Below are 69785 nucleotides of genomic sequence, written 5' to 3'. Positions count from 1 at the left end.
GTGTCAGGATCGCTGTGATCGAGCGGGCACGCGGGGTTGCTCGGTGGCTGCCCGGTGGGCCCTCCCTACTGCACCCGCTGAAAAGTGAGATGATGACAACAGGACCGGACGGGGGCGCGTTTTCAACCCCCCTGGTAACGTCAAGCTGCAGCCCATGATGGTTGCTTTCCATTTATGACGCCTTGGAACTCGCGTCCTCCTTTCTGGACACGCTAGGTCGCCCCGACGGGGTATAAGAAAGGGCGGGCTCCCCAGAGAAAAAAAAAGGTCGGAGAAGTGCTTCAGAACACAAGGTCTGGAAGGTGCTCCAACACAGAAGTTCAAGAAGCACAGCTAACGAAGAACAAGATACATGAGCTCTAGACTTAGACAGAAATCCTTATAACACAAGAGATCCTCAGAGAGGCATTTTCAGAGCATTTATAGCATATACACAGGAGTAGGGTATTACGCTCCGTGCGGTCCAAACCTGTCTAAAATCCTCTGAGCATTTACTTCCTCTAGCATCCGATCATTCATCCCACCTGCATCCCATTTACTCTCATTTATTTCACGTATGAGGTAGATTCAGAATCACCCCTCGGCCGAATCTCAAAGGGGGTCCCTCCGGATCCCCGCTTGTGGAGTTCATCCTTCGACAAGGCGTCAAAACCTTTTGTAGGCCGATGGTCAAACCGCCACCTCCACACCGGTCTGACCGCCAACCCTTCAAGGTTGTATGTACTTAGGTTACCTTGTCCGGGGTTTCAAACTTTGGAACCCTAATCATTATGTGGTCTTTTGCAAATGTTTTTGAAACACGATGTTCTATTAATTATCAAGCATGCATAATATGCACACTTTTCCATCGTTTGATTATTTTTGCAGTGCATTCTTGATTTGTTTAGAGTGTTACGCTGATGTCCCAAGCGAGTGAATGCGCCACCGAGCTACCTAAGTTCTATGAATGTTGTGTGGGAAGTATCAGGCAACCGCCAGAGCAGCAAGGTAAGCATCTAAGCATACTCAACCTACTACTTTGGATCTCGCATTGTATAACTTGATAAATTACGCTTTATGTATGTTTGCATGAGTAGTGAGTCTATTGTCGGGTTTTGGTTGGAAGAACATATGTTGATGAATTGCATTACCTCTACCTTGAGTTGTTGATTATCTATATCCTTGTATCCTTAATAATATTATTAATGTTTAGGAATGCTTAGCAATGCATAGGACCCAGTAGAAGTCAAGCGATGGCACCACCAATATTCGCGAGCTTAGGGCCTACTTGATGTTTACAAACACAATGACAATGATGTGGGTTGTATAAGATGTGAGAATGAGGTGAGATGTGGGTGGTGTTTGGGGTATCTTCTACACCGAAGGAGTTTCTCAATGTAGTTCGGGAGAGGAACCTGGATGCCATAACCCGTTTGCATCATTTAAGCATCGTCTGTTATTGTAGTTGGATCTAACCACATATTGATAAGTACCTCTGTAGCTATGATCATTTGAGCTTACACATCGATGGTGTGAGCGGACAGGCTTGTAGAGACACTTATGGATGCTCCAAAAGTTAACCTAAGTGGGCTCCGCACCGAGCGATACCTGATTCAAATGGTTATGGCTAATTAGGAAAGGTTGGCATGAGTACCCCCTTGGTTGGGCCTATGTGGTCACTCAAACCTTATAGTCCTCGAGTCATGTGGATAAAGTTGTACCCCCTGCAGGGTGTAAAAACAATTCGAATTGCCGCGCTCTCGATCGTAAGCATGCTTATGTCCATTTGCAACAGTCGTACAGTTGTGAATATGGGATGTGTGGTATGGCTAGACGAGATGGCCTTTGAGATGGTTCATTTTACAATTATGTTCACGAGATGGTTCCATTTACGTTTATATGTAAGTCAATAATTGCAGAGTAGAAAGTTATATATGGTTAAGTTTAGGTGCTCACACATAGGTGTTAAGATTGCTTACGCATGCGAATTTACTTAACCTTGTATCCTACTCCTTGCTAATGGCTCAATGCATAATCCTTGGAGTCGGGCTATTATATGTACTCATTATGGATTAAGTCTTGTGAGTACCTTTATACCCATGCTGCTCTTTCAGGTTCTACCGGTAAGGAGGAGATCGTGTTTGGCTACTTCATGCCCACCGATGTAGGTGGCGGGAATGAGTAGTGCAAATTATTCGTGGGGCGAGACTTTTGGGTGGAGCCTAAGGGCATATGGTTTTACCTAGTTTTTGTTGGTTCATAGATGTTAATTTTTCACTGTGTAGTTTCTAGTTTTGGTTATGAGGTGAACTATTCTTTATCCTCTGAGCTTCCTTTTGTTGTAAATTTTTAAATGGTTAAATGCTTCAGAACTTGTAATATAATTTAATCACTCGCTCTTTCTTAAGCTTTGTTGTGATGTTTTATGTTGGAAAGGCATGTGTTCCGATATTAGCCACAAAACACGTGTTCAAAAGATAGTTGATGATACATTGGTTGATAGGCTTCAGCATTTAGTTTTACAAATACATGAGGAACAAAATTTGAAAAAACTTGTTGCAAGCAATGCTAATGTTTGAGTTCTTCTGCAATTGTTAAAACGTTACCTAGAGCTTCTTATCCTTATTTGAATAATCCTCATGATGGCCAAAATCATATAGGTAGTGTTGCACTTAGTCATATTACTGCTCATATAATTAAAACCAATGTGACCAAAAAAAATCCATATCAAATGCCATATGTCAGTCACCATGCTTCAACTTTGGCTCAAGCTCATAGAGTTGAAAGCTATCCCAATGTGCAAATGTCTTATTACCAAACCATAGCATATAGTACTCTGTCTATACCACCGCAAGGGTCGGCAATCCCCTATGGGCTGACACCTGAGGAAAAAATTTTCACACCACCTCCTATTACATCTTATGTGCCGAATATGCATACACCACAGCCTGAACTAGTAGTTAACCCTATTTGGTATGTGGCTGATTATGTTGAAATTATACGAGAACAAGTAGCTATTATGCTAAGAGAATAATTCAGTGTGGAGGTTAGAAGAAAAGCTCGTGCATACCAAAAGTCATATCCCAAGCATTATGACGCAATCACATACCCTTGTGGTTTTAAATTACCAGATTTTGTGAAATTCACTAGGGAGGATAATAGGACAACTAGGGAGTATGTGGGTCGATTTCTTACGTAATTAAGAGAATCCAATGATGTTCTGAAAAATAGATTATTTTCTTTGTCATTATTTAGAACTGCTTTTACATAGTTTACATGTCTTACTCCCAATTCTTTACATGTGTGGTCTCAATTTGAAGAAAATTTTCATAAGTATTTTTATAGCACTGATACTGAATTGAGGCTTTCACTAAAATCAGTTAAACAAAAATGCAATGAACATGTTGATTTTATTAGAAGGTTTAGAGATACAAAGAACCAATGTTTTAATTTAATGCTTTTTGAAAAAGATTTGGTTGAATTAGCTTATTCTGGCTTATTATCTTAAGGAAAAGCTGGAGGGTTATGATTTTCATGACATTGGTCAAGTTTTGCAAAGAGCTCTAGCACAAGAAAGCTGAGCTAAAGAGTTTAGAATTTTTTAGAAGTCAAGTGATAAAATGAGAGTCGATCGTCCTAATGTTCACATGCTTGAGTATGAATCTGAAAATTCAAACGATGATGATGTTGATGTATGTGTGGCTGAATGAGCTTGGTCTTCTAAGTCTAAACTATTCGGTTGCTCTACTCTTAAGTCGATGCATCCTAAGAATTGGCAAGAAGAAATTCAGTTTACTTTTGATGTAACAAAGTGTGATAGAACTTTTGATTACTTGCTACAAGAAAAACAGATTAAGCTGTCTTATGGTCATGTAATTCCGCCATTAGATGAATTAAATAGGAGAGCTTATTGTAAATGGTATAATTCTTATTCTCATGCTACTAACAATTGCGATGTTTTTTGTCGACAGATTCAATCAGCCATTAATGAAAGATGATTGAAATTTGCGGAGATGCAAGTAGACAAACAACCATTCCCGGTTAATGTGGTTGATCTCCAAGACAAGAGCATCCTAATTCAACACAAGCCGAATCAACTAAAGGGAAAATGTAATTATTGGTGAAGAAAGGCTCAAACCTTCGGAGGAGAATAAAAATATGTTAATAGAAGTGTTACTTGAGAAAACTCTCGAAGGCAAAAAATCAATCAAGATTGTGGTGCACACTATAGCTGTCAGGGGGCATCATCGCCATGCTAAGCCAAAAATACTAAAACCAAAAAAACCCGGAAGTTGACAAGTGGAAGATCAATGAAGCAAAGAGACATGGCAAGGTTGAAAAGTTCAAGCCCACCTTCAATCAACTCTTGTCTAAATATGAGAAAGACAAGGTCGTCCCAACTCATGTGAGTCGGCAGAGTAGGGTTAAGCGACCAAGATCACCTCCAAGGCAAGGAGTACACAATCATCATCAACCAAGGGAGGATCATGCTACTAATGTCTACCTGCCACTCGGTCTGTCACCATGTCCATGGGCGCCCCCTCCTATGTCATTCCCTCATTGCCCAACATAGGGTTATAACGGTATATGGATGCACCCTCTTCCTATGCAATTTTCTCATTTTCATCCAGGATAGGTAGCACCACAAAGGCTGATGTTTTAAAGAATATCACACCATATCCATGACCGATTGGAGCATACAAATCGGTCTAGTGATGTTCAACATGCTAGAGTTGTGAAGAAAGTATACTGGGTCAAAGGAAGTAGTATTTCTACTCAAAATTTAGATTCTAATGCTGATAAGAAAAGGACTACTGATGATGACATTATTAAAATTGTTCCAATGAAAGTGGTTGCCGAGGAGTTTGGCAAAAGATTGATTATCTTTGGTGATAATCCGGTCAAGTCTAAATATGTGCCTAATATTGTACAAATTGATTCAAAGCCCAATGATCATGAAGCAAGTAGTAGCAAGTTGTTTTCTAAATACCTACAGATGAAGTGGTGTCCCTCGGATTTATCTCACACAAAGAAAATAAGATTGCAACGGTTACACAATTAAGATTCGATGGAGCAACAAGCTGAAAATTTACAAGATGATACCTTCAATGAGGTGAAACAAATGCAACTCGTAAAGCAAATGTGGAGACCAAAGCTAGATACTATAACATCTCCAGCAACAGCTCTTTCATCAACAACAACGTCGTGACCATGCAAGATGATAAGGAATATGAGGAATTGCTTGATTATGGTGATTCACAGCGCATACTAATAATACTTCACCAACCGAAGGTATGGATATCAATATGATTTTTATGTTACCTTCATAATTTTGTGCTATGGATGAAGGTGAAGTAGCTCAATTAGATTGGGGGCCAAAAGAAGCTATTTTTTAAAGCCAAAGGAGATGGATCGGCACTTGAAGCCGTTATATATGAAAGGCTATATCAATGGGAAGCCGATTTCAAGAATGCTTATTGATGGTGAAGCTGCAGTTAATTTGAAAACATACTCAATTTGCAAGAAGCTTAGTAAAGGTGATAATGAATTAATGAATAGAGATAATAATTTAGAATGGTTAAAAAAGCGTACAGAGCAATATAAATCAAATAAAAATGATATTTGTGAAACTATTGAGGATTTAGATGAATTAGATAAGTTGGGTCAAGGATTTTCGTAGGCCGATCCATAGAAGTGGTTGTTATAGGTAATGGTACTATAGCAAGGTTTAAGTTTGTAAACAAAAATATGAAGCCGATTATAAGGCTAAAGTAATCGAATTGTTTAGAGAATACATTGATTGTTTTGCTTGAGAGTATCATGAAATGTCAGGACTTAACCGAGAGTTGTTAGAACATCGGTTGCCTATTAAAGCAAGGTTTATGCCTTATAAACAACCACCTAGGATATTGAATCCTAACATTTATGATTGGATTAAAGAAGAGATAGACCGATTGTTGAAAACTGAATTTATTAAGCCATGCAGGTTTGGGGATTGGATCTCTAATATCGTCCCAGTTGAGAAGAAGAGCAGCTGTAAGTTTTGAATTTGCATCGATTTTAGAGATTTGAATAAAGCTACACCTAAATATGAATATCCTATGCCTATAGCCAACATGTTAATTAATGATGCTTCAGGATATAAAATAATTAGTTTTATTGATAGTCATGCTACTTATAATCAAATTTTTATGGCTGAAGAGGATTTATCTAAAATGACTTTTCAATGTCCTGGTTTTGTTAGTTTATTTGAATGGGTAGTCATAACATTTGGATTGAAAAATGTCGATGCTACTTATCAAAGGGTTATGAATTTAATTTTCATGATTTGCTTGGTGTTATACTAGAAGTGTATATTGATGACATAGTGTTTAAATTGGATAGCAATTATTCTCATTTAGTCGATTTATGTTTAGCCTTTGAAAGGATGCGTTGGTATTGTCTGAAAATGAACCCACTCAAATGTTCTTTTAGTGTGTCAGTTGAGAGTTTTTTAGATTTTATAATACATGAGAAAGACATAGAGATAGATTCTACTAAAATAGAGGTTATACAAAAGGTTCAAGCACCTAAATGTAAAAGGGATATGCAGAAATTCTAGGGTAAGGTAAATTACTTGAGGACATTTATATTGAACTTGTACGTGAAAGTTAGTGCTTGTACACCTATACTTCGGTTAAAGAATGAGATCGAATTTACTTGGCGGCAGAACAGCAGTTTGTATTTGATGGAATCAAGAAATATTTGTCTACACCTCTGGTGCTTCGGATGTCTAAAGCCAAATTGCCTTTTTGGTTACATGTTGCTACGTGAGAGAATGTGATTGGTACTGTTTTGATACAAAAAATTGATGGCAAAGAGCATGCAATCACTTACTTGAGCTGATATCTTTTGGAAGTGGAGATGAGGTATATCTTTATTGAAAATTTATGCTTGTCGTTGTATTATGCTTGCACAAAGTTAAGGCATTATTTGCTATCTAGTACTTGTGTAGTAGCATGTCAAGCTGATGTTGTTAAATATATGTTGCAAATGCCAATTTTAAGTGGTAGAATTGCTAAATGGGGTTATGCACTTATAAAGTATGATTTGGCTTATGAATCTTTGAAATATATTAAAGGTCAAATTGTAGCTAATTTTATTGATGATAAGCATGATTTAAAAGTTGGCTATATATCTATTAAACCATGGAAGCTTTATTTTGATGGCTTGGCTGGTAGGGTTGGACAAGGTGTTAATCTTATTTTCAAATCATATGGAGGTGATGTTTTTGAAACATCTTGTCATCTAGATTATTTTTGTACCAACAAAAAAGCCTAGTATGAATCTCTCTTGTTATGGTTAGAAATTTTAAGTTTTCATGGATGTAAAGAATATAAAAGCTTTAAGTGATTCATTGCTAGTAGTGCAGCAAATTTTCGGTAATTATCAATATTTTGATGGAACACTAAATAGATATCATGATAAATGTCTAGACATCATTGCAAAATTGGATGATTTTGCTATTAATCATGTGTCTAGAGATGATAATTTTAGAGCAAATGATTAATAGAGGTAAATTCTTTATGATTAAAAGGTCGATGCTTGAAAGTGTTGATTATTGTATAGCTGAACAAGAATTTTCTCTAATAGAAGAAAAGGCTGAAGCAGCTGAATATAAGGATTGGAGAAATCCTTTAATTGATTACTTAAAAGTTCCAAGCAAAAGTTTTGATATGAAGTTTTGGTGATAAGCCTTTAAATATACATTGTTGAATGATTTGCTTCTTAAATGCTTGGATTCGGATGAAGCAAGAGTTACTATGGGAGAGGTACATGAGGTCTTATATGACACACATAAATCAAATCGTAAGATAAAGTGGTTATTAAAAAAAGCTGATTTTTATTAACCTACTATACTTAATGATTGCTTCAAGTATTATAAGGGATGTGAGGCATACCAGAAGTTTGGTGATATTCAATTTGTTCCTGCTGCTATGATGCATACTATTATCAAACCATGATCGTTCTGAGGATGACGCTTGAATTGCATCGATCAAATATATCCTCCATCATCTAAGGGTAATCGCTTCATCATGGTTGCAACGGATTACTTTACCAAATGGGCTGAAGTTGCTCCTCTTGAGAACATGACGCATAAGGAGGTGATTAATTTTATATTGAAGCATATTGTTCATAGATTTGGTATTCCGTAGACTTTAACTACGGGATCAAATTACTTCATTCATGTCACATCAAATACGCGAATTTTCTGAGTAATTGAAAATTAAACTTCTCAATTTATCTTCATGTTATGCTCAGGTTAATGGTTAGACCGAGTCTAGTAATAAGATTTTAATTAAGCTTATCAATAAAAAGATAGAGGAACACCCTAGGAGATGGCATGAAATTCTATCGGAGGCTTTGTGGCACACCGCATATCTAGACATGAAGCCACTAAAGTAATACCGTATGAACTTGTTTATAGGCAAGAGATTGTATTACCCTTTGAAGTGAATCTTGATGCCTTAAGATTGGTCAAGCAAAATAACTTGTCAGTCATGGATTATTATGATATAATGCTAGACATGATTGATGAAGTGACGGATGAAAGGTTAGAGGCTTTAAAGGGGATTGAGAAAGACAAGTTGAGAGTAGCTAAAGCCTACAATAAGAAGGTAAAAGCAAAGTCATTTCAAATTAAGAATCATGTGTGGAAGACTATCTTGCCTATCGGATCAAAGGATAACAAGTTCGGTAAATAGCCTCCAAGTTGGGAAGGTCTGTACATAATGGTAAGTATCATCCCTAGAAATCTTTATATGTTAGAAACCTTGCAAGGAGATAAATTACCTATAGCTATTAACAGATGGTACTTGAAAAAAAAATTATCCTAATGTGTGGCAGGATGCTTAAAGAAACATGGCCGATGTGTTAGTTACAATCGTTCTAAGGAATATTCATGGCCGATATTTTGATCATCGCCCTAAAAATGATAGAAAGGAAGATGATGTGTTTTTGGTAAGCAAGCTTGACCAAAAACAAGGGGGCATGTGTTGATGGCAAAAAATAGCATTGCTAAGATTTTTTATGAATGTCGGATGTTCCTGTGCTTTGGTCATGTTTTCACTCAAATATCCGGTGGGTAGAATAGGTTAGTGCAATGAGTTTTGCAAGGTTTTCAGCCTGTTTGGACTCTTCGAATGTTTCGATGTTCAAAATTTTGTTCCCACCGAAACATTCGGTGTTCATTCTCGAAGTTGCGAGTTTCAACATATCGGAATATCCGATTAAATATTTTTGTCTAAACCAAGAGGTTTGTGTTAAAAAATCGAACCTTTCGATTGGATTAGAACATCCAATTAAATTTTTTTTCAAGCCGAGAGATATAAGTTTGAAAAAACCAGACCTTCTGGAATGTATCAGAACATTCGATCGCGAGTATCAAAACATCCAATTTGATACAGATCTGGATTTTTTGAAGAGATGGAGTCAGATTTAAAAACGTGTTTTGATAGATTCCAATTTAAAACGGGGTAAGACCACTCCTCCCTATAAATATAAAGGGCTATTATCGATTGAGATCATCCAAAATCTAATCGAACAAACACAATTTACTTTATCTTTCGTTTTTACCTCTTTTTCCTTAGTTCTCTTTTTCAACCTCCATTGCTTCTTGTTCTTGATCTCGACGATCAAAAACAAGCCACCGGCCATCTACTCTCTAACGAGGTTCCTTCCGAGTGTGGGTGACGACGAAAGGTATGGCACCACGACTAAGGTTTACTTAGACGCTACCCGCGGGATATATTGATCGGAACATTCGATTGGTCTGATCGTAACATCCGATTTAGGCTGGGATTTTCAGTCCAAGAATTTACACACAATATGCTTATCATTTGGCGCGGCACTTTTACACGTCAACACATGCCCAGCTGCTGCGACATACTTTGAGCCAACTTGCCTAACCATCGTGAACGTAGAAAAGCACGATATATATCTAGTTGATCGCTGCATGCTCTTTCACAAACCCAATTTGCAGCATGGATCAGGCGTCGCTCAATTTCCACCGAAGCACGGATCATATACATTTTTCATATATTATTACTCTCTGATCTATGTCATGCGCATGCCTCACCTGCCGAGGGACGGAACCAATTTGCAGCCGGCAGATCAGGCTGGTAGACACGGACGGATCGGTCGATGGGGCTGCTGCATCTTTAATTCCCTTTCCCTCCTTTCGTTCTCCGGGGTCACGTCGCGGGAAAACCCGGTGGCGAGCGAGGACGAGGTCGACGTCACCGGACCGATGAAACCGACGGGAGCTGGGCGGGGGGTTTGGTATCGAGTAGAGCTCGCTCTCATCTCATTACAATGGCAGGTGGCGCGCGCCGGCGGGAGCGGTGGGTGGTGACGGGTAGCGTCGCCTGACATGAGATGAGATCCTCCGCTAGTGTTCGTGTCACCTCGATCGCGTCCTCGCGGCGGGCGATGGGGACCCGAAACGCATCGTCGCGGTTCAGACCGCACGCGCGCGGTGCCGACCACGACCAGGAGCACGAGACCGTGAGATCACGGCCGGGTCGTCGCTACCAGAGAAAACGTCATCTGTAACGGTTTAAAAAAAACTCATCTATAATGGTTGATTAACTCATCTATCGGTTCAGATATGAGTGCATCTAATCTATAAAACTAAAATCCACACTTGCTAGGTGCTAGCAAGAATTGAACTCGAGATCTTTAGCCTTTACGTAAGCCCACCTACCATCAGATCACAAAACCTTTTTTGTTTTAATAGGATATGCATATATGTTTGAATATTGTTGTTCTCACTCATCTATGATTGTTCGTATAACAGTTCGTTGCTTCTAGCCATATCCTAAACGGGCTTCTTTACCAACCATTAGAGAATATGTAATCTCAAATGGTTCTACTTGAATCGTTAGAGATGAGGGGTCAGGATGAGTCTTTATCCAGTAGTGAGTGCATGCTATAAATGCATGCGGCCTTCATTCCCGTCGCGGTCGGACCCAGGGAGGTGGAAGGAGCACGTCAAATGCGTGCGGGCGAGCGTACTTGGCTGCAAGGTTGTCGTGTACTGGGCTTGACCTGAGGCAAACCAACCAGACGAGGCAAGGGATGGATAAAAAAGAAGGGAACACCACCAGAAAAAGGATGGAAGAGAATAGACCCGAACTAGCTCCCTTTTCCCCATCTTCCTCTACTATTGTGCATCTTCTATCTCTAGACTTCTTTTTCTTCCTCTAGATCTCCCCTTTAGAACCTTCTTCCCAGCAAGGTTCGTAACAATTGGTATCACAACCAACAAGCCACCCGCTATGAGTTAGGAGGAGGAGTGGGCTGCCATGTCTGACGTGAGGAAAGAGAAGCTCCAGTAGTAGCTCATGCAATTGATGGATGAGGTTCATTTGAGGAGGGCCGAGCACCGCACAAAGATAATGGCCACAATGAACAACATCATAGGACTCGTCTCGTCTCCGGTAGCGTCCTCTACATCCATTGATTCCGCGTCTTCTCCCGCAAGCACAACCAACCTCTTCAGTGCGTCCACCACCAGTTCTACGTCGATGACCCTGGGGATGTTCAGTGCCATCTCCAAAACGTTATCCCCATATCCTCCAGCGTCTCCCCATCTCTTCCGGTGACACATGTGCCATATGCATCCACGCCATCATGCTTGCTCCGACTGGGAACACCAACATCATGCTCCTCCGCTGCCCAACTCTAATAACGGAGAGGGCGAGACGCAGATGAACATGAACTACTACACGCCATGCACGGACCCGAGCCTAACACTGGGCCTCCTACCAACTACGACCGCCATCTTCTCATGGTGCTCTCCCATGGCGATGTTAGCGAGCTCCGGGCCAAGTACAGGGGCGGTTGGATCGTCATGCAACCCTTCCCCGGCGCGTTCGTCACCAACTTCGAGCGCCAAATGGAGAACGTCACCAATAGGCTACTGCAGAGCATGGAACTCCGCGTGGTTCCCAACTCGATGGTGTCAACGCTAATCATGCCAGTGACGGAGTGCCACATTGCGCAGGTAGAGGAGCTGGTAAGCGAGCAGGAGAACTCGCCCAAGTGCAGGGTGTTTCGCTTCAGGGAGTTCATGGAGGCATATGATGCCACCACGATTCTGTCACCAACCCCGCACCAAGCGCCGTCGACACCCACCAACCATTCTAGGAAATGTGTCGACGCCGACGCCGACATCACCGCGCTCAACGGGCTCATGGTCAAGTTCCACGCGCACGGCGAGCTTCCTCAGTCTGTCACACTGATCTGCATGACCGGCATCTGCGTTGTCGACATCTGCGGACACACGTCCCTCCCGGTTATCTGCTTCTCACAACTCAACCCGCTTTCCTATCATCAACCCCCATGTGTTCCGCAAAGTTGCCAACGCAGTGCCCATCACCAAGGAGGACTCGAGGATCCAGTGGCCAAACAACATCAGCGCTGGGGTGGATGCGGGTGCCAAGATTCCCGTGATGGGAGATGTCGGCAGGTACCAGGTGTCTGATATCTTCATCACGGACTACGAGGTGACTCGTTTCGCCTTCATGAATGGCCTGGTTGGGTACTTCGACATCATAGAGGAGTGGTGGGTCATGTTCATGGGCCCTACGAGCACCATCTCAACCTGCTATCATGGCGGCAAAGCCTGGTGGACGTCATCGTGGTCGACACGGGCTTCGATGGGCTCATCGACCTCGCCATGCTCCGTCGCGTGTTGAGCTCACCCGAGTGCGCAGACCGACCCATGTTGGGTGCCTTACCGTCATGCAGCAATGTCACTAGCATGCTCACCGACACCCACATTATCAACTTTGATGCCAACAGGACCTACGTGGAGATCAACATGAGGTTCGGCAAGATGGACAGCTATAATGCGGTCTTCCTTAGCCCGCACAAGTTCATTGGCAGATCAGGCACGCAGAGGATCCTACTCATGAACCGGATGTTGTACTGTCTCGCTAGAATGCTGCCGTCCACCTACGGAGAAAGCATCGTCGCCTACGTCAATGGCTTCAATGAGAAGGACACGGTGTACTACGACGGCATCGAGGAATGGGAGGACACTAGCACACCGTCGATCGTGAAGAATGTGTGTGTGTCGCTGGCATTCTAGGTCAAGGAGCACGTCGGTTGTGATGTCATCGCATTCCGGGAGCACATCTACACCGAGATGTTCGCCGAGCTACTCAAGTCTGACGTCGAGCACCTATGCGCTGGTGATTAGAGAATCCAAATCCAATGGGATCCTGGCGAGGTGATGGTAGTAGCTTGGGAGCAACCACAATTTAAGGAGAGAGTAATGTCACGTACTGGGCTTGGCCCACGAGGCAATCCAACCGGACGAGACAAGTAACGGATACAAAAGAAAGGGAACACCATCAGAAAAAGGGGATAGAACAGAATAGACCCGAACCGACTCCCTTTTTCCTCATCCTCCTATGCTATTGTGCATCTTTTTACCTCTAGACTTCTTCTTCCTCTATATCTCCCACTCTAGAACCTTCCTCCCAGCAAGCTTTGTAACAAAGGCAAGAACTTTCCGCCATTTACCATATCCGGTTCCGTCATGGCCACAGGGCACTGCTGTTCATGCAGAATGGATTTGTTCGGTGTTTATGTTCGTACATTGTGCATTTCTTGGAGGCAACGATGCCACGATACTACGGTGACTGGTGCCCCTTCTGTTTCTTGAGGTTAATAAGTTGCATGGATTAGATGACGCAAACATTGCTTCCCCATGGCAGAGGAGTGGTGTTTCTGTAAAAGCTTGTGCATTGTTGAGATTGTGAATGTTTCTGCCTTTGTGGAGGGTGTTACACTGGCATTGTGCATTACTAATTCAGTGAACATAGAGAGGAAAATCTATTTGAGATGGCCCAAGAAACTCTCTTCGATGAAGGCTCAGGAACAAAAATGTAGGCCCAGAGCATTTCGAGAGCCGGCCGTTTTATCAGGCCTGTTTTAAGCCCAGTCGGCCCAATGCTGACTTCTCTCCTTTTTTTTTGTTCATTTTATTTTTACCTTCTCATCGTGTCACTCTCTTTTGCACAGTTGTTTTTAAACAATATGATAAGAGAGCTGCCAACTATATAAATAAATAAGGAGATAACAGGAACGAGGAAAAAAGATATAAACGCCGTCCTGCACAAGAGAACACATCTCAGGAAGAAACCCCACTTGATCACGTAGCTAGAGAGGCAAATTGCCCACTAGCACAACACCAAACAGCAGGCTAGCACTCGCGCACAGCACAACACAACACCGCAGGCAAGTGAAGAGCTGACTGTACTTGACACGCTAAAGCTTTAAAATTAGCATGCGAGCTAGACAATGCGAAGGTCCACCAATACACAAAACCTAGAGAGAGAATAATAGAAACGGAGGCCTGAAGAACCACAAGTTTCCTCACGGTTGAATAACTGTGGAAGCAACGCATAACTAGGACAACCAACGTGTTGACAAGATTTATTAAAGCTGATCAAATCTAGCTTAAAAAATCCTAAATTTATTGAAACCGGTCAAATCTAGCTCTAAAAAATTTTGGATATAAAGCTATAAATAGATAGAGGATATTTAGTTGAGCTATTTTATTTTTATTTTGGATTAAAAATAAAAGTTTAAATTATTTTATTTTATTATACAAACTTTAAATTTAGTATGAATTTTAGAGTTAAAGCTATGCTAAATAGACACTTCAGAGCGAGAAGGGTGAGAGCAGCCCCAGGGCTCAGCTGGCGTCACGAAGAACATCCTACGATAGCTTGTCGAAGAGTTCAACCTATCTATCGCCAGTTCGGGACCACGATGTATGACTTAATTCTAACCTAATCACATGAATAACCTTAATGTGAATTAGGTGGGTCTGACCTTGATTAGGATTTAGGAGATGCCATCTGTTGAGGTATTCACGGATGGACGTAGAGCTGCCACAGGGTACAGTACTTTGGTGAAATCGTGTGTAGATATAGTCGATGCGTGTAGGTGATCGTCGGAGTAGCCGTCGGTGATGGCTTTCGGATCGTGATAGTGCTTTTAGGATCAGTTTTATGGTTTTAGAGTATTAGGGTTAGACTAAACTCGAGAGTGATCAATCCTGCAATGAGATGGCCGATTTCCCCTTTTTAACTTTGGCAGTGTGCACCTCGCGATTGAAAAAAACGGTTTCACCACCGATCACAACGCATGGTGGGCCCGTTGGTCCCCTTAGGACTCGGATGAATCATTTGGGGTCACGCTGAGATCAATAACTAACACACGGCAGCAATACGAGAGTCTGAAACTTTTGGGCTCTTGATCAACTGGCTTCCAAAGTTCGTTCCCAAGCTCGATCCTGACTGCTGCTTGCCGAAGTCGACCCATCAAAGACGGGCACTGCTGACCGGAAGTCCCCCCAAGCCCACCTCACCAATCGCCGATGAGCTTTGCTAACTCGCCCCCTCAAGCAGCCAAGGGACAGGACGCCCGGCCAACATCGGCGGATTCGGCGCGCCGTGCCGTGCCGTGCCGTGCTTCGCTTATCCTTGGCTCACCCGGTGACGCTAACGCCGACACTTGCGCGCGCGCGCGTCAGCCGTCAGCTACCACCCACCCACCCACCCACCCACCGAGCGCGAGCGCGTCGACCGTCGGGTGCAGGGTGCGTAGCATATCAGGATAACACGCTGGGGCATAAAGTAGCTTATCCTTGTACCAGCCGAGATCTATGTATAGAGCCAGATATTGATCGGGCGACGGATCCGATCCTTCTCCACCCTTCCTTATTTCCTCGTGGGGCCTGCGTGCCTCGCCTGTTCGTGTCAAACCGCCGGCACGGGAGGATAGAGACGGATCGTTCGCTGGGTCCAAATCTGCACACGCCTTTTGCACTCGTCGGGCTCACCCTGCGGTCGCCTTTGACGGCAAGCGGATAAAAAAAGGCCGCGGCAAGAGGCATCACTGGCACATCATCCATCGCCCTGAGCTCGACCCTGCCCCTCTTAGGTGTGTTTGATTACGAAGCAGAATAGGATGGGGTTGTTTTTAAGGATTGAATGATTCTTTTTTAGATGGATGGGATGATACTTTGTATTTTTATGAGAACGAACGGGGACGAGAATCATTAGCTAATTATATCTTTTAATTTTAAATAATTATTATTAATAATACACTAACACTATTAATATTATTTTTACCATAGTCATTACTAATTAACAATAAAATATGTTAATTAACTATAATCATACTCTAATTAGCTCATTAATTATCATTAATTAGTACATTAACCCTTACAGATTCTAATCTCATAGTAATATATACTTAATAAGTAATACAAACATATTAATATCACTAATCATTTTACTAATAGATATAATTAGTAAAGGTGGATGGTTTCGTCTCACAAATTTGAAAGGATAGCTTCATCCAATATATTGAGAGAATATTCTTTAGAAGGGATATTCTTTACGAGGGATGATTCTATTCCTGCTATTAAAAAAATCAAAGATCACCTCTCTAACCCTACTTATCTCGTGAATCAAACACACCCTTACTTATAAATGAGATCGATCGACCTGTAAAGGAAATGGTGGTGAGATAAGGACGAGCTCGGCGCGCTTAATTATTGGCGCGCGCGTCTCATGTCTGCAAACCCCGGGGGGTCCACTTCGCCACTTGTGATAATATCTTCAGTAGTGGTACTGGTGCAGCGAGTTTATCCGGTGAATAGCTCGGTTCCAGTTGGCCATCTTGCCGAGCATTTTGGACCGGAACAAAGACGCCGGCACGGCACTGCATCGATGCTGCCGGAGTGGTCAGTGAAGGTGGATAACTTGCAGCTGCTGATGCCTTCTTGTGTGAGTCTTGGTTCCAGATGAAACGAACGGGCATCTTGCCACTGGCGTGCTAAACGCTAGTGGCCAGTGGCATGGGCGTGCTGATGCTCCTAGAACGAAGCTTCTGTCTTTGATATGGAAGCTTCTCTTTTTTCTGGATACGTTGAAGAATGTAAAATGCTATAGAGATCGAAGCGAAGCGATATGGTTCTATCCTATTCAATCAACACGTGCATTCGCAAGTGCAGTTGTCAGTGTCCATGATGAAGCCATGGTCGACAATGCAAGTGAATATGAATTTTTTCTACGAAAGTGATAGTAGGTTTAAAATGCAAGATTCTTTCCCCTGTGGGAATTTAACGAAGAAATGACACGATTCCCCTAAGGATTGCCGGAAAAGATCTCCAAAATGAGGCAGAAGACACCACAGCTCTAACCACTCATGGGTTATGGGTCATCTGCCATTCAGCTTTATGCAATGAAGCTCCCCTGAGTATAAACAAAACTGGATTTGTTTAAGCTAGCCTGAGGCCTAGTTTAGCTGATAGATGATCAGGTGGATGTGGTATTTTTGGTCTAGTTTAGCTAGCTAAGTTCGCCCACGGTGTTGTGGTTTTGAGCTCAGTTTTCTTTAAAAACAAGTGTTTGTGTAGTTTGTTAGTCGGTCGAGCTCTTCTTCTTCTTAATGTAATAGATAGTTCTCTAGTCTATTGTTTCGGACTAACCACCTTAAACATGTTTAGTTAATTAGGACAAAAAGCAATGCAGCAAAAATGTGTTTCCCAGGTATGAATTTATCGAAACCCACATCCTCCCCATCCTCCTTGTATCACTGATATATAAGTATGTATTATTTGTGTATACGGTACATAGTTTACATGACGAAGAGATGCTTTATTTTTCTTTGAATTGTTATCATTTCCTTTGCCCCTTATGAAGTAAATAAAACACTAACCGCAAAAAAATAGAGTCAACACTAGCACACTACTTTAGTATTCGGTAGGTTTATGATAGTATGTAGTATATATTTTTTATGTTAATTTACTTGTATAATTTTTCATATATCAAAATTACATATTCTAGAACATAGATACAATCAATATCAACACTTGACGGCACATTTTTTAGACTATGACTTCTTTGCTTGGGAATTATGCTCTCGTATAATGAAACTATAACAACGCGATATACTGTTTGCATAATTTATTAAGCTTGAATTTCTAGAAGTTTCAACTAGGTAAGCTTCATTGATTTTCTAACATATTTCATGAGTTACAACAGATTCTCAATATAATGTGTACCAGCAAGTTTATGAAATTTCATGATTTATTTTAGGGTTATCTCAATGGTTGTGGATTTTAGAGGTCATGAAGTTGGCGCTGACAATGTTGAAGATAACAATGCCCCACAAAGGTCTTAACTCGCATTATCCTCATTGTTAAGCTCTTGCCTTCGGTTGCCATTGTCTCATGGTCAAGCCGCAGCTATGCCATCTCTCCTCTTAGCCTTGACCTTCTATTGTTCCCTACTTGCCTTTAACTTCATCACAACACCCTCTTATGGTCACCATCTTCTCTCTCCTTACACGCAATGCTGCCTTCATCACACATTGCAGCCACATCCAAGGTTCGAGGGTGGGGGATTAATTGAAAATCAAGAAGGGAGCAGGGTTTGCAAATACGAATGAAATGCGCGAATATCGACTGATATGCATCAACTCGAGCTCAGTCGCATTTTCAAAACTGAAGCATATCGGTCGAATTTGAATACAAATTCAAAAAAATACAAATTTCGGTTGCATTCTCACCGAATTCTTCGAATTTTAACCGATATTCGCAATATTAGACAAATGCGCTAGGGTTCAAATTTTGAGTCTCGCACGCATTTGTGAACCCTGGAAGGGAGAGGATGGTGATAGCAAGAGAAATAAGAAGCAGGTTCAAATTTGAGGGGAATAGGGAGCAAAATATTTAGTGAAGTTTGCTCTTGTTGGATGCAAAGTAATAAATAGCAAATAGCGGGGTTGTAGTGGATTTACATCAGGGTAGCACATGGTGGGTGATATAGCGGTCACTAAGTTTCAATAGTGGTATTTGCAAAATATCTATTTTTATATAATGGTGTATATGTCATGACTTTCTCCCATAATAAAAATCATACAAAATATATTAATCAACTAATTTAGAGTTGAGAAGCATAACTGATACATACAACAAGTTAATAAGATAACGAAAGTTTAATATTAAAAATTAAAAATTTAAAGAGGTTAAGGATGGACCGCTACCATGACTAATAGTGGCCGCTAAAGCAATCTTACGAGCGTTATAGCGGCTGCTAAATTCCAATCCGCTATTTTTGACCACTACCTTGTATTGGTAGTGTTTATACCACGCTACCACTATTGTGACGTTTACCAATGCTATTTAGTATCTTTGTTGGATGTATCTACCAAAGTAGCAAATAGCTTTGATTCAATAGTCAATGCCTACCCTGTTTCGCATTTTTTATTTTCCAATTTGAACTACATAACTCATTTAGATGTTATACACCATCCTTTCTTTGATTGATAAGTTTTACTTATTTATATTTCATTATAGCTAAAGTTGTAAAATAAAGTCAAGTTACTTGAATTTAAATCCCAATGGGATTTCCCCTCGAATTCTCTGCTGGTCTAGGGGGTGAGAGCAAAAAGGCATGCTGAATTTTCTTATCCATCTCCCTCAAGATCTTTGAAATAGCCTTTATATGAGTGAAGTTCTAAAAGAAAACCAATGTTACTTGAATTCACTTTTCAAAAAATTAAATGTTACTTAATTCTGATCTTCGATCTTTGCAGAGAAAGAGAGAGAGAGAAATATGATCTTCTACGGGACCTGTCCCTGTAAATTCTCCGATGGCATGGGGTCGGGAGCAAAATACACTTTCCCCACCGGCCCCCTCAAGATCTTGGAAATAACAAAACCGGGCTGCTCCGTCGAGGCCCTTAAATGCAGTCACAGGTGGAGGCCGGAGCAGGACGCCACGAGGCGAGAGCCACCAACTGTTTCCTCCGCGCCGCCGCCTACAACGACCACTTCACGTGCCCTATCTTTCTCCGCCTGTTCACGGCTCCATCTCCCGTGGACATGGAGGCCAAGAAGAAGTCGCAGCCCGCCCCCGCCGGAGCCAGAGCCGCGCCGCCGCCGGCCAACGATTACTTCAGCGCCGTCTTCTCCGCGCCGCCTGCGGTACCGCCTCTTCGCGTCACCTTTACCCCCCCCCCCCCCCACCCTCCTCTATTCGCGACAGTCCACGACATCTTTGTCGTCCATTTGTTGAACTAGTGATGCGAATTCCGTTACTGTCTGATTTGTAGTAATAATTCCATGTTGTTTTCTCTAATAAGTTCGATTCTGTAACTTTTAGGCGGTAATTTTTGTGATCGAACAGTTAGAGGTTTCTACGAAATCCTGTTTGGGTATGGTTGTGACGTTGTTGTTCTTGTTTTATCTGCAAGGGAACTGCGAGAGACGCAAAGCAGGCGGACTTGTATGTGATGCTGAACAAGGCGAGCACCAGAGGGCAGAATGGCGTTGGCACTTCAGGTAGTTGTGGAATCTCATGCCTATTTGATATTGCTATGCAATTAAGGTTCAGTTTATAATTAAGTAGAACAAGATAAAAGAGGGATGAGTTCAGCCGAAATAAAAATTATAGGATTCTGGCCAAGTGAGTGCGCTCTTGTGCGCCACTCCACTTTCTTATAGGCCAGTCAAGCTGCAAAAGGTGCATCGATCATTGTAGCTATGTTCCCTGGACCCTTGTTATAGGTTTCGTATCATGTTTGATATGCGAATTATGATACATGGGCGAATTAACTGATAAAGTTTAATGCATCTTCCAGATGGAAAATCCCAAGGCCGCACCGCATACAAGGATGGAAAACATGTTTATCCAAATGAGTCATCAGAATCCCCTTATTTTGGCTCTTCCGTGCATTACGGCGGTCGGGAATTCTATGGCAGCTCTCCACAACAGCAGCCCAATGAACCCCCAAGAAATGTAGGTAGACAATGTTCTATAATAATACAGATCTTTTAGATCAGTTACATTTTATGTTTATTTTGCATTGTCAAATCCAGTATAAGGATGACAATCCGGATGGCTCTCTTGCTACTAGAGGTGATTGGTGGCAAGGTATGGCATTATTGCACGTATAGATATTATCTTGAGTACATGAATGTATGTGCACTGACTAGATTATGTTGTCAGGTTCACTGTATTACTGAATAATCTGCCGAGGACTCTCCTTTTGTGAACAAGGTATACAACAGAAACGTAGTGATTCATATTTGATTGTTTCAGTTGTTTCAGTTGGTGCTTTCCATTGCAAACATATGATGTGTAAGTTATGCTTGCATCATTGGCGTCACTCAATTTATTTCACCCCTATTTTGAGCAACGTCTTGCTGGCAGCATCATTCAGTTTTTCTGTCTCTGAGCATACTGCCCTTGATCATCTGTTCGGTGTAGATATCCTTTACAAACATTAAGAACTTCGAAGCATATCTTTCTTTATGTGTGTCATTATCCCAGTCCCATTGTAAATAAATATTTATTAACTAAAATCTGCTCAAGAATTATTCGTCAGATGTCGAATCGTCTGTGCGCATGATTTCACAGTAGTGAAGGCTGACAACGATGGCGGTAAGACAAAATAGTTCACTGTCATGAAGCGAAAACTTTGATTAACTAGAGCCAAGAACAAGTTGGATCACCATCAATCACCTCCTAGCATAGCATGTCATCTCATACATTCCCCTTTAGCCTTGGAAACAAATAGATTTTTTTCGTACATTGTGATATCTCATTAGAATGGACCGTGGAGCTGCAGGGATTAATTGTTGGATCACTACTCATAGGAAGAAATAATACAGTTGTAGCTAGTGCTATCTTATATTTAAGAGGCTGAGAAGTAGTTTCTTTTTAGGGAAAGCAGTAGCAGGGAGGTGTTTTAATCTTTCGCAAGCCCTTATTTAAGGGGTATTGCTTCTAAGAAGTACATACAATTGGCCAAATGTGAGGTTTTGGCATTTCACCTCATTGTTACCATGACAGGAGGTTGCGACAATGGTTACTCCCCGAAGCTTTTGGAACCTTGTATTAACTCACAAGTCACAATCATAGTTTATCAGGCGCTTCATTACTAGAAACAGAAATCGGGAGTATAACTGATCATTGTAAAATATCTAAGCAGATTGTACGTATTCATTTCTATTTTTTGCGATTTTGGAAAACTTCAGATCATCTATAAAATGTAGTGCTGACGGTGACACATAGGTGCTTAAGCTATTCTGATTTCCGAATACCTAACCATATGGTGTCTTGTACTTGCTATGATCGGTATTAATCTGCTACCTGTGTTACATACAATTCCGTGTCATTGGCTAGCTGCTTCATCATTTATTCACATTTTACTCGGTTGTTTGTCGCAGGAATAAAAGGAATGGAGCTGAGCTTGGTTCGCTATAGTGTTGAACTGTTGACATGAGCCGTCAGGTATCGGAAATCATAGTTGGAAGTTGCAACCACATCCGTTCTGTCGGTGGAGGCAGTATTTAGATGCATCATCTCACCTGGACAGATGTCGGTAGTGCCTTCTCATTTTTCCTTTTCTCCGTTTGTCCCTGTGATTTTAGTTGCAACACTGATGGACTGTTAGAGCAGTAGGAAGTAGTTTCATAAACAGTTGCCAAAGAGTAGCAACTCGCAGGATCACCTGCTATATGTACCGTGTGTTTACTCAAGTGGATTCCGTTTGTCCCTTGTGGCCTTGTTCCTATTATGCTTATTCAAGAGGATTTCGTTTATAGGACTCCTTCAAAACTCTTGCTCATTTGCGAGGAGAGGATTTTGCTTTCCTGCAATTTCATCTGGTAAGAAGATAACAGAGCAACCGAGCGGCTGAATTTCGTTAGGCCGCGCTCATGGGCGGCGGCACCCAAAACTCGCCTGCGCGCGGTCGACACGAGCTCGGTGGTGCTGCGCGCCCGAACCCCGCGCGCCTCGGCACCAGGCTGACGCGTGTAGGAACTAGGAAGAGGCGTTGCCGGCCGCCGTTGGGCGCAACCGCGCACGCGGCTGTACCATGGCGCACCGTGGAGAACGGACGGCTCGCTGAGTTGGTTGCCTGGGCGCTGCAGAAGTGCGTGAGCTGGAGCGCTGACACTGCCGCCGCCCCGTCCGCGCAACGGGCTGGAGCCGTCGGCGGCGGGTGCTCTGACTTGAGAGACCACGCGGGGGCGTGTGCGGCCGCAGCGAGACTGGCGCCGCCGCCACCGACGAGCGTGCGGTGCGTTACGGACTCACGGTCTTCATAGCTAATACTGGTTTGCTAGGTGCGGCGGGAATTTTTTTATTTATATATTTTCATTTTTTTAACATTTACAAAAATACATAATTATTTTAAAATATTACACAGGTAGGGTACGTCTGTTGGATTGGTAACAATTTGTTATTGTCCATCTAACAGACGACAACTTGTGAGATACATAGTATAATGGTAAAAAATTGTTGACGTGATGTACACGTCAATTTATCATCGATCAACAGGCAACATCTTTATTATCATCCGTTGTAAGAGCTGACACCTTTGCTAAACCTACTGGAAAATGTACCGTCCATTCAACAATGAATGGGCAACATCTTTTTATACTGAAAATGGACTTTTGCTGTTGCGTGTATACCGAGAAAGCTTTTAGACTTTTGCATACATGCATGCATCATACAGGCGACATCTTGTGCTTTTGGACTTTGGCATACTGAAAAAACCTAGCAGTGGAAAAGTATTTGTCCTTTTTGAGTGCTCTAGCAAAAGGCTTCGCTCGTGGTCACGTGACATGTTAACTGTACGGTACGATAACCATTTTTAATTGTTGTATTATGGATCTTATAAAGTGTCGGGTGACAGTAAGATATCACCCGTTGAATGGGCAGCAGTAAGATGCCCATCTAACAAAATATAATAGTCTATATTTTAAAATAATCGTGTTTTTTAAATATTAAAAAATAGAAATATATAAATAAAAAAATCGGTGTGGCGGGGAGAGAAACCGTGGGCTGATTGCCGGCACGGGCGAATAGGTCAGGGGCCTTGGGCCTTCCGCCTTTTGGGGTTTCAGCCGAGGGAGGTAAGGTGATTGCTGAGGCCCACGTGGACTTGGTATACGAAAGGGAGAAATGACTAATGGGCTTCAAGCGTTGTAGCAACTCTAGGATGATTGATGCGAGGCAGGACACATTGCCCTGCGACGCCACGCATTGATCCGATGAACATCGGATTTAAAAACTATCTTAGCGCTCGCAAGTCGCAACAAGTCTTCTACAAGACACCGTGCCAGGCACACACTACAAACGGAGGGCGGCAAACGGCAAGACAAATCGCCCTCCTATGCTAAGTACAACACGCTGCGACAAATCAGGCGCGCGCGCGCGCACGACCACGCCGATACGAGGTGAAGTGTACACAGAGAGGCGGAGTCCGGCGACCTCATCTGAACCCAGAGCCTGGCCTGGATCTTCACAGCTCTGCTGCGGCCATCGGGACGTCGAACAAGGGGCTGCTGACCACCACCCCCTTGACGACCTCCACGCCCGCGCGGCCAGCCGTCGACGATGTCGTTCTCTTGGCGCCGGTCCCCCTGCCGTGGTGCGACCGGCGGTCGATCAGCAGGGCCCTCTCGATTTTGGATGGGCTCGACAGCTGCGCCGGCGAGAAGCTCGGCGTGGAGTACGCATTCGCGTACGGCGTGCCCGAGGCGGGCACCACCGGGTACGGCGACGGCACCATGGCCTTGCTGCTGTTGATCTTGCAGGCGATCTTACCCTCCGCGCCGCCGGCGGGGAGGTGGTCGGACTGCTTGCTCAGCTCGTCGACGTTGAGCAGGTCGTCGATCCGTGCGATGATGTTGGAGGCCAGGCTCTCCAGAACCCTTGAGTAGCTCTCAAGGATTGATTTCCCCACGTCCTGTACAATGTTCGCCGATCCATCAGAAAAATGCTACACCAATGCATAAAAAGATGCTTGTCGAACAAAGATCTGCAAGGGATTCACAAACCCTGTTGTACTGAATCTTGCTCATGTGCAAGCTCGTCTGTGTGAGCCGAGGGAACCGTTGCTTCAGGGATATCAAGAGGCCGTCGGCGCGCTCGGCGAGCAGGTCTCTCTTCTCCGTGTCCATTATCATGTCCTTCACAATGCCCCAGGACGATTTGGCGCCCGCGCGGCTTGCCGGTTTCGCGGCGTCCCTTGGGCGCCACACGTAGACGGAGGCCTCGACGCGGTTGGCGATCTCCAGCGCCTTGTACTCCGACGAAAGGTCGAGGCAGTCGAGGAGGCAATCCGGGGAGAACTGGTCCGATGTGATGTAGCGGTATATGACGTCGCCCAGCGTCGCACGTCCATTCTGACATCAAACGTTGATCGAAGAGAGAATCATGTCAGCATCAAGAAATGCACAAATTTGTACGTGAGAATATTCAGACATTGCCATCGCTGAGTGATGCACACCTTTGGCAGCGAGTCGAGGTAGGAGTCGGGGACGTCCATCTCGGCCAAGGCGTTGCTGTTGATGGCCATGGCGGCTTTCAAGATCTGGTTGGCGCAGTCGCGCCTATGCTCGACCTGCCTCCGCGTGGCCTCGCCGAGGCCGCCGGGGGGCACGCGGGGCACTGGGAGCCACCACTTATCGTCGCGGCGGTGGAACGTCCTCAGGAACGGCGCGGAGCCGTCGCAGTCCGGCGCGCAGATGCCCTGATCCACGTACCAGAATTCAGAGTCTCTGAAGCTCTCCAGGATTTCCTGAACACGAAGGGTTTGTCACGAATTGTTCCTCGGTTTAATAGAAGAATTGACATGGGTGTCGATCGAACTCACGAGGAGCATGTGGTCTAGCTTCCGAAGTGCCGGCAAATTGATGGACAGATCAGACCGTGGCCTGCTTGTCATGATCTGAAAATTGGTAAACTACTGAGTTAACACTGCTCGCATCAGAATTATCTTTTTTTTCAGGGATAAAACCACGTACTGCAATCTACAAGCGGCCAGCAACTATTTCATAATTCAATCAGACATTAAACAATTATTGCAACAAAAAAGAAAATTTAATCAGCGAAACTCTGGCTTTGATCTTTTAGTGCATCTCGTGGTAGTTAAACAGGTGCAGCTAGCAAAATGGACAAGCATTTGAATTCGTGAATTTTGATGAAACGCGCAAAAGTGACCTACCAAACGGACAACACATTGATGTGCACTTTACTCTTTGGACCTCAGAGCATCACGCGCCCAACTGTCCCTTTTAATACACTAGATTAGGTATCAAACGGCTAAGTACGTATTCAATGGCTCTTTGCTGCGGCCCTGCACAACTAAAATTCAAATCACCAAGGATTTTGCGCTTAAGTACACTTCGGTAGGACGCCGGACGCTGCTTTTGCTCGTGAGAAACCACACGGCTACTGTTGGGATATGTGTACCAAGTCGGTTTCAGATAGACTTAGGTTTAAATTAGGTGGTTAGGAAAAGAGTTGTAGTTAGATTTTTATTACTGGTCCTACATCGTCAGGACATGAGGACATATGCTCGTCCCTATATTCATGCATCTGTTTGATCATATATATCATAGTTTATTTCCTAACGAACATTAGTTCTCGTCATCAATTTGAGAGTGTACTCCCTTTGGTTCGAGAGTGTAATTTGCTGCATAAGTTAATTTGAGATTGTACTCCATTTAATTGGTGCTAGGTTTCAGTTACCTCCACCCTAGTCCCATCCGGGAACGTCTGCCATGTGGGTACCAGCTCGACGATGTGGTCGCTGACGCAGAGCAGCCAATCCATCTGTTGCCGCCACATGGCCTTCTTCTCCGGCAGCAGCGGCTCCAGCCTCCAGAGCTGCCCGAACATCGTCGCTGCAAAAAGAGTTAACTCCATTAAAGTAATTTTGGTCCATGATAACACAAGTCGAAAGGAAGTGCAGCTCGTCAGGTACCACAGAGGTTGGTTATGGCATTGGAGATGGCGAGCGCGGTGCAGACGCCCTTGCCGCTCCCGGACATGTCCTCACCCAGCAGCAGCTTCGAGAACCTCTCCTTCATCATCTCCATCTCTGGCAATATTTGAACGAGATGGTGAGATTGGCCACTCCGAATCAAAATTAATCGCTCGCTCCAAAAAGCAAGGATTACCTGAGGCTCTGTGCTTCTCGGCAGTGTCCCCGCCGCGCGGCGGCTTCTCCTTCCCGGCCGGCTCGGCCATGACTGTGACGTCAGGCACGCAGGTCTTGATGGCGACCTTCTGCCACTCGTCGGGCGGGGAGTAGGACACGCTGGAGGCGGCCTCGGAGCTGGCGCTGGAGCTGCTCCCGCGGCGGCCCTCGTCGTCGGCCGAGTCCGCGGTCAGTGCCTCGCTCACGTCCCTCTCCTCCTCCTCCTCAGCCGCTCCGGCACCACCTCTCGCCATCCCCGGTCGACAAACGCTCCTGCTGTCACTACGCTACAGGTTAGCCAAGAAGCGCGCGAGGGAGGCGGCGACTACGCACGCAGAGACGCCGACGAAGCCGCTCGCTGCTACTATCACTAACTACACTTGTGGCGTGCGACGAGAGGAACAGCTCGGACATGGCATGGCTGGATCCTTGTGGGGGTGCATGCGACGGTGAGAGGCGTAAAGGATTAAAAGAAGAGAGGCGAAGGGGGAGGAGTGACCGTTGGGTTTTGAGTTGTTTTGGTGGGCTTCTCCGTTCTCCCACCCCCGTCTTTTTCAGAGGGGAGCATCAGCAGACACCAGACAGTAGGAGTGTGCAGCTACCGGTTAGAGGCTGCAGGGATTGGTCGCCGTGGCAGCTACGCTGGGACCGTCTGGTGCGTCGTCTCTACGTATGGGCCGACCGGGCTTTGTTTCTCTCTCCTCGGTCCTGACCTTGCCGTTGTACGCTGTCGCCGCCGGCCATGTGGAGGGAGACGGGTACAAAAATGGGTTGCAGGGTCTGCAAGCTATGGGAATTCCGAGGAGGAAAAAGGGCCGTTTGATGAATCCTAGTTGCATTGTTTGGTTTGTTTAGTGGCGTTGAACGTGATCAAACGGTCAATCGAGCAGTATCATATTCAGCGGTGACCGCGCGCACAACGGAGCGTTGCCACCTGGTCGTACTGTATTTGCGAGATCAGGTGAGTTGCCTGAATTCTTTTTACATCTAAAATCGTTCTCTACATCAAAACATTAAGCTTGTTTCTGAAAAGAACGGTTTGAAACACGTCCAGTAGCGTACTGTAGGTAGAAGAAACCTGTACAGCACGTCCAAGCACGAGCGGGTGATTTCAAAATCTGGGTTCGAAATTCGAAAACACCGAGGCAAAAACGAAAGCCGGAAAGGCTGCAACGGATGGATAGGAACGGAGTAGGACTCGGGAGCCGCGGCAAGGATCTCCTTTTTGCGGCGCATGGAAAATCTAACCTCTGTCCCCGCAAGAGCAGCTCATCAGGATATCTCGCACCAACTGCACTGATCGCGACTCACTTCTACCGGAAGCAAAGAGTGCCGATGAGTCGCGACTGGGAGATTTTTGGTCGCGATCACAAGCAACGGTAAGAAAGAAATGATGCCCACTTTGGCCCAGCAGTGAGTGGCTTTTGATGCGATAGCAGTAGGGGCGGTACTTACTCCGTTTAAAAATAGTATACTGTATTTTAAAAAGTTAAATATTATATTTTAATTAATATTAAATTAAATTATAAGAATATCTTAATGTATAAAAATTATATAACTAGATTCATAATTCAAAATAATTTCACACTATATAGATTTTATAGCTATAAATGATATATTTATAAAAACATCTTAATCGAAATCCAACTTCGAAAACCAAACAAAAAATACGCCTGCTGTATATGAACGGATGGAGTGTTAGCTTTACTCGCATCCCATCAGCAGATTAGCAGCTTTGACCTTTGAGTGGTACGCGGATGCTTCTCAAATTGTACTAGAAGATGGGCCTGCTTGGTTAGGTTTATTTGGACTGCAACTATATTTGTTACGCTTAAGTTTAGTCAAATGTGATTTGTCATAAAGATCAGGGTTAACAAATTCTTAGTTATAAGTGTAGCAAAATTAGTCAAAAAAAAATTAAGCATATGACGTACGAGTCAGAGAGCTAATAAAGTATGATTTATCACAGTTATAGCAATCAACCAAACACGTGCTTAAAAATCAAACAGTTATAGCAATTAACTAAACACGTGCCTAAAAACCTATAACGTGACTAAGTTTAAATATGCTAAGATTATATTGAAACCAAACATATCCTTAGTGACTAGTCTTCCACGTGAAAGTTAGGCCAAATACAGTGCACCATAATTTTTGTAAAGTTTAGTTATGAATTGAGTTTATGACATGTGAGCCACAATATTAACAATGTGAGGGTGAGCCACAGTTGTGGCAATAAATTAAATACATGACTAAGAAATTGTAGCGCATCTAAGTTATGGAGTAGCAAGGTTTGACAGCGAACCAAAAAAAAGCTCGATATCTTTGTACAGTTAATCTGTACAGATTAAATAGGATCAAGCAAAATCATATTCCGACTGGTCCAACGGTCCTTGCATAACAAAACTTGTAGCACCCACCCACAGAATGCTGGCTAGCTTAGCTGTGTTGTTAAGGCAAGATTTTTCTTGTTCCGACTCAAACAATGTGCTTCCCCCCACATTCAGTTATCCGTCAGGGACACTCACCATGACCATCTTATATTTTTCAGCAGGTCAAAATCTCATGGCAGCGAAGAATCACAGTTGCGCCATACGAGAGCTCCAAGCTAGGGACTCGAATGTCAAAGAGAAGAAGACCCTCTGCCTTAAAGAATGTTCCATGTGTCTGTGAGAGTACGTGCTAGCACCTAGCAGTAGAAAACAGCGTGCCGACACGGGGCTACCGGTCAATCTACCGCTCCTGCGCTCCACGAGAAGCCAGCACATATTTGAGAGCCCGAGCCCAAGGCAAAGCGTATGGCATGCATTGCCTCGTCACTAGCTTGGCACCTCTCAGCTGTCACAGATTCGAAACTGCAGCGCTCTGCGCGCCGTGGCACGGCGCCCCGTGGCCGCCGAGGACGGATGCGTCGCCGGTCAGGGCCGGTCGCTGACTCGCGATCTGCTACCACTCTAGCTCGGAATCCGGCTCATCATCGGTTTCCGTGGCGCTGTGGTGGCGTTGGGCTGGGAGAGAGGCAAGACAAACAAGAAAAGCTGCTTGGCTGTGCGAACCCGGGTGTTCCATCCGGTCATTTGGTGACGACCTTCGATAAGATCCGGAAAAACCTGGACGTAGGAGCTAGGCCTATTATTCTGCGGCCACAGGGACTACTTTGTTTCTTTTTTTCCTCATGTATTGGTAGGCCTAATACTAGGGTCTACGAGAAAGGACATTCTTTACTTGGAAGGCTTAGATGCAAGATTATACGTGTAAGATTGCCATCTAGCACTCAGCAGTATGCCAGTATTCCATGAGAAGCATCTAAAGATCATGTGCCGGTGACCACACTCCAATTTGCGTGCCGCGGGGGCAGCAGATACTAATACTACCACCACATGAGTACCATGGCCTACTGATTAGTTACGACGAAGAACAGCACTACAACACAGCCCAAAAAATAGAGGGAAAAGAATATGAAATAAAGTTGCCTCCTTATTTCAAAATACCTAAGTTTTGGATGGTAAGTTAGTTTTTATATTTGAATTGCAGTATGGACCCCAATCGGGCCGTAGCTTCTAAGAATACCTAACGCCAACATTGCAGGAACTGAACCGAAAAGGCTAAATATTTCAGGACTAGCTTGTGTTCATGCCAACAAAGCTGACGTACAAGACACTACTGGAAATTCTTCCTTTTTTTGACACGACACTGCAAGAAGTTTGTTCAGCTGCATCTTGTAGACAAAACAAGGACCGGAAAAGGGAACGGCAGAGTATGATACGGTGAAGGTTCTTTTCCCCCGCTAATAATCACATTAAAGCATCATTTATAAATACACCTGAACAGAAAGTAAAGACGTCAAGTTGTGCCTGCCAAACATTTTAACTATTTTCACCATAACGCACAAGTATACAGCATGGCAATCTCAACGATTAGAGCATTTCAAAGGCCAAAGCAATGCACTGGCATACAAAGTAAATATGAACGACATTGTCGAATGAAGCTCTTGTAAACAGAGAGAAAGGCGTTTCAGTCTGATATTTATACTTGGTACATGCATTTTTATGTTTTTACCTTCACAGCACAGTTTGGGCATATAACTTCTGCATGTATGCATAATATACTGGGTAGGACATTTCAGGTAGCACAGTAAAGAAGTATGTACAGGTAGAGGTTAGGTAAGGAATTATGGCATGGTACTGCATTCTCAAACAAGTGCATCGTCAATAAGCATCAGGCAATGATACAACTCAAATTTGAAAGTTCGTGGATATTAAAAGCAACATACATACAATACTGATGTCATATGGTTTTTACCTCAAGTAATTTAGCAATCTTCAAGCTAGAGTTCTCTAAATTTCAGTTAGTGCAGAGATAGCCACGCCCGTTTGAATGTTTCCCAGGAATAAAAGCATCTTAAGAAACTTGTGGTGACTAAAAGAAGATACCAACCTTAACTAAGTGATGTTCAGTACACTTTTACATAAATCCAGCAAGCAGAAACTTTCCTGCATGTACTGCGCTAGTCTTGCTTCCTGGCGAAGATGGAAGGTCACTTGTGATTTGATACAAAGGTGGAAATGTGGAATGAGCCAGTGTTGTGGCTTCTGACTAGAACAAGTTAGAATCCGAACTCTGAAAGAACAGTAGTTTTAGCGCAAAGAGGGTGGAAGTAAATCAAACTGCATGCACAGGAAAACATTAGGTTCTAAGTCAAACAAACCTAAATGTTGATGCACACGTTAAAATTTTATCAGCATCAGCTTTCTTAGATGTAATGCTGACAGAAAATACACATGTAAACAGAGAGAACGAATTTTAGGAAAATTGCTTGCCCAATTTACAAAGTTGTACTACTGTGAAATAATACAATACGCACAAAATTGCTCAGCAACAAAGCTGTTAGAAACTTGACTCATTCATCTAGAGGTCATCGTTAACAACTAGTTAGAAGCTCCCCGGTTCAGAAACCGTGACATGTACCTTCACACCCAAGATGGCATATGTTCTTTCGTTGTTTCTCATAGTCTCTGCAAGCATTACAAGGGTGCTTATTCCATCAGGCAGCAGCACAGAAGAGAAAGAAGCAGGGCATAGTCAGCTCACAAATGTATAGTAAATACAGAACAAATGCTTCAAAGTTGGTAGCTATCGCTACAGTAGAGTGAATATCTACTGGCTTAGCAGTGACAACTGAACTAGCCATATGTACCAAATGAAAAATATTCAACAACCATCACGTCTTATCTGATCTAAGACAAGTAAGCTTTCGCCAGTATGAAACATTACAGCACAATTACACTACTGAAAGAACATCTAAAGTAATAAGATAAAAGGTGAGGAGTAATACCTATTCAATGAACATCATATGTGGTCCCTACTCCAGAAATTCTTCCATAAGACCCTATTATAGTTCTTGTAGCATATTATTACCTGAAGGGACAGTGACAGAAGGAGATCACAAAGAAACAGATAGCAAACCTGTGATATAAATTGTTCAGCATCTGTGCGCCTTAGGAAATGGAGTGAGTTCTTGGTTAATGATACTGAGTGGTCGCCAAGAGATACTTCACCAATGTCCTCCAGCACCCGAACCTGAATGTAAGGATCCTTGGGAGGTACCATGTCCTGTAAAAAAAAGGTACAGAAAGTCTGGTGAATGCATCTGATCCCTAAGAAAGCATGTGAAATATTAAAAAAAAACATCATACCACTGTTAAATCTATATCCATCTCTGATATGTATGACTTAATGGCCGCAGAATGGTTCTTGAAATACTCTTTCTCTGAGAAGTGGAGCTTTTCTTGTATGTCATGAGGAAGCACAGGACCAACTTTCCATCTAAAACTCTGAATAATTTCTGCTCGGTTGTACCTGGTCGGACACAATGCTTTCAGCTAGAGTACACAGCATAAAACAGAGAAAAAGGAAATCTGGTCAGCTGTGAAATTTTAAATTTGTACATGTAAGCCATGAGGCATCTTTTGTTACAGAGCAGGGAAAGATGGTGGATAGCTGCACCATAGTGATCCTCGTTTCTAGTTGTTTCGATATCTAAGTTTTGCTCCACCATTTTCCTGTCATAAGCCCAAAGGAAATCAGTAAATCAGGCAATTGAAATGTCTATCATTAGGGCAATGTTGGATAAAGAGGATCATCATTCTAGTAGTATGCAAGTTACCTGATCAATGACTGAAACTGTGCATTGTGCTCATTGCACTCTCTGATGATCTGATCAAACACGTCGCTCTGCACATTTTGAAAGACTGTAAGTTAGGTATCAACATATTAAAGAAACTAAAAAAGAATTGTGGCTACCAAAATCATATCGCTTCAGCACTACTTTTCACTTATTTAGGTATTTTGCCTTACAATACTGGCAGAGAATACAATGCTGCAGCTGCTACCCTTAGTTTCCTTCTGAAGATTTCATAACACATAATTGTTTACATTCGTATAAAATACACATGTTGAAACAAACATGATAATGAACATGTAATGAAGCCCGAAGTGATTTTATGAACCTAACAATATAGCTAACCCATCATGGCTAAGACTATTAGAAGGGACCAGAAGCTTGATGCTCTTTGGTCTAGAAACATGCTGGCTCAGTGACTCACAAATTGTATATAACTTTGGAAGACAGAATTGTCAGCCAAATCGTAACATTTGTGCTTATGATTTATGCTTTATACTAGCACATAAGCCATAGTTTCTAGTGAGAAGTAAAACATATAGCTTCTAAAGTCAATTCCTCCTATCAGACACCCAATAAACCAGATCAAACAAAATTGCGGCCTGGTATGAACACACACCGAGGACATAGAGGCAACAATCACCCAGATTCCCAACAAGTAACTGCGAGCGAGTACAGAGAAGCGGCAATTACGTTAAAAGACGCGAGTTGGCCGGCCTCGGAGGAGTCGATCTCCCTCAGCAGCTGCGACGCGCGCCTCCCGTACATCCTCCCCGACGCCCTCCCACAGCCGCGCGCGACGTGCTCGACGGAATGCCGCTGCAGGAGAGGGCCGGATCTGCCACTCCAGAACGCTCAGAAAGCCAAGGAAGCGGTCTAGGACCGGGTGGGGGCGGTGATTGGTGAATAGCGCGAGGCGGCGGCGGTGGAAGGGGAATTTGGTGCGACCGCGCGGGAAGAATTCTGAGGTCTCCTTCGAGGCGGGAGCGGGACGACAAGATCCTTGGCCCTTGTGGCCTTGTGGGCGGCGCGCGGCTTGTTCCGATGGTTCCGGGATCGGACGGACAGCACGCGTTGGCCGGCTACTTTTGGACACCTCGGCTCATGGTGGCCGTTGAATCAGACATCCGAAGGAATGTTCAGTCACTAATGGCTGTAGGGCTGGGATCCACACGTCAGGCTCACCAATGTCCCTTCTCATAAGTTCATAATTTTCAGTGGAAATAATTAAAAAAATCCTTTTCCACCAAAATCTTATTGTATGCCATCTATATCTATATTATAATATATAATTATGTAAAAAATGAAAAGTTTGGCAAGAAAAATAGATCTCGACCCCCATCACCTCTCTTCAAACGACTGAGATGCAAAGTTACTCTTTAAATCATTTGATTTAACTATTAATATTGTAGTTAATTACTGAATTCTTTCCATATTTTTATAGGGCCAAGGTGGAGCGTTGTCTCCATCATGGGAATTAATTAACATTTCAACCAGATTCTTTCCATACTTTTAGTATTCCCATCACACTAAAATCTCCCCTACTCCCTAAGCATCTCATGTTGCTCACGCTACTCTATTCTCATCCATGTGATTTTCTAGAGACTAAATTGCTCTCATCTCCTCGTGCTACGACCACTCCTCGGATGAGGAGGCCACCGTGCCACATCCCATCCCTTTCCTCGTTCCTCGTAACCCACACCGCCTCCTCAGATTGGGTGTGTGGCCACTATTGCCGTCATCTTCGTGATCAGAAGGGCAGCCATCCTCCTCCTCCGGTGCCAATATCGTTGTTGATGAAAAGGCTAGTCTCGCGATAGCCTCGTTTAGTTTTAGAAAGAGTGGTAGTATATGGTTCATGGATTAAAAATTCGACGAAAATTTTACAAATTTTAGGAATTTTGGAGGAGAACGAAATATGTAAATTTGGAATTTTCTTTCACTGACATGTAAGACATAGAGCAGAGATGACAAATGACTGAAATTTCGTGAATTTTGATCTTTTCGCTGGTGAACGAAAAAATTGTAAAATGAAATTGAAATTCCTAATATGGTTTGCTATGGGATGACACTCGTTGTCTTTTCCTACTCAATAGAAATTTTGCTCTCTTATTCTCCATCACATGTCCCTTGAACTCTTTTCATTACCTTAGCCAAAATCCACGGGCTATGCCAATTTTCGGCACTCATCGAAACGATAGCTGAATTGCCAGGGAAGTGCTCTCTTGTCCATTTATGTAAGACATATTTTTATTTGAAAAAGATAAATTTTGTAAATTTTGATCAACAATTAGTCAAAATATATGTATATTTAGAGTACAAAAATTACATCAATAGATTTTCTATTTCAAAGTGCTTTTGATATGATGTTAATTTTGTAACATTTGATGTTATAAGAGAAATTAATAGTCAAAATCTACTCTCCAAGACTTTTCCATTTTAAAATGTCTTGCATAAATGGATGGAATGAGTACCATTGTACTGGAGCCTGCACTAAAGACCTCTGTAGTGACCACCGATCATCGGAGCATTTAACATAGCCGGGGCTTACGCTCTTCCTCTTCCGTAGTTCGCACAACGAACCAGTGACCTTTGGGTTGTAAGCCGTAAGCTGACTAGACTAACCAGTAACTTGCTACGTCAAACCACACAGCCAGAAGGATGTCAATCCTCAAATTCCATCTGCATACAAATAGATGCGCACGACTGATCACATCAGCGTCGAGTATTCCACAAAGAGACACGTTCAGAAGCATCCGTGAAGGCTACAACATGACAAATGAGAAGATCCATACTTTATTCAATACAGTACCAACACCGAACAAAGTGCTTAACCAACACAAGTTGCATCCTCAATCACATCACTGGTAGGCCGGCCTGGCCGCTACTTTCCCTTGACAACAGTCACTGGGCATGATGCGTTTGACAGCACGTAGTTTGTCACGCTTCCAAGCAGAATCCTGCGACATATTGCCGGATAAGAAAGTCGTCAACAAAATGAAACAAGCTAACTGGATGCTAAGGGCCATATTTTGCATTCATCAAGTTATGAGTGTAATGTTCATATAAGTTTGCTTGTAAAGGAATGCAATGAAGTTTACATTACTGTTGGAATATAGAAGCGTCAAATGTCCGAGTTTCGACTAAACTAACTGTTGTAAAAGGTTGCGGATAAATATGATCATGAGAACCCATTCTGATTTCTGATATTTAAATAATTGGGTACATGGGATGCCTTCACCAACGAGTATTAGGTGCTGCAAGGTCAGATTATATGCAGGCAACATGAACTGCTTATGGCCCCTTTTTCAGTTCAAGTATAAAATCAATAGTAAAGGGAGCAGCAATATTCTATATGCTAATAGGAAATAAATTATTTTAAATTGTTAAAACCATTATCATCTGCCGTGCTTTGGACTCAGTACTTATCTATGCTTATGTACACTAATCTGTTCAGTACAAGTTGTACATGTCAAGCTTTGAACTGAATTGATAGTTCCAGAACATTTCAAATATAATTATTACCCACTTGCAGTGATTTTTTATTTTGGACTTGAATAACATATACACTGCAGTAGTTGAACCAATCCTATATGCATCATTCCAATTCTCAAACTGTTCTAGGACTTGAATAACATATACACTGCAGTAGTTGACTATCAAATGCAGTTCCACATGGCCACATAAAAAAATTGGCAATCACGATGGAGATATCTCAATGATAAGTTAGTATTATACTCAAAAAGTCGCAAGGCAGCTAATCGTTAGTGCCCTAAGAAAATACTCACAGCGCAATATCATTGGATGCAACGATGCAAGGTACAATCAGATATTCAGATAAGCGTTATCACTGTAATGACATTTCAACACGACGTGATGAACTAGGAGCGTTGTGAATTTAAGTACACCGCCACAGACATGGACTTGGCATGCAGCCTATCCCTATCGAATATCGATTCAAGCAATCTCACAAATTATAACATTTTATTCCAGACACTCCACTGACGCAGATCGCTTATCTAAACAATATTACTTCTAGAAATTACGGGCTCTACGATCAAGTACAGCTCATTCGGTTCTTGACAAAGGCATAATTTCAACAGTAGTAGTAATAGTAATATACCTCTGAATCGGGCCAAGGCCGCGGCTACCCATGACTAGCGTGTCGATCTTGAGCTCCTCGACGGCATCGCAGAGCTTCTCCCTGGCGTCTCCCCAGTACAGCTTAGCCACCACCTTCAGCTGATCAGCACGGAAATGGACAACAATCAGTTATCCCCATACCCTTGATTAACACGACCACGAAGGTACAGCAGGAACACCGCGCCCACCTCCTTCTGACGCGCCGCCGTGTCGATCGCGTCGAGCACCTCGGCGTCGGGTTTCACGCCGTAGTGCTGCATCACCTTGGGCTCCCGGAACTCGGAGAGAGGGATCGGCGCTGCGGGGATCCAACACGCGGGATCGCATTAATTCGAGAAGAGCTACAAGCAAGATGAACGTTTTTGGTAAGGGGAGGGATGTACGCGTCGTAGTGCTTACGGGATCCGGACTTGGCCCAGAGTGTGTTCTGGGCCTCCTCCCCGCCGTGGTGCAGGACGTGGAGGACGACGAGGGTGTCCCCCCGGCGGAGCAGGTTGTCGATGGCCCAGTCCAGCGCCTTCTTGCTGCTATCCGAGTAGTCCATCGCCACCCCGATCCTGCGCTCCCCGTCCTCGCCGGCGCCCGCCATCGGACCGAAACCCCCTCGCGCTTTTCGGTTCCTCGCTCGCTAGTCGCTACCCACCTGCTCCAGTAGACACGGTGAGGTGGTGTGGTTGTGGCAGACAGAACTCGATCGGATGCGTTGCGGCGAGGCGAGCGAGAGAGAGAGAAGCATAAAAAGGAGTAGAGGCGGGTGGGACCGCGTGGGCGTTTGGACGGAAACCAGTACAGTACGATGCGGGCGGTGCAGGTGCGGCGCGTCCCGGCCGGGCGAGCGAGCGAACAGAACATTGGGGGGGGGGGGCACCTGGTCAGGGCGCCACGCAGGCACCGCGGCGCGCGCCATGTTTCGGATTGGACCGCGCGGGGAACGGCGCCGTGGGGGAGCGTGCACTCGTCTGGCGCTGCCTCGTGCGCGCGGAATCTTTGCACGGTACCGTGCTGGCCTCCGCCCGCGGCACGGCAGGGAGGCGTCTCGATGTTTCGACGCCGTGCGCCCGAACGGTTGGCGCGGGCGCGGCGGACCGGTGTGTCGGTGGGTTGGATTAGATCGTTAGGGTGGTCAAGACTCAAGAGCTGGATGCGTTGGTTCGGAAGCAAACTGCGGCTGTGCCGTGCACTCGAGCTGGACTCACGACGACCGGAAGGGAATCACGACGAGTTCGGCCGTCGATTTCCGCGAGGTTTCTTTGTCCGCGTGAAACGGCTGAGACCCGGGTCAGATTGTTTCTGGGGCAGAAAAAGGCAGCAAGGACTTCCGTGTGCCCAAAAGTTGCAGAAATTGGTTTGCGTGAACGAAAACGTTGCTTACACCGGGTCTTTCGCATGCGACGCGCCATGGTTTCTTGTGGAATGACAGCTTATCCAATTCCATACAATCTTGTGCTTCTTTTGAACAAGCTTTCATGCAGTCGTGGGTGCGCTGGAGTTTTACTCGATCCCTTGCGTTCCCTGAAGAGATAAGCATCGCGATAAGAAAAACCCGTGAATTTTGGTCTGACACGTGCCGGGGGTTGGTTTGTCAGTTCAACAGCTACAGTATGGTAGACAGCCACATGGCCGGAGCAGCAGTGATGTGTGCACTTGCACCGGACCGGTGCTGCAAGCGGCAATGACGTGGGCTTTAAAACCCGATAAAAACCATTTCAAAATATTAGACACCTATAATTGCATTTTTTAAAAACGATATCTTACTAGCAACACCTTTATGGGTTTACGGTGTAATAGTCAAAAATTAAATATTCTGATTGATATTACGTTAACATCAATATACCACTTAACAAATAAGTGACATATTTATTGTCACCTGTTGGCAGGGCAACATGATTTTGTTAGGGCCCACTAAAAAGGTGTCGCTAGTTCAATATGTGTTACCTTTATCTACACATAGGTGATGTTACATACATATATGTGATTAATGTAGACCTATTGTGATAAATAAAGATGCTAGCTTTTTCTGCTCTTAAAACACATGCATGCATGTGATGAAAAAAACAAAAAGCATCATTGTGGGAGCGTATTGTGTGGCCTATGCAGTGGTAAAGGTGTCGCATGTTGGTTGTGTGGCACGTCAACGTGAATATCACATCAGTCAGAGTATTTAATTTCTGACAATTATACCGTGAGTTGCATAAGGACAGGTTGTGTAACACATTAATGTGGACGTCATATCGGTCGTCATGTTAGTTATGGTATTTAATTTCTAGCTTTTGTGTCGTGAGCCTCATAAAATGTCGCTCATTGGAAAGACAATAGCAAAGTGTTGCCCATTTAACTTAGTGATGTTAGCCTACATGTACAATATTTTAAAATAGATGTGTATTTTTATAAATATTGAAAAATAAAATATATAAATAAATAAACGTCTTTCGTAGTCCATCTCCACTTACGGCGTATGTTTGGGCTTAGATAGGCCCAACTCCGACGATCGGTTGCTGTGCCGTTCTTTAGCCCATATCGATACCACGTATTGGGCTGCCATTGAACCACTTCTTCTCTTGAGAGAGCAGCCATTGGCCCACCTTGACACGGCCCAACAACTGGACGGTCAGTCACAAGTATCACAACTGACGAACTTTTTTTATTTTTATGACTATTTTAATAATATTTTGAATTTTGAGATATTAGAATGTAATATTTTTTTATTTTTAACCTGTTGGCCATTGTAAGTGCGACAGGTAGCCTATCACCTTTGACGGAAGTCTACATTTATAATTTTTCAAAATAACATATATTTGAAATATTTTGATTTAAAATGCAAAAAATTCCACAACTGACCCCAACGAAAGCCTATATCAGTCCGCGAGCACCGAAGTCCCGGGACCACGATCAACGACTGCTGCCGCGGCAAAAACAGCTGGGCACCGCGACGAGGGAACGTACCCTTCCCCAACACGCACGTCGCGAACAGCTCTCCTGCATCCAAATCTCTAAGAGAGGAAAGAGAAACCGACGTGTCAATGCGAGATATTTTCATGGCGCCACCCACCCCTGTACGCTGCAGAGCTCTCGGAGGCTGGCCGTAATTGGAGGGAGAAGGGTGCAAATGGACACGGAGGAAGATCCCCACAGAGGCGAGTGATTGGCGTGGTCACGACGCTGTCACGGGCCGTTCTACCATCACCCCTCCCACTCATGGCTAGGCCGATGTGCTAGTAGTGTCTGTTACCGACTCGCCGCCGGCCAGCGTGCCGACATTGTTGATCAACGAATCACGCAACGAGCAGCAGCCCCGGCCCACCGCCACCAGCCACCTCGGCGGCTTCGGTCAATGCCAAGCGCGCCTTGGATCCAGCAACCAACCGCCGCGAGCATGACTGCCATGCTTCCTCCTCACCCAATGCCTATCCGTTTCCGCTCCTCCATCGCGCTTTCCCTCCAACTCGCCCCCTCTCCTTCCCTCTACCGGCAGAAAGGCGCCTAGAAAAGAAAAGCCACCATCACGCAGCAGTTTCCGGAAGGCCCCCGTCCCCTTAAAGGCGCCGCTCGCACCGGTCGCCTCGCCCTGGCGCCATGCGCATGCCTTCCCCGTTTTAATCACCGCCAAACCCGGCCGCTGCTAAGCCGGCCGCGCGAATTATTCATTCCGCCGGCCATCGCGATCCCACTCCCATCCCATCCCATCAATCATCTGCCACGCACTCAACTCGCCTGATGCTCTTCCCCTTTCGCTCCTTGCCATCCAGTTGGTAACCGCGGGCCTTGTCGTGTCTGGCAACCGACTCTACGCTAGCCTAATCCCGTACTCCGTGCCCGGTCCGAGCTGCTCCCGGAGAAGCGGGGGGGGGGGGGGGGGGGTTCTGGCTGGGTTCTTGCGGTGCGGGTCGCGCCGGCGGTTGACGATGTCATGTGGCCCCTCCGCGTCATCTCCGAGAGGCTGTTCAATATGGCGGGAGACAACGGCGGCCAGGGGCCGGACTCGCCGTCCTCCGACGGGCAGATTCCTCTAGCACGCCGATCGTACTACATCGATGTGAGCCTCCCTCTCTCGCCCAACTGTTATCTCATTGTACGACTCTGTATACTTGGGCTTCGCTTACTGTTGTTTGACAAATTTGGCTCGTTTACCGGTGACGCCAGGTTCCTCACGTTCAGCAAGCCTTCACCTGGGACTGCGGCCTCGCTTGCGTGCTCATGGTGCTCAGGACGCTGGGTATTGATTGCTGCGACGGCATTGCCGATCTCGAGAAGCTCTGCCGCACTACAAGGTTATCTCTCTTGGGCTGGAATATTAGACTTTCGAGTACGATTCGCTGTACAGCAGTACTAAAGAAATGGCTATCTGTTTGATTATCGTGACGCGGTATTTTTAGTTTGATTTGGTTCTCAGTACAGTGCGTTAGAAAAGGATAAGCACAAAGCTAAAGAATGGTAGTTGGATGATTGTAAGAGAATGTATGTTCCAGGGTAATCACGAAGAGATTTTTTTTAACAACCCTGTTTAATCTAATAATTTATAAAGGCAGACAAACACAATAGTTTCTTTCCTTTAAAATATATGTAGTATCATACTTAAACAACGAGAACTGCGTTTGAAATGTGGACATGTTTTTTTTTAATTAATCTGCTGTTGTATAGCGGATCATCAGCTGTTTTAGTCTGAGAGGATTTTATTCCACTTATCACTGCACTATAACATGATAATGCAATGGTATGTTTTTCCCTTTAATCACATTAGGCATATGCAGACTAATAGCAGCTTGCTCAATTTCGATTACTAAATCCTTTCCATTAAGTACATTCATTCAGAATGTAGACATTGTGATTTAGCTGAACTGAATATTAAACTGTCTAAGATTTTAACTTGTTTAAAGAATATAAAGAGCTTGATGAACTAAGTACTAACACTCTTAATAATTTCTGTTTTTTGCAGCATTTGGACAGTCGACTTGGCTTATCTGTTAAATAAGTTTTCAGTTAATTTTCTGTTCTTTACTGTGACTCTTGGAGCAAATCCACAATATTCTGCTGAAACTTTTTATAGGGTATGCATTGTGACCAAGTGCTAGCGCAGAATTTTCTGAAGTTCACTTTATTTATGTTTCCAAAATGATCAATGTTGATAGGAACAATTGCAAGAAGACATTGATCGAGTGGATGAGCTATTTGGAAAAGCACTTGATGCAGGAATTAGTATTCAGGTATGCTCACAACAGCTAGCATCATGAAAATTTTGCATTACATGTACTTCTGATATTGGTTTTTAAGTTTTTTCCAATTTATGATTTTTCTCAGTGCAGATCCATCAGTGCGTATGATATTGCGTTTCTACTGTTATATGGGCACTGCATTGCTATTGCATTAGTGGACAAAACAAAGCTAAAGTAAGTGTTTTTTTCTGTTGCCTATATGATGTGTACCTCCTTGTTTTACTTTAACTCATTATGATTGGAAATTGAAACTATCCATGGGGAATGAGATGGCACAAGCAATTTCTCCAATAAGAAGTGTTTGGCGGGTACAAACTTGCTCTTTTTTTGTAGTGATTAATCGTTTAATTTGACTCATGGATCTAATTTGTGATGCCACTTAAATACCACAAGTTCTGCTGATTAACAATTATCTGGTGATCGTTAGATTATTCTTATTTTTCATGAGTGTTGTATTTGATGACAAAGCAGTTGAAGTTGATCAATTTAAATTTATAGTTGGTACTATTCCCTCTGTTCCCAGATTTACAAAGGAATGGAGGTAGTATATCAGAAATGATTTAGTTCTTGAAAATGGTTTAGGATGATTTATTTTCTGTGAGATGATAAGCATTTGAAGGCAAGAAGACGAAAAGACGTTCACGTTAACACAGATGTATCCATGTGTATATATGTAGATCTTTTCTTCTGTACGAGTAAGCAACTTGTACAATCCAATTTCTCGATTCAATAGAATTATTTCACTTTCATCTTCAATTGCAAAATCCTTGAGAGTTCAATTGAGAAAACATGTGGTCCTAGATTGATTAGAAAGTTGAGGCAATGACAGGATCTAATAACAACCGGAATTTGGAATGCAGTTCGTCTTGGATGAATGATGTACATGATGTGCAACAGCTCAACGAGGAGTCAGATTATATGGGTCAGTCGCTTTATGCTCCTCTTCGGAATATTTACTTTTTTACATAAAAAGTAGAAATTTCCAGGTTCTTGTTAGGATAATGTCATGTATTTTGATGTGCATGATTTGCTTATCTGGAATACAAGAGCCACAGTTGTTTCATGTCATCATGTTGTAGCAGTGCAAAATTCTTGCTGATCAATAAGCTTTAGTAGTTTAATACTGACAAACACGCATTTATGCAGCAAGAGAAGCTAACATTCTTCTTGATTTGTTTGTGAGAAAAGCTAAAAATTCCTCTTAACATGATGTGAAATTCACATACCACGTCCATGCCAAACATCTTATTTTTCTTGCCTGGTAGAAATATGGGGATCAAATGTCCATGTCCTTTTTGCATTCCTATGTTCACTGCATAACTATATATTTGACTTGGAGTGCTTGTAAAGCTGGAATCCTGAGACAGAGGTACTCCATGTAGAAATACATAAACTTAAGGTGCTTGCCAATAGTGACAGTCTAATAGATGCTGACCGAAAATTCCTAAAGAAAAACATCCCCGAACACCCCCGGTTGGAAATGTCCAGTAGCTCTGTTGGTTGATGGGCTGGCTTCAGTATAGGCATTGACAGCATGTATTGCATCAAACATTCATTATGTGGCTGTAAGCACGGCTTACGAGTATAGTTCTGTAAATATATTTACCTTGGTGAGTACTGTTTCCCTCTGCAGGGCATTATGTCATAATATGTGGGTATGATGCCGATGCTTGTGAATTTGAGATAAGGGATCCTGCCAGTTCTAGGTACCTAAAATTCACCTTGTATTCTGTCCTCTTCAATGATATGAAATTTTCAGCTTACACATGTATGTTGGGAGGAATCATCTGCATTTTTAAAAAGTTTGTGTATGACTTGTTTTCCCTCTGCTAATTGCATAACTAACATGCCTAGCATATGAATAGCTAGTCTATTTTTTATAACTAGAAGTAGCTAATGCTGTTCTGGGATAGAAAACTAAAAGAGGCGAGTATCATTAATCATTTTTAAACGACAAAAGTTCATGTAACTTGAGAAATTCCTCCTGCTTTGAGCAGATACCTCATCTCAGCCTCCATTTGTATTTGTACATGATTGGCAAACAACAGCAGCAAAATTTTGAATCAGAAACCTAAGGCCCTGTTTTCCGCTTCAAGTTTCCCTTTAAAAAGAAAAGGTTTTATGTGAATGATTTCATGTAGCTATTTATAAAATTTCCGTCAATTGTGTACTATTTGTTGATTCTTCAGGAAGCGTGAAAGGGTGACAATGAAGAGCTTAGATGAGGCTCGCAAATCCTTTGGGACTGATGAGGATATTCTTTTGGTAGGAGTTGTAATATGATGTGCTCTTACTTCATTTCAATCCTTCTGTTACGTTCCATGCTTCGAGTCTTTCCCCAATCAAAGTATGCTACGTTGCATGCTTGCATCTTGCATATATCTCTTCAGGAAGAGAGTAAATATATAACTCTCACTGTGAAAAGACATATATTGAAATGGTTTCAGCACTGATTGGTGGTGCATCATACAATGTATTGCAGGTGTCCTTGACCGGAAAGAGTGGAATGAAGCTCTCGCGTAATCTTCTGGCCGGCTCCATGTAAATTGCTCAACAGCCTCTGGTCACCTTTGTGTATATGTTGTACATGTCCCTGTAGTTATGATTGTCGATTGTCAACCTTGTACGTAGCTGTAGCCTGAGAACATTCTTACCGCCGATAGGAACAGTGTGCCTCAGTGCCTGTGAAGTTAGCATCTGCTAAGGTTTGTTGGCGCATGGCATCACCAAACTACAGCTGCAAAGGGTTCAGCAGCAGTGCCAAATACTGCTTCTGCTCTTGTAACGAGCAAAAGCTATACGATCATAGCTGAACGTGTACAGAATTTCCTTGAGTATAAATTGTGATCTTCTGCACCTTATTCCGTTTATTCTGCTGCTGCGAACGCCGGCGTCGCTGACTCGCTGTCGACGGCATCTGAATCTCGGCCAACCATTCGAGCTCGCGTTCGTTCGACCGTCGTCGCTTGTCAGTGTTAGGTCGCAGGAAGCGAACTCGCACCAACCTCACCTTCCTCTGTCTGCGTGCACACACGTTGCTTTCCAGCGATCATATTGCATCAGTAGAAAATAATTTGAACTGGTGATCACGGAACAACCGTCTCACTGTCCGTGAACAGTGTGTGTGCTTTGTTGTGTCTTGTGATTCAAAATAGTTAGGATTGATTTGTCCAACGCGTAACACACGGAGTTCAGTAAGCATTTGTAGTAGTGCTGCTAGGACTGTCTATGGAGGTTCGGTGGTTCACTCATGCTCACCTGGCCGAGGAAGTTGAGAAGATACCGGCAGAACGAAACTAAAATAGGAGTTCAAGGCAAACAAGTAATCTCACGGAGGTAGCATTTAGTTGCTAACCAACGCAGTGTAACGATCTCTCTTTAGCAAATGATTGCGATAGCATGGTGCCAATAGTTGCAGTTTTCTACCAAGTTGATTCAGGAAGGATTTATTTGGGTCCCCGCATGGTTAGCCTGGTTAGTATTTTGTTTGGTTGCTTCCAATAGTAGCAGTTTTCTACCAAGTTGATTCAGGAAGGGTTTATTTGGGTACCCGCATGGTTAGCCTGGTTAGTATTTTGTTTGGTTGCTTGTATTTATTCAATCTGACTAAGAAGAGATATTATTTGGTTACTCACACCAAGACATATTGCATAAGATAAAAGTAAGTAAACAAATATTATCATAATATTTATTTTGTGTAACTATACGCTTATATTACTTATTATATCCTATAAGCCTTAATATTCATCAAAATATGTTAATATGACTTAATATGTACTAATCACACATTAATGATATTATTAATTGGGCATCGGCCTGCATCTAGCCAGCCTAGCTCTGCAGAAATGCCAACCTTAATAACCAGCCTTTTGCATCTCGAGAGCCAGACTTAGAGTAACATACAAGTAACCAAACACCTATTACTTAGGTCTTATGACTAGTTGAGCCGTATGTAGATAACCAAATACACACTAAGCGAGGTGGTTATGAAAAAGTCGTAGTAGAATGGCTTTCGTGAACTGCTCAATTCACTCACCTCGCCAAACGCCACGGGCAAAAGTTCTCTCCGTGGTTGCAACCGAAGGAGGAAACTGATGTAACGGACCACCCCCAAATTGCTGTGCGAGTGGCATCAAAGACAAGAACACGAGTTTACGCGACTGCGATGGATTACTTGGTCCGATCGCACTCGCCGGATTGGAGATCATGACTTGGATCGCACTTCGAAATAGAGTAACGAAAGGGCTAGCAGATGATATCGTTTTTCTCAACTGTTTTATTTATACTTATTTCCTGTGTTCTTGTGCATTATTTCCCCCCGAAACTGATACCCGAATCAGTACTGATCAATGCAGTAACTTGCTTACATCAGAAACCAGAGAAAAACCGTTTTGCACGGGAAACTTACCCACATATCACAGGTAAGAAACAGCACTACGAACTTTCGAGTCAGGTACTCGTACGAAAATCAGAATGGCACCAACTTTCGGTCAGGAACTCAGGTACCACTTCGATAGGTCAGGGACCCTATCGGCTAGTCATTCCCCGATCCGAGTCACGGCGTACTCCGGCCTTACCTTTGATCTAGTGGTTACGATCTAGCCCAGAATCAGAAACTGAAAGGCAACTACGAAGTGCTCTCCTTCAGATTCTCGTTCCTCCTCTAAAGCAAAAGGGAGATCGATGGCACGCAGCAAGTATTTGCCGAAGGTAACGTGGAGATTACGAGCCGCACAGAGCCCCTTTTTCGTCTCGTCGGAGTGACAATTTCGGTGCGTGTCTGACCGAACTTTCCGCAGTGACGCGACGGCGATATCGATATGGACGTCCGGCACGATGCACGCGCGCGCGTTGCGGCGTGGCGCCGTGCGGGCACGCACGTCCGGTTCACAGTGGCGACGAGCCGTGGTGCATGCGCCGTCCCTCGCGGCCGCCATCGCGCGATCGGCCGGCCGGCCGCTCCAGCCAAACGAACCACGGCCAGGGAATCCGTGGACCGTCACGCAACTCGTAAAGAAACACCTGCTACTCCCAACGGAAGCCTGGCCTGGGACGGTGGGTGGCGGTGGTGGGATTCGAATCCGGCAGGGATTTGTATTATCTGATTTTACCGAAATAATATCAGAGAATAAACAGTATCATGACATTAGCGTTTCTGTACGGTTAGATCTGGAACGGACATATCAAATTGTCTGCTACAGTTACTCCATAAATAGTAGAATCACCATAATATTTTATTGCAGTAAATAATGACAAGATATTATTCACTCAGACTCATATTATTGTACATTTCGGTTATTTTAATTTATAACGTTAGAGAATACGAATCCATCTGGCAGGGATGCGCTCCAGTGGAGTGTAGGGCTGCCGCCGATCACTAGCCTTAGGGCATATGCAGTGATATTAATACAATTATATATATATATATAATAAATAGATAAAGTTATAGGTAATTTAAATAACATTTAATTGTTAAATGACATATAGAAAATTAAATCCATAAATAACATACAATAGAGAAAATACTATCTATAAGAATAATTATCTAATATTTTAGATCATCTGTTGATTAATAGATGATATTTTCTCTATTTTATTTCTCTTTCTTTCACATAATAAAATGACTTATTTTCTACACAACTAACATCACCTCATTTACACAAGCTTCAATGTATCGCCTGTTCAATAATAGATACAAGTCTTCTCTGTAAGACTAGGCACGTCAGCAACGTAGCAGCCAACCCAAACAATAGCAGTCTTTTGCTTGTCTTCGGTAATTTTTTATTTCTTCTACCCGCCCCGCATTTCATCCATCAACAGTCTCATCGTACTCTTTCCTCGTCCACAGATCGGAGAAGCTCCCACCGTCGCCGTTGTGCTGGTCGCCGCAGTTGCCGGCGGTGGCAGGAGTTCCTACGCCTTTCCGGCATGGTGAAATACGACTTGCTTCGTCAAGACTTAACTGGCCATGAAAGCAGTACCATCTCACAGGAAAACCCACCGCCGAGCACAGCCGGTCTCCATCAACGCCGAGCGCGCCACCACCGAGCGCAGACGAGCTCGCCGGCCCGATCTCAACTAACAGGTGTTACAGTCGCCGGAAATCGTCGCCGCGGAACGCCGACTCGCCGCCTTGACCTCGACGAGGTCTCACCGCCGCCTGGAATAGCCACCTTACCGCGGAAATGAAGCGCGGCAGGGCCTTGGCTTGTCGCCGCGGCTTGGACGCGCCGCTGGGGCTCGCCGGGTCCGGTGTCCTCGTATCCTCGAGCTTGCGGTCGCCCATCGTACAGAGAGTTGGGGAAGGGCGAGGAGAGGCGAGACGAACATTGTGAGCCCAACACATCGGGTGGGAGCATCGAAGCGCGCGTAACGTTGATCGACGGGACACGCGACAAGTTCTGTTCTCTTCCTCCTCCACGTCACTGAGCCACTCCTGAATTTTTTTCTTTTAAGACTATCTCCAACAGCTATCTTAAATTTTCATTCTTAAAATACTATTACAGCATCCCCTATCCCTAACACTGTAGCAGTACCGCATCACTGAATACAGACTCGGTTGGAGACGAATTTCTAGTGCTACAGTACCCCGCAAAGTACTGTAGCACTAGAATCCTCAAATTTGCAGATCCTGTTGGAGAAGGCCTAAGTGATGTCTAACAGAGGAGAAAGGAGGGGAAAATAATATTAAGAAATAAGTTTTTAATATATATATATATATGACTTGTTAGTTTTTTAGTATTCTAAAGTAATTTATTATTTCATAATTATTTAGATCGCTCAAAAAGCTATTTTATACTATTATAAATAAGTTCATTCTCTCTACTTTAAATTACTTGACACATTATGTTTCTCATGTGAATATCTAATTAATATCTAAAAATTTACATTGGGAGTGACTCGAGAACGCTGACGTGTTCGGCATAATGACAGGTATTGTACTTCCTCTTCACCTCGGCCCGGGACCCGATCGAAACCAGCCACATGAATCAAAGCTCAACGCACCACACAACCTTGGAGTGAAACAAAATCTAGCCAGGATCTTGTCCGATTTACCCCATGACGTGCAGTCGTGCGTCTGCATCACGTCTGACTCACTGTTACTAATAAGGGCAATTCTTTATATGCCATCGTTAATATTCACAAGTTCCTAATATGTCATCTGTGTCTATGACGTGTGAATCCATCCCAGCCATTGACAAATGGGGCCTAAAGACATATCAGGGATTTAGGTTGAACGCTTTTGAGGAATTATTCCTTACTAATACTAAGTGAGAGTAGAGATAGATTAAGGAATTGCACGATACGTTTCCATTGATAGAATCTGGTATATATACACGATGTACAGAAGATATATATGGCAATACACGATACAGAAGATAGCTATCCTAACTAACCTCTAGAAGTTAGCTATACAAAAGATACACTAAGATATGGCGTCCATGACTGTCGCAATATATGGATTCTAACAGCCCTCCCCCTCCCCCCCCCCCCCCGCAATGTCAACCAGGAGAGGAATAGCCGTTGAGACTGGAGCGGAAGCTGGTGAAGATCGTTGTTGGTAATCCCTTGATGAAAATGTCTGCATACTGGAGGGAGGTCGGAACATGCAGGACCTGGATGGCACCAAGAGTGACTTTCTCACGAACGAAATAAAGATCAATTTCGATATGCTTGGCACGTTGGTGTTCAACCGGGTTGGTGGAGAGGTAGACCATGGAGATGATATCGCAATACACCATCGTTGCCTGCTTGAGAGGATGACCAAGATTGACAAGGAGTTGATGAAGCCAACATGCTTCGGCCAAAGCATTAGCGACGCCACGGTACTCCGCTTTCGCACTGGAACGCGAGACAATGTGTTGTCTTTTGGATGACCATGATAGAAGGTTGTTGCCAAGAAAGACACAATACCTTAGCATGGATTTACTTGTATCAGGGCAGACGGCCCAATTAGCGTCAGAGTAGACAATAATATCATGACAAGCTGAATGAGTAAGTTGGAGACCATGTTGTAATGTGCCCTTGAGATACCTCATAATACACTCGATTAAGATGAGGTGATGCTCATGCAGATCATGCATGTATAAGCACACATGTTGTACAACATGTGAAATATCCGGACGAGAGAAGGTCAAGTACTGAAGAGCTCCAGCCAGACAGCGGTACAGAGTGGGATTGACAACAATAGCACCGACAACCGCAAGCAATTTGGAGTGAGCTTCAATAGGAGTGGCACATGGGTTGTAGTTGGATATACTGGCACGTTCCAAAATCTTAGCTACATACTTTTCTTGAGAAAGAAAAATTCCATGTGCAGTGTGGCGGGTAGAAATATCAAGCAAGTAATGCAAAGGGCCAATATCTATCATGGAGAACTCACAGCGTAGAGCATCAATGAAGCGCTGAAGGAAGGAGTTGTCGAAGGTTGTGAAGATAATATCATCAACATATTGTAGAATATGTGCAGTGGAGCCACCATGATGATAATTGAACAAGGAGTAATGACATTTGGAGCTGGTGAAGCTGAGAGACGTCAAGAATGACTGAAAGCGAGTAAACCAGGCACGTGGAGCTTGCTTCAAACGGTACAATGACTTGTTGAGGTGGCAAACGTGATATGGCTTGTCTGCATCAATGAATCCAGGTGGTTGTTGGCAATATACAATATCGGAGGGAGTGCCATTGAGGAAAGCATTCTTGACGTCTAGTTGATGAATGGGCTAGTCGAAGCTCAAAGCAAGAGAGAGAACAGTCCAGATGGTGGTAGGCTTGACCACCAGACTGAATGTCTGGTCATAATCCAAGCCAGGCTGTTGAGAGAAACCACGAAGGACCCAACGTGCCTTGCAACGAGAGAGAGAACCATCAAAGTTGAACTTGTGATAAAAGATCCACTTGTTGGTAACAATATTGACTTGAGTCAACCGAAGAACAAGTTCCCAAGTGTTGTTAGATGTCAAGGCATGAAACTTGTCGAGCATGGAAGCTTCCCAATGAGGATCATTAAGAGCTCCATGGTAGGTCTTCGGTACTGGAGAGGTGGTCAAGCCAATGACAGCTTGAAGATCAAAGATGGTCTTCGGAACATGAAAATCGTCCTTGTTGCGCGTGCGCGTGGGATGCATGTTGTATGTCACAGGAGGCGCGGGAGGCATAGCTGGAGCTGCGGGAGCTTGTGTAGTAGAGGCCGCAGTACTTGGGACTCCTGAACTAGGAGGCGCGTTGCTGTGGACTCTCGAACCAGGCGGTGGAGCACCCGAGCCTGATGCAGTAATGATCGGACCCAACACCATGTAGCCCATGCCATAGGCCAATGGAGAGGCCTAGACTCCAGGTGTTACGGTCGTAGAAGGAGCAAGGACCGGCTCGTCTGAGCCAGGAGCTAGAGGGAGCGGTGCAGCCGGCATGTAAGCACCGCTGGAGACGAACAGTCCTAACGGTGCTATGCGTGGCGCGGAAATGGAACATGCAAGGAAAACTGAAGGAGGCATGCCATCGTTATTCATAAAGGAGTAAACGAAATGCTACGTAGCGGAGCGTGTCACGAAGGGGAAAGAGTCTTCATCAAACACAACGTGACGAGAGGTGATCACGCGATTTGTATGAAGGTCGAGGCAGCGATAGCCTTTATGGTGGGTATGATTGAAAGGACAATGACATCGTCTAGAGGGGGTGAATAGGTATTTTTACAAAAAATCATCCACGTTTTCTGTTGGTCTAAACTTGCAACAAAAAATAAACTAACAGATTTTTCACAAATAAAAATCTTAAATATGTTAGGCTCAACTAGTGTATAATCACCCTAAATAAGTATGGATGTTACAATCTTAGGGTGACAAAGATTACTCAAATCTAACAAAAGATATGCAAGAAAATATTAATTGAATTTTTTTGAAAAAACTGTTCACTGGAGACTCCAGATTGACCCGGATACCCATGTTTCAGAGCTGATTGTATAATATCCAGAGTTTTTGGGTTAAATCCGGAACCTCTGGGTTCAACAGAGAACGAACTCGAAATTGAAATTAAATAACGTCTAATGGGTTCTAGCTCAAACCAAGTGAAGTCGTGTTGTCGGAGGGTGAACTCCTATCGCAGGGATCATGAAGGACCCCTTTTTGAGATTTGGCCGGGAGGATGATTCTGAATATATTTGCGGGAGAAATAAATGGATGTAAATGCGATGGCAAGTGGGGTGGAATGATCTAATGCAGAACGCAGTAAATGCACAGGAGGGATTTTTAGACAGGTTCGGGCCGCACTGAGCGTAATACCCTACTCCTGTGTGGATACTATAAATACCCTGAGAATGTCTCTCAGGAATGTTACTGGTTACAAGAATGTCTGTCTATCCTATAGCTTCGGGCTCCTTGTTCTTCAGCTTCTATGCTTGTACGAAGATGTCCTTCGGTCTCTGAGCAAGTGTCTCTGAGAGGTGTCTGAGAGTTCGAGCGTTGTCCTCGGTTCTTCTGTTCTGGGTCGTCTTTGTTCGTGGCCGCTGGCTTCCTTAAATACTCGCCGGCGGTAGCGTGCCCCGAAAGGGAGGGCACGAGTTCCAAGACGCCATAAATGGAAAGGTAGTCAGCGTGGCCTTTGCGCGAAGTGATGGGGGGTTAAAAACACGCCCCCGCCCGGTCTTCGGTTGTCATGATGGCGCTGGCAACGGGCGCCGTGGAGAGGGCCCACCGGGCAGCCGCAGAGCGGCCCGGCGTGCCCGTTCGGTCTTGTACGCCTGCCACAGCAGGGCGGCAGGCGGGGCGCCTCGGGCCTTGCGATGTTATCCCGAGGCGCGCCGGATGACGCGGGATGGGACCTGTGCATTAAATGTCCCCACGCGCTTCTGCCAGAATAAGGCATGGACTGACACCGAGCGTGGCGGGAGCAGTTGGAGGTGACAGGCCATGCACGCTCTTAAATGCGGCATCGGGCCTTTCACAGGCTGACACCTCACCGCTGGACCCCTGTGGGGGCCACCGACGAAGGACTTCTTGGGCCGTCAGGGAACCGAGTGCTCGGGGGGTCACTGTTCACCTCCCCGAGCACTCTCTCCCGGAAACGCCCTCTCTTGGTCCTCGGGGAACCGAGTGCTCGGGGGGCACTGTGCACGGCCCCACGCACTCTCTCCCGGAGTCGACTGTTTGGGTCCTCGGGGAACCGAGTGTTTGGGGGCCACTGTTCGCAGCCCCGAGCACTCTCTCCTGAAACTACATTCCTTGGGTCCTCGGTGTACTCGGGTGCTCAGGGGCCACTGTTCGCAGCCCTGAGCACACCCTTCCCGATACTCGGCTCTTCTGGTCGTCGGGGGACTTTGGTGCTCGGGGGCCACTGTCGGTGACCCCGAGCAGTCTCTTCCCGGTCACTTGGTCTTCGCAGATCATCGGGAAACCCGGGTACTCGGGGACCACTGTTTATGACCCCGAGCGCCCTCTCCCGGGACTTAGTCTTTACGTACCTCGCGGAGGTGAACCCCGCGGGAAGGCACCACGAGGCAGAATGCTGGCCCGGCCTCGGGATTCGGGGACCCCTGGTTCCTGATTCACCGACACGTGTGTTTCAAGTGATGATTTCAAGTAGATCCACGGAGAACCTATAATCAATTGCACACGAACAAATAGATCGAGCAAACTGCACAAATATTAAACAAGAACACAAGAACATAAAAACAAGAGATGACACACACGATTTGTTTCCCGAAGTTCGAACACCTCCTCTAGAGGTTACTACGTCTCCGTTGAGGAGCTCGGTCACACTTGAGCTGGGTCTTTCTCAACCATTTTTCTCGCCAAGCTCGATCATACTTGAGCTTGTGTTTACACTCTTGATTTCTTCCCTTCTAGGGGCGAAATCAAAGCTTTTACAAACTTTCTGCGGCACACCATAACCTTGGGTGCTCGCCGGTGACGTCTAGCCATCTAGGAGCTCTAAGCTCCAAGAGTAACAAACGCTTCACGGACTTCTCGTCGATGAACTCAAGTGTTCAAAAATAGATTTTAGCTCATTTGCACTCAATCTTTCAATATCTCAACTCAACTCAATTTTCTTCTCAAATCACGCACTAGATTGGAGTGGGGAGGAGTTCTTTTGGCTCTAGAATATTTTTCTTTCGTGCCCAACTAGCAGTAACAAAGAATGTGGGTGAGAGGATATTTATACCCAACCCTAACAAACTAGCCATTACACAGTTTTTGTATTGACCTGGGGTATCCGGGTCAACCCGGAGTCTTCGAGTTGGCACTAGAACACGTAAACGAGAGCCATGACCGGAGTACAACTCGGAGGATCCGGAACCCAGAGTCTCCTAGTCAACCCGGAGTATCCGAGCAAAACATTTAGACCCTAACATACCACTTGGCTCGGAACCTCACTTGGAGTATCCGAGTTTAGCACAGTTGGCCCTCTGAAAAATAGCGATAACTTTTGATCTAAAGTCCGATTTCAATGATTTTGGACTGTATGAAAGCTTATTTAGAGGGCTACACATCCTAACTGAATTCATGACCTCAAACATATTGGATCAAACTAGGAACACTCTAAAACCAAATTCAGACACTTTCATACTTTTCTCACTGGGCTCCTTAAGCTAACTCGCACTTTGGGTTGGTTAGAAACTCTTAAGCATCGAGATATGACAAATAGCTCATGTTGTATCCCTCTTAATAGTGCGGCATACATATACTCAATTTCAAAGATAAAACACGTTTGAATCACATTGAGCATTTGAATACCTTCAAGTACCGCTTCTTTCCTTCAAACTTAGAGGGTTGCCAACTTTTATATCATCATCACTTCATCTCTTCTTGATTCTTCATGTGATTTATGTGAATCGCTGGTAGCTTCACATGACCTTGCACGATATAGGTGTAAAGTCTTTACTCGCTCTTCACCACCGTCTTAGTCCTTCGGTGCCAAGCCATTTACTTAGCTTTCACTACCGGATGGTCCATCGCAGTCAAGTCTTACTTTCCCTTTACCGTCTTGCCATAGAAAACCACTTTGTATTTGATATCTTCAATAAATTCACTTTATCATATATGGAGTTCAATCTTGTTCTTCACTCTTGGGATATAGAATATCTCAACTCAACTCATACCTTCTTATGGACCATAACCCTAACTCATTCTTAAGTACAAAGTACATGGGTTAGTCCATAAAATTCAATTGACAACTTTTATACCTTAAATTATTTGATCTACACAAGTAACTTATTAACCTTCATGCATATTATCAATCTTATTGAGCTTCTCCTTCTCCTCATGAGCATCACATAGCAGCACTAAGAGCTCATTCACCTTAATACACTTCCAATTTTCCTATTTACCTAGAGCTCATGTATATCTTTCCTCCATGCATCACCTATGGAATAACCTATTAACAATTCTCAATAATGTTGTTAGTCCACATGTATTGTTATTAATTATCAAAACCACACATAAGGGCTAGATGCACTTTCAAAGATAACCAAGGAGAATGCAGTCGGTAGAATGAGATGTAAGTTTGTGGGGTGCGGTGGATGTCATGTTGGGGAAACAACGACATCCAAAAACGTGCAAGTGAGAGTAAGAGGGAGCATGATCCAAGAAAGCCTCAAAGGGAGTTATGAGGTTGATGGTTTTGCGAGGAATACGATTGAGAATATATGTGGCGGTGAGAAGTGCTTTTACCCAATATAGTGGAGATAGTTCGGCTTGAAAAAGCAGGGTGCGAATTATGTTGTTTGTGGTGCAAATGATGTGCTCCGCTTTGCCGTTTTGTTCAAAGGTTTAAGGACGGGAAAAATGGAGGTGAGTGTCATGCGCAAGGAAGAAGGAGCGAGTGGCGGCATTGTCGAATTGTTTGTCATTATCACATTAGAGAAAATGAATAGATGATTTATGGTGGGTGGAGATGTAGGCATGGAAGTTATTGAGAGTGGCAAAGGTGTCAGGCTTGAATTTCAAAGGAAAAGTTCACGAGTAATGTGTGAATTCATCTAGACAAATGAGGTGATATCCACAAATCACAGCGAGCAATCTCAAAAGCTTTATTTGTACAAGACAAAGAAGACTGAAACGGGAGACGAACATGTTTTCCGAGTTGGCATGCATGACATGGAGCATTACCGAGGTTAGTACATGGAATATTGTGGGAACTGGTTAGGCTTTTGAGAGTATGATGTCCAGTGTGACCAAGGCACCGGTGCCCAAGAATGCCACCATTGGATGGAGTGACTAGGGCACGAGGAGTCGATGTGACAATCAACATGATTGGGTAGAGGTCGTCGGAGCTATTGCAGCGAAGCATCACGGTCTTTTTGCGAAGATCCTTAATAGAAAGACCAAAATAATCAAATTCAACAAAACATTGATTGTCATGAGTGAATTTACAAACATAAATCAAATTCGCAATTAAACTAGGAGAAACAAGAACATTACGATGAGATTAAGGACGTGTGTAAGAGGAAAAGGAGGTGTCACCGGAACCAGTGATGGGATGAGCAGAACTATCACCAACAACGACGTGAGCTGTGAAAGATGGAGAGTGAAAAGATGTCAAGTTACCATTGTCTGTTGCGAGATGGTTGGACGCCCCGGAGTCCATGTACCATGTGAACTGCGAGGAGCCCTGGAAAGCCATGGCATTGAGAGCCTGGATCAAGGACAAGCGTGTCGGGGGAGAGGCCTACCCGTTGCCGTTGAGTGTGTCTGCCAAGATCTTGAGGCGTTGAGAGTAAGCAAGCGTGGGCATGTTGCCTTGCACTGTGTTGCAAAAATCAACCTCAAGGGCGATGGTATGCGGTGGCTTGTTGTCGCGAAATAGCCCCTCGACCACATACTAGATGGCATGCACGGTGATGCCCGAGGTGAGCACCATGGTGAGGATTTCCTGTGAAATGGAGGCATAGATGAGGGAGAGGACGACATAATCAATCGACGTCTAGGCGGTGGCGGGGGGATTCGGTGCCAACGTGTCATCAACATGGTGCATCGCGCCTGTCGGTGACACAGGAACCAGGGGTCCCCGAGTCCCGAGGCCAGATCGGCAGTTTGCCACGTGGCGCCTTCCCGCGGGGATCATCTCCGCGAGGTACGAGAAGACTAAGTCCCGAGAGAGGGTGCTCGGGGCCATGAACAGTGGTCCCCAAGTACCCGAGTTCCCCGATGACCCGAGAAAACCAAGCGCTAGGAAGAGAGTGCTCGGGGCCGTGAACAGTGACCCCCGAGCACTCAAGTCCCCCGACGATAAAAAAAATCGAGTATCGGGAAGGGTGTGCTCGGGGCTGCGAACAATGGCCCCCGAGCACCCGAGTACCCCGAGGACCCAAGGAAGTTAGTTCCGGGAGAGAGTGCTCGGGGCCGTGAACACCGGCCCCCGAGCACTCGGTTCTCCGAGGACCCGAACAGCCAATTTCGGGAGAGAGTTCTCGGGGCCGTGAACAGTGGCCCCCGAGCACTCGGTTCCCCAAGGACAAAAAAAGGGCATATCCGGGAGAGAGTGATCAGGACTGTGAACAGCGACCCCCGAGCACTCGGTTCCCTGACGGCCTAAAAAGTCCTTCGCCAGTGGCCCCCACAGAGGTCCAGCGGTGAGGTGTCAACCAGTGAAAGGCCCGATGCCGCATTTAAGAGGGCGCGTGGCCTGTCACTTCCAACTGCGTGGGAACATTTAATGCACGGGTCCCATCACGGGACATCCGGCGCGCCTCGGGATAGCATCGCGAAGTCCAAGGCACCCCGCCTACCGCCATGCTGTGTCAGGTGTACAAGACCGAGCGGGCACGCCGGGCCGTTCAGTGGTTGTCCGGTGGGCCCTCTCCGCGGCGCCCGTTGCAGAACGGCATCATGACGAACAAGACCAGACGGGGGCGTGTTTTCAACTCTCCCTGTCAATTCGCGTAACAGCCCATTTTGGTTGCTTTCTATTTATGGCGCCTTGGAGCTCGTACCCTCCCTTTCTGGGCACGCTACCGCCCGGCGCGTATTTAAGGCGGGGCGGGCTCCCCAAAGAAAGGGGATTTTCTCAGGCAAGGAGGAAGTCGAGGAAGAAGACAGAGGTCCAGTACAAGCACAGAAGCTGAGATCACCGAAGAACAAGGAGCCCGAAGCTCCAGGCTAGACAAATATTCTTGTAACCATCGACATCTCTGAGAGACATTCTCAGAGCATTTATAGCACACAGGAGTAGGGTATTACGCTCAGTGCAGCCCGAACCTGTCTAAAAATCTCCAGTGCATTTACTGCATTCTGCATCCGATCATTCCATTCCACCTGCATCGCATTCACGCCCATTTATTTTACTCGCAAAACAGATTCAGAATCATCCCCCGGCCAAATCTCAAAGGGAGTCCCTCCGGATCCTTGTTTGAGGAGTTCACCCTCCGACAGCGCCAAACTTGCCCACAATGGTGTAAAAAAGTTCACGTCATCAGGAGTAATTGGGAGGGTAGAGTGCAAGAGTGAACGTGATGTGTGAGCGCACATTGATCGTGGCTAACGCAGTGGTAGGAGGAGGAGGGGCAGGCTGCGGGATGGTGATGACTATGGCCACGATGAGAGCCACAGTGGCGTCTTGGTCGCTCATGGCGGTGGTAGGGTAGGCGTCGGCAAGCACGGTGCTAGAAGCATATGTGATCGACGAGGGCAACGGAAGATGATGATCCGATGCGATTGAGATTGTGATCAAATTGATATAATAAGAGTAAAGATAGATTTAGGAATTGCACGATACGTTTCTATTGATAGAGGTTGATATATATAGATGCGTACATAAGATATACATGACAATACACGATACATGAGATATCTATCCTAACTAACATCCAGCAATTAGCTATACAAAAGATACACCGAGATGTGGCATGCACCATTGCCGCAATATATTGCAGTAGCAGCAGTCGCACTCGGATCGATCAAAGTGACGTAGGATTTATCGACGTGCAGTTCCTTGCCTCACCAGCCGCCTTTAATGCGATATCTTTCCTGCCGCCCGGCCGGGGCCATATCCTGCCGGATCTTCTCCCATTACCGGCGTGGGCTCCAACGTTTTGGAGCTGCAGCACTAGCCGAGCCAAGCAGATGCCTATGAGGAGCCGCAAAGGCAGAACAGCACAAGATGTTTGATTTTGCACTGAACGGCAAAGGCGCAAATCTCAATTCTAATAACTTCTGCAATCTTGTTTAAATCGGGAATAAGATGAAGGCCCTGCTTTAAATTTCGTATGAATCGGTTCAATTCCTACGAATTCTGGGGAAAATACGGCCTTCAAGAAGAGGCCGTAGAACGAGTGACCGTATAGTCTGAACCCGGGGATCATATGATTTAAAATCTCAACTTAAAAGCTATCCTTATCTTGCACTCAAGAATCAGACTGAGTTCATTTCGAAACAAAAAAAAAGGATCGGTTTGAGTTTATAGCCAACGATCGGGAGTACTAGCACGTAGCGTTGAGTTATTGGCACGTACGCATGCCATTCGCAGCCAATCAATGGCGTGCTCTCGGTGCACCACTGGTACTTTGTACAACTCCACTTGCGTAGCGCGTACGAGGCAGCGACTTCGACGAGTACTGCTAGTCGTTTCGGCAAAGCGCATGACCAATCCTTTGTCTTCATCGGGCGTATTTCAGCAGACCTTGCTCCAGAACACAATCATCGTCCGGAGTTCCGGAGTTACAATCGCCAATGCTTGTTACCATTTCAACAGTTTCTCTTTAGGACTAAAATTTTTTTATAACAGATTTTCGTTTTTTTCAGCGCTCTAATAGTTTTTCTTCACGGTTTCTGTCGCGAAGTAATTTTTAATGTCATTTTCATCAGAACGGGATTTTCTCTATTTTTCCATTACGATTCTTTTTAGAAGAAACTGTTGAAGATAAGATAAAATAAAGAAAATAAAAACGAGAAAAATTAGAATGAGAAAAAAAAATGAAAAAAAACATAGTTCGAGATGATCTTAGCGACGTGCCCGTGCACTCATTACGTGTTCGGCTAGCCTGCGACATGAGGGCGATTCGTACCTAGGATTGTGACATGCGATCAGTGGTGGCAAGGCCCGTAAGGCCGTAAAGCACGGTACTACGTCGCCGCGACACAACCGATGCGAAATTGCGGCGCGAAGATTGCGAGGCTACGAAACCTCAGCGCTCAGTAGTTGACGCATTCGACGGCCACGAACGATCAGGACGGCCGGCCGGTGGTGGCGTTTGATGGCTACTGTGACGATACTCGGGAGAGGGGGAGGGAGGGAATTAGGGACACATACGCACAGGTAACGTGGAGTGCCAAAGGTTGACTATCATTTACTACTATTACTAATTGGAGGTTTATTGTATATCCTCCATGTTATTCTTGCATGAGACACGCTAAAAAATATATATTAGAAATTCTTATAAAAAGCAAAATATCATATCATCCATTTGGTGGCCTCTAATTATCATTCACAACAATACCATTAGATCTAACGTGTTTCTAAATTATTCACATTTGTCATTATAAAAATATATCTAAAATACCCCAATACATACTTCTAAATTAACTACATCTAACCTCGTATAAAACTAACCAAAAGAACTCAAATACATGTTTCTAAATAACTCATATCTACCATTATAATAAAATGAACTCAAAGTAACACTAAACATTAATTTAGGTCTCTCGATTATCTCATGGAGTCCGAAGATCAATAAAAAAAGGAAAAAAATATTATACATAGATGTCCACGCACATATTAATGAATATTATCAACGTGAGAAAAAAAAAGAAAAATAACTTTCGCAGACTCTGAATCAACAGAGGAATATAACAATACAACCAGGTCAGTATATGCACATCAATCACATCTAAATCTCAAATTATAGGCATTTAACGAAGTTTTATTATGCACGTATTTTCTAAAATTATTTCTAGTCCATACAGACCCACGAATTGATCAAAAGAACATGTTAATTAAATACCTGTGGTTTGGCACAATTTGCGCTGTCCTCCCAGAGACCAGTCAAGAAGCACTATGTGCTCATGTTTGACAAAGTTTGAGTACGATAAGGGCGTATTTTGAATTAGGGTTAGTTTTTATTTTTTGTTTCGCATTCAACTCTTTTGAGCAGCAAATTGGGATGGGCATCCATGTACGAAGCGATACTATGTTAGTACTCTTATTTATGAGCCTGCTATACTGCAACAAGACATTTGGAGCCTTAAATTGCATTGGCAGGAACTACAGAAAATTCAAGCAGCAGCTCGTGATTCTTGCTTAAAATATCACAGTAGTTCATTCGTGGTACCAGGATATGATTAGTACCATCGATGAAAATCCGGAACTACGTTTGATATGAGTTCGTTTCTTGGAGTAGTGATGTCGGTTTACCACTTGGGCCTTTCGCCATTCTGCCACTAGAGTAAATTTGCTACTGGATTCGTCGAATTTGCTATGGTGCAACTGAAAGCATGCCACTGGAAAATTCTGGCATCGCTCATTTTTCACGATCTGATTTGTGGTGCTGCACACGAAGTTACCCACATGTTACGGACCTTGCACGTATAACACTGACGACCTGTTTGGTAGAGTTATTTTTAATCTAAACATTTGTGAGGAGTGTTTTTTTTAAGTAAGTGATTTTGTAGCTGAAAATAATTTTGAAAATAAAATATATAGATCAAATGATTATGTGCGAGAAGTAAATAAGTGAAAGCTATTTTTTTCTGCTCTCCAACTTCTAGTTCATTTTAGAGAAATACTCTCACAAATTCCACTCAAAAAATTAAAAGCTGAAAGCTACTCTTCAGTAGAGTTCCCTAAATTAAAAAAACTACTTAAATCTAACAAACAAACCTGATTTTTATCTGATCCCAATTTGATCACATGTGTGTTTCGGCTCGGCCTGTACAATCTTGCGACTGTAAACCACTCCTGAACAGTAGAAACAACGTCTGAGATACCATGTACTGTACTGCCATTGATGGGTGCGGTGACTAGTGAGTAGCAATAAAATGACCATCGGGCCCCTGCCCCTGCAGCAGCAAAGCAGGTGCCTTCATTCGCGCGGGAAAGCTCCCGTCCCCTCCCCGAATGGCGGGAAAGCAAGGCGCGAGGCGCTAAGCTGCGTTTGACCGCGGACAGTTGGCCCTGAGACCGGCAACCGCGCGCAGAGATTACCGCGGCAAAGAGTGACCGACCGCCATTCGTCAAACGATCACTCCCTGCTTGCATGACGATGATATAAATAATACCGAATCAAATTTATCTGCAGCCTCATTGGCAGGTGCCAACCGTCCCGTTCAGTTTCTCTGCTCCTACACAAAAACGAAGAGCCAAATTCAAATGTCACATCACCGCCGCTGCAAGAATGTTACAGGCCATTCCGGTTCGATAGTGTTAAGACTTTCTTAATACAGCGTCCATTTGGTATCAATGTAGCGGATCCAAAGCCAACTAGCAGGATTCCCACTTTTCTTCTTTCTTCTACTTTTTCTTCTTCTTTTTTCTTTTTCATATTTAAAAAAAATGAAGAAGGTTTCTAGTAAGGGATCCTTCCTTTTCTACCTCATCTTATAAAAAAAACAAAGAGGGTTATACGCGACAACAACCAAGATCCTCATGGTGGTAGTCAAGATTTGTGTCGAGTGGCGACGATCACGACGACAACTACAGGGCTCCACACAATGACAACCAAGATCCATGGGATCCTTCCAACGGGATTTGTGGCTGCCAGCTCGTGGTTGCTTCCTTAGCGTAGCCTCCTCCTTCGCCTGCCCCTATCCACGGTGCAGTGGCGTTCGTGAGGCAAACACATGTGCTGTGATGATGGGCTCTACGGGTCAGCCTGTTTTGTTTCGTGGCTGCGGTCTTTCCTTGGCGCTCACCTCCTTTTCACACAACCGCATCAGCTTCTCCCCTTGCCAAATCGATTTCTTCCCCTCTGTTCTGGCCCGCGGGAAGCTATGTGGCTTGGTGTTGGCTTCGTGGGTGGCATGTGTGCGTAGCATCTACCTAAGTTTCATCAATCACGTGACTTTAGTAATCATGATCTACGCGTGTTTTGTTCGGGAGTATGGGGCTCCCTCCTGCACCGATGGTGAGTTCTAGAGCTTCGAGCAAAAGCTTGCCTAGCTCTAACGGTGCCGACAATGCTGACGCTTGTGAACACTGTTATCTTCTTTGGATGTGTCGTTGCGAATGTCTTTAACATTGTGTTCTTCTTAGAGACGTTGCCTAGGAGGTTTTTCCGCACATTTGGTTGGCCGGTGATATTGGTGTTCGACGGCGAGGTTGATCACACTAGATCTAATTTAGCTAGGTAGCTGGTCAAGTGCATTGGATTTGGTCGTTTTATGTGCTTTGAAACTACTTTAGTTAGTTAGTTTGCCCACAGGGTTTTGTTGTTTAGGCCCTGTTTTCCCTAATTAATTGGACATTATATGGTTTTGTCTCTTTTCCTTTAATACGAGGTAACTTGTTCTTAAATAAAATAGCAGAGCTCCCAGCTTTAGTTCCAAAAAATTATTTTGGTCTCTTCTTGAAAAAAATATATTTGCTCTTTCTTTTTACGAACATAAAAAATATTTTAGCCACTGGCGGCTCTGCGTTTCCTGACCTGTGCGTGCATGGTCTAAACGCCACCGAGGTCACGAGGCGGCAAAGGGGCAGCAGCAGTGCTGGAGCTCAACACTCGCAGCAGCAGCAACACGATGCGTTTCTTTCTCCTTGTGGTGTGGTTGCGAGACTTCACTACTGCGGCAAGCGATGATTAACAAAGAGCGAGGCCCAGATGTGCCACGTGCAGCGTGAGCATGCATGCCGGCATGGAGACAAGCGCCCAAACCCCTCTCACCATTTTCAAACTTTCTAGTCTTAGTTTGCACATTTATCCTCGCTCTCTTACGGTCCAATTTGTTTTAGCTATAGAATATGAAAAGTGGTTTTTAAATTATGAATTGTAAAAAATTAAATTGTAAAAAGTTGAGGTTCAAAAACTAATAGCTATTTGGCATGGATTAGTGAGGTTGGATTGTTGCTTTTTATGTTAAAAGTCTACAATATCCTTCGTTGTTTTAGATTGCATGTTTATCTAATGGGTATTTTTGATCTTTTTGCATTTTATAATCTACGGCAATTGGGTGAGAGATAGATTGTTGAATTATTAAAATCTGAAATTTAGATGGCTATAATCTAATTCTATAAGCTACATGTTTATTTAAGCTAAAGATTATAAAAATCACACTCCAAGATCTTTAGCTATGATGCTAGTTCTGCAAGCACAAAGCTCGCCATCAACTTTGCTAAATGTTCATCTTTTCTGGACTGTGGCTATCTAAGATAGTGTTTGGTTGGAGAGTGAGGTGGGATGGGATGATTCCATTCATGTATTTAGGGATGGAATGAGATGGTTTGAAATCAGATATTTGTTTGGTAGGTGGGATAGAACGAGTACATTTTAGATTTCGAGCCCACTGTCAGTGACCCGTCCCAAGTGGGGTGGCTGCGTTCAGCTTTTTTTTAAATAAATTCGTTCCGAATTTTTAAAAAATATTCTCTGATTCAGAATCATCCCATCCCACTAAACTCTAATCAAACAGCTCAAAAACAGAATATAACTGCTCCGTTTCACCCCGTCCCACAAACCGAACGCTACCTAAATTGCTCGGCCTGCCGAAAGCTCCCGGCCTACACGTCCTTCGCCACTCGAAACCACAAGCCTGCTTTTTCAAAAAGACGCGTCTCTCTTGCCTGGCATGGGGAGGCAAAGGCCAAACTCCAAAGGGTATCCAATGCGCACAGATTTTTCGTGTAACTTAACGAGGAAATCTTAACGCTCACATCATACCAAGCTTGTACTGACAAGTACGATAACAAACGTCGCTCTTGGCCTAACGAAATAGCACGTCGCTCTCGCTAGTAACACCATCTTCGCCCGCCGCCACCATCAATAATGCTACCACAAGGCAATTGGATAACACGATGCCAGTCACGTAATTGGGGCGAATCAATTGCGATCTTTTTTTCTATTGCCGCGGCATGCGTGAGTGGAAGTTTGAAGCGGAGAGGAGCCGTTTTCCGGTGGGCGAACGTCCACCGCCTGACATTGCGCGCACGTCCCAGCTCTCGACCCCTCATCCGATTTACCGCAACACGTCGACCACACAACTCCTGAAAATAAAAATAAGCAAACGGCAGCCTAGCTTTTTGGTTGGTCACGATGGATCTCCGCGGTGGCACCACGAACCGCAACCGCACGAAGATTAGACCATCTCTAATGGTTTTTTTTCAGGATCAGAATCTCTTCACGACGGGATTTTCGTTCACTTCAGCGTTCCAACGGTTTCCCTTCACGGTTCCCGTCACGACGGGATTCTCAGAGTCATTCTCTCCAGAACAGGATTCTCTCTCCTTTCATTTTGTGATTCCCCTCAAGGGGAAGCTGTTGGAGATAAGAGAAAATAAAATGAATAAAAACGGAAATAAAAATCGGAAAGAGAATAAAACGAAGAGAATATGATTAAAGATGATCCTAGACCGGATGTGAAATTTCCTCCGTGGCGTCCCCGCGAGGCCTGGGGATGGGCGGGGCCCGCCGCGTCGGTCACAGCTGCTGCCCTGGCCTGCCCCCACCACGCGGCAAGGCCGCCGTTAGAGTGGACGTGAGAGGGGAGGGGGAGGACGTGTGACTGCGTGGGGCGCGGCCGGGCCCGTGCAACAGCGACGTGGGTGCGGTCGTTGCGGGAATCTCCGGCGTCGTGCGTCAGCTGGGCGCGCGGAGATTCACAGGAATCCGGGACTTCCGGCTCGGGAAGACTTGCCCGAGGGGGATGGCAGGTGGGACCCACGGTTGAGATCGGCAGGTGGGGTCCAGAAGTGTTTCGCCCGCGCCGCTCTTATCCAAATCCGTTGTGCAGGAGGGAACCAGGGACTAGCACTAGAACTCTACCGTAGCATGCGTTACTCCAGTAATGATACACCTCCTGCTGCTGCTCCTCCTCCTGTGAAGTCCAAAGGAACTGTTTTGTCATGTCAGCAAGTCTGACAGGCTAGAATACGTACTGTACTGGACAATCGATGAGCGTTAGATTTAGATTTACAAAAGTTCGAAAACTCGAGCGCACGATATTCAAATTTGGGTTAGGTTATTCAGCCAGTACTTCAAATTGTTTCCAGGGCATGGAATCCGGGAAGAAATATCTCATGCATGCGAGGGCCCTAAAAATGGAAAAACGGAGGTACTCATGCAAGACATCCGAAAGTTAAATACGCCACCCACTTGACCGCCTTCACGACTCACCAAGCGGTGGGTACTCCTCGAGGCGGCCCCCTCGCGCAGCCGCATGCGGTCAGAGACACGGCATCGTCGGCGCGGCAGTCGAGTATACTCACCAGGTTACCGGGGTTGCATTCTACCGGGGAGTACAGGTAGAACTAACCCGGCTCACGCTGCCTGAATTAAAGATCTGTTTGAGAGTTCCTAATTTACTTTCTACTTGTATTAAACAGTACAGTGGTTTTTAACTTTTAGTTTTATAAGTGGAATTTTTTAAAATGATTCTTTAAAATTAATTAGAAACTAGAGCTAAAAAACAGCTTCCACTCCCCCATACAGAATCAGTTTCTTCATATATTTTATTTTAAAAAATTATAGAAAATTATTTTTAATCACAAAATCACTTACTCCAATAAATTACTCATAAAAAAATTTAGATAAGAAAGAAATATACCAAACTTGCCCTTACTCCTGTCTAAACGAGTTACCGGGCGCGCCGTCTCTCCTTTTGGGTTGCATTTTCTACGTTCTACGTGAGTTGTACCCGGCAGCAGCACCATCGACCATCGCTCATCCACGTCCTTTTCCACTGCCGTACCCCGCCCCGCCTTTAAAGTGGTCACGTCTTTAATGCGCTGTAAAATTAAAACTGCCCCCCAAGCCCTCGGAAAATCGCGCAGTGATGCAACTCTCGTGACCGTGCGATGCCCAACTTTAACTCGCACCAAAGTGACACTGTCGGGTGCCGGACTGCCGGCGCCGCTGCTACTTTTTACCACGGCCTGCGTCATTGATCGGTCGATCCGCGCTTGTATTCGTATTTTTCACATAATAATCCGGACAAAAATCCTAAATTAAACAATATACATGAACATATTTATCGAAATAGATAATATATTATCGTATCTATAGATTTAGTATCCGTATTTAACATATTATTTACCAAAAATAAAATTTCGATATACCGTACGCCGAAAAACCAGTTTTCAATCATATTCGATATACGATGTGCCGAATATAGGATACAATAATGTATTTGGTACACGGTGTACCGAATATAAATTTTTTAATGTAAGTTGTACCAAAAATTCATTTTCGATAAATGATACACTAAATATGAATATTAAATTTATAAATACAATAACATATTATTTATTACAACAACTACACTCATATATATTATCTAATTTTAGACTTTTAAGAAAAAGCCGTCGAGAAATACAGCCGCTCGCTGTCTACACTAGTTGGTATCCTTTTCTCTCAAAAATTAGTTGAACAAACATTTGACAGCCCTAAAATACATCCACCATTTGACAATGGGGGCGGAGTGGGTGCAGTGGCATTGACATGACGCATCACGGTCACAAAAATCCAAAAACTCACCTAAAAAAGAATTCACACGCACGTACTACGTACCCATCCAACCCCACAATAACTACTCCTACTCTACTCTAGCCGTCCGGCCAGCCGCTTTTGCGAAATACGCGCAGTGGACGAGCGGGAGGCATTTGGGGCGCTACTACGGCGGCGCGTTCGTTCACTCGAGTCTGGTTTCGCCTGGCCGGCTGGCCCGATAGAAAAAGTTACTAGCTATGTCGCGTTTTAGCATCTTCTATAATATTTAAAATATATAATGATTTATAATTTTAATGTAATTTAATCTAAATTATCTAATCTTATCTCTCTGGTAAGTAAACTTTCTCAATGAGGCCTTGTTTCGATGTCGAACTTTTGAAAAACTATGATATTGGGCAACTACAGTTTTGTAAATCAGAGCCATGCGATACTAGGCTTAGAAAAAAAAGATCATGTATGGAATTTCTAAAACTCCAAATCACAGTTTTGGCACCACTATTGTTTTCAAAACTACCAGATTTATTACATCCAAACACTTCTAAATTTTTCAAAACCATAATATTTTTCCGAAACTCCAATTTTTTTTTGCATCCAAACAGACCTGGAAGTCTCATTTATCATGCAATTAATAGTAAGATGATAATATTATGTTTTACCTTGCTACTTATTTGTGCTCAACTCTAAATGTCATCTACTACATCCATTTAGAAATAATATATATATTTCTTTTTAGAAAATTTAAATTATACTTTGACCTAATAATTAATCAAAATATAAGAATATATTATGTATAACATTATATAACTAAGTTCATAATTCAAAATAATTTTATATTATATATATTTAGCAGCTATAAATGATATATTTTTTAAAAAACTTTAGTTAAAATCGAGCTTTAAATACCGAGTAAAAAATATGCGTATTATTTTTAGATGGAGGAAGTATTTTGATGGGATGGAGTAAAAAACGAAAATAATTTTCCGGTTGAATTAAATCCGTTGCCTGGTTTCTCTCTCTCTCCTCGGCGACCTCTTTTATAAACCCCCAGGCGTCGAGCCGGGACGTTTTAATATCCCCGTCGTGGCGTCGTCCATCGACATTCCCCTCACTCCCCATTTCCTTCCGTCCGTCCGTCACTCCCCATCTCTTGCCCGCTTCTCTCCGCTTCGCTCGCCTTCTGCTTTGGAGCGGGGGAGTTTGCAGTGGTTGCTGTTCGCACGCTGGACTCGGGTTGCTGCTTTGTTCTCCAAGGGTGTGAGGAGGTTTCTTGGAGTGTGGAAGAAATGGCGGAGGAACGGTCGAATGGCGTCGAAGATTTCTGGCTGCCGGAAGAGTTTCTTGACGACGACTTCTTCTCCGAGGAGGAGAAGGCGGCGGTGGCCGCTAGGAGCGAGAGTGACGAGGAAGACTGCTTGACGGGCCTGTCGCGCCGCCTTGCGGGGCTCGTCGGCGACGATGACGCCCGCACGCCCCTGTCCAAGGTTGGTTTCATGGTGGTTCTTTGGATGCTTGAGTTCTTGGGTCCATTCTTTCTTTTTTTGGCTGCGCGATCCGGAATTTCTAATTGTACGTTCTTGTGCTGCAGGCGGAGGTGACTGTGGGGTCGCCGCAGTCGACG

The 69785-nt window shown here is 44.2% G+C and overlaps 6 protein-coding genes across 15 annotated transcripts in view; 3 read left to right on the top strand and 3 right to left on the bottom strand.

Annotated features, from left to right (window-relative positions):
• The first annotated feature begins 19813 nt into the window (after positions 1–19813).
• LOC133884840 (uncharacterized) lies at positions 19814–22614 on the top strand. Of its 2 annotated transcripts, none has more exons than XM_062324410.1 (6): positions 19814–20038; positions 20308–20395; positions 20695–20852; positions 20933–20987; positions 21063–21113; positions 22286–22614. In XM_062324410.1, the coding sequence occupies exons 1-5, from the start codon at positions 19937–19939 to the stop codon at positions 21077–21079; spliced, it is 420 nt and encodes a 139-aa protein (XP_062180394.1). In that variant the 5' UTR covers positions 19814–19936; the 3' UTR covers positions 21080–21113; positions 22286–22614. The 2 variants fall into 2 exon arrangements, with proteins under 2 accessions (XP_062180394.1, XP_062180393.1); XM_062324409.1 differs by having other exon boundaries at positions 20308–20398.
• Positions 22615–24110: 1496 nt separating this feature from the next.
• On the bottom strand, positions 24111–28086 carry LOC133884839 (rop guanine nucleotide exchange factor 7-like). The gene is made up of 7 exons (XM_062324408.1): positions 27035–28086; positions 26839–26955; positions 26604–26758; positions 25726–25800; positions 25360–25650; positions 24908–25255; positions 24111–24816 (listed from the first exon to the last, which is right to left on the bottom strand). The coding sequence occupies exons 1-7, from the start codon at positions 27306–27308 to the stop codon at positions 24370–24372; spliced, it is 1707 nt and encodes a 568-aa protein (XP_062180392.1). The 5' UTR covers positions 27309–28086; the 3' UTR covers positions 24111–24369.
• Positions 28087–30505: 2419 nt separating this feature from the next.
• LOC133884544 (uncharacterized) lies at positions 30506–35844 on the bottom strand. Of its 6 annotated transcripts, none has more exons than XR_009903129.1 (9): positions 33926–35662; positions 33218–33285; positions 33000–33113; positions 32748–32910; positions 32518–32664; positions 32387–32440; positions 32020–32066; positions 31354–31671; positions 30506–30874 (listed from the first exon to the last, which is right to left on the bottom strand). XR_009903129.1 is itself a non-coding variant. In XM_062323998.1 (7 exons), the coding sequence occupies exons 1-6, from the start codon at positions 33998–34000 to the stop codon at positions 32414–32416; spliced, it is 594 nt and encodes a 197-aa protein (XP_062179982.1). In that variant the 5' UTR covers positions 34001–35664; the 3' UTR covers positions 30506–31671; positions 32387–32413. The 6 variants fall into 6 exon arrangements, 3 of the variants coding, with proteins under 3 accessions (XP_062179982.1, XP_062179983.1, XP_062179981.1); XR_009903127.1 differs by having other exon boundaries at positions 31489–31671; XR_009903128.1 differs by having other exon boundaries at positions 30506–31671.
• On the bottom strand, positions 35759–38109 carry LOC133884547 (universal stress protein PHOS34). 2 transcript variants are annotated; one of them, XR_009903130.1, is made up of 5 exons: positions 37775–38109; positions 37564–37673; positions 37356–37474; positions 36028–36192; positions 35759–35914 (listed from the first exon to the last, which is right to left on the bottom strand). XR_009903130.1 is itself a non-coding variant. In XM_062324000.1 (4 exons), exons 1-4 carry the CDS (start codon positions 37962–37964, stop codon positions 36117–36119), a joined length of 495 nt encoding a protein of 164 aa, XP_062179984.1. In that variant the 5' UTR covers positions 37965–38109; the 3' UTR covers positions 35897–36116. The 2 variants fall into 2 exon arrangements, 1 of the variants encoding a protein (XP_062179984.1); XM_062324000.1 differs by having other exon boundaries at positions 35897–36192.
• Positions 38110–40453: 2344 nt separating this feature from the next.
• LOC133885529 (guanylyl cyclase 1-like) lies at positions 40454–45442 on the top strand. 3 transcript variants are annotated; one of them, XM_062325258.1, is made up of 9 exons: positions 40454–41408; positions 41516–41643; positions 42309–42351; positions 42502–42576; positions 42671–42759; positions 43446–43507; positions 44219–44291; positions 44775–44850; positions 45068–45442. In XM_062325258.1, exons 1-9 carry the CDS (start codon positions 41283–41285, stop codon positions 45128–45130), a joined length of 735 nt encoding a protein of 244 aa, XP_062181242.1. In that variant the 5' UTR covers positions 40454–41282; the 3' UTR covers positions 45131–45442. The 3 variants fall into 3 exon arrangements, with proteins under 3 accessions (XP_062181242.1, XP_062181243.1, XP_062181241.1); XM_062325257.1 differs by having other exon boundaries at positions 40458–41408; positions 42309–42420; XM_062325259.1 differs by lacking the exon at positions 42309–42351 and having other exon boundaries at positions 40456–41408; positions 42676–42759.
• A 23786-nt stretch (positions 45443–69228) lies between these two features.
• The window catches only part of LOC133885449 (uncharacterized), a 2478-nt gene continuing 1921 nt past the window's right edge, over positions 69229–69785 (top strand). Inside the window, exons 1-2 of the mRNA XM_062325168.1 lie at positions 69229–69648; positions 69753–69785. The exon at positions 69753–69785 is cut by the window's right edge and continues 327 nt beyond it. Of these exons, the coding sequence (XP_062181152.1) occupies positions 69451–69648; positions 69753–69785 (231 nt within the window). The 5' untranslated portion in view covers positions 69229–69450. The remainder of the gene's footprint in view (positions 69649–69752) is intronic.

This window comes from Phragmites australis, chromosome 11, assembly GCF_958298935.1.
Source record: "Phragmites australis chromosome 11, lpPhrAust1.1, whole genome shotgun sequence".
Lineage (NCBI taxonomy): Eukaryota > Viridiplantae > Streptophyta > Magnoliopsida > Poales > Poaceae > Phragmites > Phragmites australis.
The sequence above is the reverse complement of the archived record's forward strand: the minus strand, read 5'-3'. Positions and strand labels throughout refer to the sequence as shown.

Coding starts and splice junctions, on each gene's coding strand:
- LOC133884544 (XM_062323998.1), bottom strand. CDS start 34,000: ATGTACGGGAGGCGCGCGTCGCAGCTGCTGAGGGAGATCGACTCCTCC. Junction 33,286..33,925: donor GCCAACTCGCGTCTTTTAAC/GTAATTGCCGCT, acceptor CAAAATGTGCAG/AGCGACGTGTTTGATCAGAT. Junction 33,114..33,217: donor CAGTTTCAGTCATTGATCAG/GTAACTTGCATA, acceptor GGCTTATGACAG/GAAAATGGTGGAGCAAAACT.
- LOC133884547 (XM_062324000.1), bottom strand. CDS start 37,964: ATGGCGGGCGCCGGCGAGGACGGGGAGCGCAGGATCGGGGTGGCGATG. Junction 37,475..37,563: donor CGGCGGCGCGTCAGAAGGAG/GTGGGCGCGGTG, acceptor CGTGCTGATCAG/CTGAAGGTGGTGGCTAAGCT. Junction 36,193..37,355: donor GGCCTTGGCCCGATTCAGAG/GTATATTACTAT, acceptor AATATGTCGCAG/GATTCTGCTTGGAAGCGTGA.
- LOC133885529 (XM_062325257.1), top strand. CDS start 41,283: ATGTGGCCCCTCCGCGTCATCTCCGAGAGGCTGTTCAATATGGCGGGA. Junction 41,644..42,308: donor AAGCTCTGCCGCACTACAAG/GTTATCTCTCTT, acceptor TGTTTTTTGCAG/CATTTGGACAGTCGACTTGG. Junction 44,851..45,067: donor CTGATGAGGATATTCTTTTG/GTAGGAGTTGTA, acceptor AATGTATTGCAG/GTGTCCTTGACCGGAAAGAG.
- LOC133884840 (XM_062324409.1), top strand. CDS start 19,937: ATGGAGGCCAAGAAGAAGTCGCAGCCCGCCCCCGCCGGAGCCAGAGCC. Junction 20,039..20,307: donor TCTTCTCCGCGCCGCCTGCG/GTACCGCCTCTT, acceptor TTTATCTGCAAG/GGAACTGCGAGAGACGCAAA. Junction 20,399..20,694: donor TGGCGTTGGCACTTCAGGTA/GTTGTGGAATCT, acceptor TGCATCTTCCAG/ATGGAAAATCCCAAGGCCGC.
- LOC133884839 (XM_062324408.1), bottom strand. CDS start 27,308: ATGGCGAGAGGTGGTGCCGGAGCGGCTGAGGAGGAGGAGGAGAGGGAC. Junction 26,956..27,034: donor CGAGAAGCACAGAGCCTCAG/GTAATCCTTGCT, acceptor AAATATTGCCAG/AGATGGAGATGATGAAGGAG. Junction 25,651..25,725: donor AGCTAGACCACATGCTCCTC/GTGAGTTCGATC, acceptor CTTCGTGTTCAG/GAAATCCTGGAGAGCTTCAG.